Source organism: Diaphorina citri, unplaced genomic scaffold (assembly GCF_000475195.1).
Source record: "Diaphorina citri unplaced genomic scaffold, Diaci psyllid genome assembly version 1.1 scaffold544, whole genome shotgun sequence".
Lineage (NCBI taxonomy): Eukaryota > Metazoa > Arthropoda > Insecta > Hemiptera > Psyllidae > Diaphorina > Diaphorina citri.
In genome coordinates this window covers 47,279-111,738 of record NW_007377978.1, presented here as the reverse complement: position 1 = coordinate 111,738, position 64,460 = coordinate 47,279, and the positions used below count along the sequence as shown (strand labels likewise).

The following is a 64,460-nucleotide window of genomic DNA, read 5'->3' as shown; positions in this document are numbered from 1 at the left end:
TTCCAACCTAGTCTTCCAATTTAATCTTCCAACCTAGTCTTCCAATTTAATCTTCCAACCTAGTCTTCCAATTTAGTCATAATTATTAATTATTTTTTATTTATTTTTATTTTTTTAAGTATTTTAGTAATTTAAGATTAAAATAAAAATACTTATTATTTTGTAACTAGAGTGTATTAATAAATAAAAGTCCTTTGGACATTATTTAGAAAAAATAAATAAATATTTTTTTGTCAACATAATTCTATGTTTGTAACTCTCGAATGGTTTGTCCGATTTTGATGAAATTTGGCAAACCATGTTCGGCATTCGGCACACACATGAACTTTTCTCATTGGATTTTAGGCCCAATTTGACCTTGGGTTATGAGTTCTACAGGTTACTGAACCGCTAGTTAGCTTGGAGGGTATGTTAATCTTTGGTAATGAAAATCTGCGGGTTTGCGGTTTAGGTAGGTAATTACTAATTAGGTATACCTGTTGGGGTGAAGATCAATGGCATCTTTCATGTTCATTTTGATGTTGAAAATTACATTCACTAGATAGTCAGTAGTGTACACATGTAAATATATAATATTAAAAAAGTTAGAACTTTCAAGGGTGTACACAACACAAATATATAACTATACATATGCATATAACATATCTACATACGCATATACTCTTTTTTTCATAGAGGGAACTGTAATCATCGAAGACTCGGAAATTTCGGTATAACTTTGAGCGTAAGCTCTACATATCAACAGTGTATAGGGATATAATTAGTAAGTTGTAAGTTACTTGTAAGTGAAGTAAATAAAGTAACCATCCTTAGATTCCTTAAGCTGTGTCCACACATAGTCGACTCGTCGCGTCTCGAACTTTGACCATGTTTCGTCTCGTCTAGCGTGCATCACTAATCATTTACCACCTACACATGTGTCTAATTATATCAAAATTCAACTTTACAACATATAAATCACCGACATAATTAGTTTTACACACTCCAGGTTGTTAAAGTACTCATCACAGATGATTTAATTGCTAATAGCTAGGTCTAACTAATCGGCAATAAACATTTTTATTGAAGAATAAAGTCTGGTTTTATTGCCTCATCCATCAAGTACTTTAAACTGCTCGTTGATGGATATGTAAATAATACAATACATGTAGATGTTTATTTTAATAAGTACAACAGGTGTTCACTATTCACAGATTCACACACTACAAATGTTGGTCTTTACTACTTGGCGTAAATTACCGCTAGGTCTAACTAATCGGCAATAAACATTTTTATTGAAGAATAAAGTCTGGTTTTATTGCCTCATCCATCAAGTACTTTAAACTGCTTGTTGATGGATATGTAAATAATACAATACATGTAGATCTTTATTTTAATAAGTACAACAGGTGTTCACTATTCACAGATTCACACACTACAAATGTTGGTCTTCACTACTTGCGTAAATTAGTCATTTTATTGCGAGGTTCATATCCGACTTGCGTAAAAGTTCAAAAGGGTCATCGGAAATTCCTTCAATGGGAAATTGGGAATGTCCACCATAAAGATTTTGTCCGCCCGGGGGCAATTAGGGCCATGGAAGAACATTTAGAGTTCTTGTTACGGCCTTCCAAGAACTATGTCTATAATTCATTTATTTTATTAATATTTATTAGAGTGATGTCTATAATTTAGACTTTTAGAAAATACACTCCCCATCAATTTACTGAAGCTATAATACAGTGACTTCAAATCCCTTGAGAATAAGTGGGGTGAGATGAATTTTGTCTTTCTTTAAAGCTGTGTCCACACATAGTCGACGGCCGTCGATTAACTATTATAGGTGAAGATGGCGTCGACTATTTATTGTAATACAGTGACTTCAAATCCCTTGAGAATAAGTGGGGTGAGATGAATTTTGTCTTTCTTTAAAGCTGTGTCCACACATAGCCGACGGCCGTCGATTGACTAGGTGAAGAGCTGAATCTATGGTTGTCAAGGCAGTGTACGGTTTCAGTCTACATTGATCGATGGCGTCGACTATGTGTGGACACAGCCTAACTCACAAACTCCGAGGAAATCCGGTTTGTGGACGTCAAATTCAACACTATTCCGGTTGGTCTGACTCATTTAGGGAGTACCCCAATCTGAACTGGTTTTGTAGTTTCCAATAATTATGCAACTTTCCGTGCCAACTAAGTCCTAGGCGAGGCTAACTCGATACAAACAAGAAACACGAAATAATAGAAACACTTGAGTGCAAAAAATAGGAACACTTAAAAAATAGGAACACTTAGTAATCCATTTTCAGTCTTTGGGTTTTAATTTTTTTGATTTTCAGTCCTTTACTTCGACGGCCTTTTTTGAAAATTTCAAACACGTTTCTGCCGGTCTAGTTTGCTTGGTTGGTAGCGTCTGGCCTTGTAAGCGCTAGGCCGCGGGTTTGATTCCCGTCCGAGGCGGATTTTATCCTGAACGGATAATGTTCGTTCTTGGGACGGCTGGCTTTCTCCTATCCTGTCTTCCTTTTCTCTTCGATTTCGGGACGATAAGACCTTGATAGTTACATTTCTCTTTATCAAACCTCTTTAAAAAAAAAAGTGAATGCAAACCGGATAAGATTATTGCTTTTCAGAGTTTGAACATCATCGTGATATCAATACCGGATGATCTGATTGCTAGAACTCAAAAACTTATTGCTAAGACTTTACAAGAGTGTACGTGAAAATGTTGCCTAATGTCATACTTATACTTATGGTTTGTACTTATAATTATATTTATGTCCAGTGGATATTGCAACTTGGGAGGCTACGCTGTTATGCCAGCATTTTATTAATCTCTAGTAGCGCGGTCAAACTTTCTGGCGGGGCGGAGCGCTGCCGCGCTCCTTAATTCCAATATGTTGTTGGTGTTGTTGTTTATCTAGTAGGTGTCATTCTCTATCCACCCTAGTTAGCTTGGAGGGTTGCACGCTTGCCTTATAAACGCTAGGTCTCGGTTTCTATTCCCGCCGCGGCGAACTTTATCCTTTAACAGTCAAGGTTTGCTCTCGAAGCGACTGGTTTTCTCCTATCATACCCAGGTGAGAATTGATAATTAATTGCATATTAGCTGAAATATCTATATTCTGATAATCACCTATGAATACATATGTATTGATAATTTGTATGCTATTTCGAATACAGACGCGGTCGTCCATCAATATTCACACCACTTCGAGAATTCACAGCAACTTAAGTACATAATTATACATATGTCAGGGTTGGCCCCTAACCTTAACTTCGAGAGCCGCAATCCCATAAATCCGATTCGAGCCACGCCGCAGGCAATTTTTTTTGAAAATTTTGGTCTGCAATCTTAATAATTATACATATGTCAGGGTTGGCCCCTAACCTTAACTTCGAGAGCCGCAATCCCATAAATCCGATTCGAGCCACGCCGCAGGCAAATTTTTTTTGAAAATTTTGGTCTGCAATCATCAGAATTCAGTCTCATGGAAATTCTGATCCTCTGAGAAATTTTTCAACAATATTATGAACGATGATTAGAAATCCGCGCAAGATCGTCTCGTGAGCCGTATGCGGCTCGCGAACCACGTTATGGCCACCCCTGTATGTACTTATTAACATAAACAACATATTTGAGCGGACTTCACATTTATCACATTCTCTGATAACATATATTATGATAGCGGTATCGTGTGATTAATGTTAGACATAGGGTGTGTTTATGTCCGGTTTTGATTATGCTATCTAGGATATCTGCATAATATAAGACTTTTATCAACATAATAACTGATCGTGTTGTTTAATGTGTAGGCAATTTACACTGTAGTGTGATGGACAGTTGGAAAAGCAGAATTTTGAATTTGGACGAATCATATCGAAATATGGAATTGTAAATACTTTTCCATACTTTGGTGATTTAGGGCACCGTTCGTAAAGTTCGTCTCGGGCGGAATCGAACTTGCGATCTAGAGCAGTAGCGCACAAGGCAGGAGCGCTACCCTCCAAATTCCAGCTTAACTCCATACACAACAAGCTGGGCCCATCCCTCCGAGAATTTTTTAGCCCGTATAGTTTATTCGATCGTGATTAGAGAAAATTAGTTCTCCCTTTATTCCCAATATAATGTTTAAGTCACCCATCCATTTATTGGCCTTCCTCGGGGCAGCTCAACATAGGTAACGCTAAAACCGGTCTTAAATTATTATTACTATTGTAATAATAAAGGAAGGACGGACTAAAAAGCCCACTCTGAGGATTAGGTGTAAGGGCAACTACCCCGAAAGATGGGTTAAGCTTATACAAATCTAATACCCTCCGAGCTAACTAAACCAAAATATCCCAGCATTGTGTTCATTCGTTGATAGATGTTCACCATGTTTGATATCATATGTTACATATGTATTTCATATATCAATTAAGTATTAATTATCCATATCTTATAAGATTGTCAAGTCAGTATTATTGTCATCATCACCTATCAATATGGTGAGCATTGTTTTAAACTTGTGACGATACAAGCTAGATATAGCTTCCGGGTATATTGAACAAGATAATGGTACAATGGCTGACGTGAATATTGTGATCATAATTGAAATAGAGAAATAGACTCTAAAGTAGGCGAGAGCTAAATGATATAAATATACTTACAGCTTCTACCAAATACAAAGGATTATATTTAATTAATTAATTTATGTCAGAGATCCACCTAAGATACTGCCCAATAGCGGTAAACTTATCAATTGTCTGCAGTTACTGCAGTAGTTTTAGTAATGGTGATGAAAACGGCTACTTTCTCTGTGGCGTATAATATCTCTAGTAGCGCGGTCAAATTTTCTTGATTTGGCAAAGGCGGAGCGCTACCGCCTCTTTAATGAACTCTTGAGTGGAAGGTAACCACTATGCGAAGTTAACGTCGCCCGACGGAAGCGTTCTCTACCACCTGACCCTTAGAGCTTAGAGCTCTCTATTATTAATTTGTGGTCAAAGTTTCAAATAAATGAGGATACAATTCAATGCTTCCTTACAGGGTTGAATGGTAAAGAATTAGAGATTTCCGTTTGCTCTAGGCCGTCTAGGTAATAATTTCCCCCTTTATTTGCAAATCACAACTACTTGTGGCCGGGCCCACAAAGATTACCTATAAAGTTATCAACCAATAAGTCTACCTATAAAGTTATCAACCAATAAGTCAACCAATCAGATTATGAACTTATAAAGTTAAACTTCAACCTAGTTTAAACTCAGATGGTGGCTCCGGCCATGAAGAGTCAAATAAATATAATTACATATTATGACTTATGAGCTTATGACACATAGAGATCAATGCATTTGTTGAGTTCAATGCATCTGTTGAGTGATTTTGATCCGATTGCGTAAACTTGGAGGGCTAGTGATACGCATCCTATCGCAGCCTATAATAATACGGATCCAATGAAATCGCAGCCTAATCCTCCGCAGGTTCCTACGGGGAACAATGAAACAGTAGGACTAGTGACTAGTGATGCAATAGTATTAACATCAATCTGGATTCTGGTGGCAACTAAAGCCTTATGTCACCTTTCGTCTGCCAGCGGCATTGGCAGTAGCAGTTGTGAATGCACCTGTCAAGGTGTGTCCACACATATTGGACCAGCCGTCGATCGACCATTGATTGATGTCGATCCACATCGATTCACAATAAATTCACATCGGCCATCGATCGACAGCCGTCGATCTGATATGCAATCTTTACTGATAGATCACTGAAGTTGTGCGTGCTTTCGATGGGTGATCTTTCGGACAATCGCTTTGCTGGATTTAAATGTTTGAACCTTTGTTTTTATTTATGTTCAAAGCAAAATTTCTCATAATATATGCACACAATCTTCGGAGGACAACCAGCACGTTCCTCTTTAACCTTTCTCTCAACTCACAAGACTCAAGACACATCTTTCACTATGAATGGTAACCCTGACACAGTGACTGCGGAGTCCGGGCAGGTTATGCAAGAACCACAACATTGCAGATGGCAAGGTTAAGACCAAGAATATGTGTATGTTTATCTGAGGAATCTGAGGATATACATATAATATGTATATTAGGTCTATAATATTTAGTATTATGTATGTAGGTATATTATGTTAGATATATGTATATTATTATGATTTATGTATATTAGAGTATAATGTGATGTATATCAAGCGTGCCGAGAGTCGTCAAGGATAATTTTTCCAGAATTGTTAATTAAGGAGCGCGGTAGCGCTCCGCCCCGCCAAGTCAAGAAAGTTTGATTTACTATACCTATGATATTATAAATAAATGGATTGAAGTAGGTATGTATTTATAAAGAAAAAAAAATGCAATACCTATAGTAATACTTAATGCTTTTCACTGTAATTGTAGTAAGTTTCAAGTTTATATTCCCCATATAATTAGCATGGTCTATTACTGAAATATAGCAACATATTAGTCAACATTGGCTCTGAAATAGACGGACAAGTGCTATTAAATCGGAAAGAGATGCAATGCTATCCAAGGCAGGTATTTAACTTGTAATTTTTATTGCCGCAATGCCATTATTACTTTGGTGATGACATGTCTCAGGCCGTTGTTAATTAAAACTATTAAAAGTTGAGACGCAACCCTCCAGTAGGTTTGGAAAGGACATTGATTTTGAAATTGATTGTCTTTTGTCCTGTTTGAATTTTAAATTTGTCTTTTGTTCTGCTTTGAAAGCGATTGTTCTTCGTCAGTTTGTTTTGAAATGAAGATTCGCATAAGCTTAACCCATTCCTTGGGGACATTGATTCAACACCTAAAGCAGAAAACTCACTACGCTGACGTGACGTGGGACCACGTCAGCGTAACCTAATGTGTCGGGGATAAAATTCGCCACGGGTGGGAATGGAACCCGCGGCCTAGCGCTTACAAGGTAAACGCACTACCCTCCAATCTAACTACATAGGCTGGCTTTTCAAGCTTTCAACATTAGACTATGGACCTGGGAATAGATGGTAGAAAATTCAAAAAATTAAAATGCTTCCAGCAATTACATCACCACAAGTGATTACGTACCTTCTGCCTAATGGTCTTCTTTCTAGAACATATTGCACAATAAAATTGTACAAACAATAAGTATTTCCCAGAGGGCAATGAGTGAGGTGTCTATTAAATTAGATTATAAGCTGATAATTATCTGCCTTTTAGTATTTTGTACTATTATTAGGTACAGTCCACGTCAACTGGGAAGTCCGATGGAAGCGCATGGAGGGGAACCGCAACTTCTCATCATGTATGTCTGTCTGTTACGGCGCTGTTACTCTGATGGACCTTTTGTTGTCCTCTTTTCACAAAAAAACGGCTTGACCGATTTTGATTAAATTTTTTGTGGTTGTTGAGAAGAGCACTGAGGGTGACATAGGCTATTTAAATTTGTCATATTCCATCCCGATTCGAAATGGCAGCACCTCAAAGTTATGACTCTTATGCCACGCTGATCCCGTACAAAGGACGGGTCAACCACTAGTTTTTAGTATTCTGCGGAGTCGCTCAAACTTTGCAGAGAGGTTCTTGGGCATCGAGAAATGTACGGTTCGACCTCTATTTTGGGGAAAGTTTTTTTTTAAGAAGCTCAAGATTTCACGTTTCTCAGGACTTGAATTTTCTGTCGAGGTCGCCGAGGTGGATCAAACACGGCAGAGGGAAATTCGGTATCCTACGGGCCTAAAGAGGCCCAAAAATCTATTACTACTTCCTGAAATATTCAAAACTCCATAACTCAATTATAAGGTAATGCTATAAATTATGATCGTATCAGGTAGGCATCTTTTTCAAGGAAATTTCAATGAGCACCTCAATTTTTCCACATTATAAAGTGGTAGGTACCCGAATTATGATATGATTCGTCCAAATTCAAAATTCTGCTTTTCCATTGGTTATTACACTTGTAAGATACTTTTCCATACTTTGGTGATTTAGGGCACAGGTATGGTTCGTTACTGGCTTTCTCCCATGTCCTTCTTCCTTTTTCGACTTCGGGAAGATAACACCTCTCTTGTTAGTATCAAAGTATCAAAGTATCAAAGTTTATTTATTTCATGTTTCAACACATTGGGTTGTTAACATACATCAATAGGTATATACAGTTATCACATGCTTACTTGTTAATCAACGAGCTATTTTTTGACGAGTGCGCACCCAAAGGTCATCGGACTTCCCAGTTGAAGTGGACTATACCTACCTATCTATTTATTTATTTTTTCTTCTCAATTTACATAAATCTCATCCGTAAATGACTTTTACATAATCAGGACTTTGTTTACTTACCAAGTTATGTTTAAGCTCTTGTAGAGAAAGTCTTGAAGGTTCTTCTTCCAACCAGGTGGGATGGTAGGAACCGTTCTGGCTTCAATCCAGAATTTCTTCGTCAGAATCAAATGGTGGGTATTTAAATGTAGTTGTCTCTTGTAGATGAATAATTTTATGAACTAAGGTTACATTTTTATTATTTTATTGTCAAATTTCATGATGGTAGGCCATCCAGTTACCAGTAAACTTTCTATATTTTAGTTATTATTCTGTTGAGTATTAATGTCTTTTAATTACAAAATAGAATGTAAAAATTATATGTATTTGTATACTAAAGAATCATTGAATAATGAAAGAATCATAAAAATAACGTATAAAAAATTTGATCAGATTGTAGAAGCAATAATAATTATCTCAAGATATGAAGACAGCAAAAAGTAAAAACTGTAAAAAGCAAAAGCCTTTTAAACCAAGTCCTATGGGATGAAAATTATCAAGAAATAAAATAAAGGAAACGAGATTTTCGCGAGCAAAAGAAGAATTCGACGAAAACTGTATCAAAAATCAAACATTTACCTAGTTGTGGACAGGTTGATTAGGGAAGAAAGATAAAAATGACACAAAAGAAGAAGAAAATTAAAAGAAAACAAATAAAAAATACCCAATTATGGTGAAAAAGAAAATAGAAAAATATCACTCAAAAGAAAAATTGAAAGAAAATAAATACTATTAGTAATAGAAAAAGTAAAAATATCAAAGTTTGTAGTGATGAAACTTTTTCAAACACACTATACGCTACGGGTGCAACACGATTGAAGTATTTGAAAACTCTACAGGTAAAAGATGGACTTGAGTTTGAAGGAAAACTGTTACCACTCCAAGCTCGACCCGATATATGAAATTTTCGCCTCACATGAGAATAAATTATTCCTCGAAGACTGTCTTATCACCAGACACATACGATGGTAATGATAGCCAAGGTTATCGTGGATAAGAATCGGTAATTGAAGGTACCTAATATATTATTTGGATTTTTTAAAACTACGAGTATTAAAGTTGAACAATCATTTATATTAAACAGAAACGAGGGGTTGGATGGTGGATTTTTGAAAACTATTTCGTGTATTAAAGGTGAACAATCATTTATATTAAACAAAACCTATGGGTTGGATGGAAGGAAATGCCTTATGCATTAATCCCGCCCCCACTGACGCAGTATACCCATGAAAAAAGATCATAGGTGCCTCTAAATTTATAAAATTAATTCATAAAATTTCAGGCCCCCACTGACGCAGTATACCCATGAAAAAAGATCATAGGTGCCTCTAAATTTATAAAATTAATTCATAAAATTTCAGGCTCGTCACCTTTATGGCGCGACCAGGCAGCTCGGCAGCGCTGCCGGGTCGCGCTGCCCGGCAGCTAGGATCGGAACGCCACCTTTAGGGTTAAAAATAACTTGAATGAATAAACTGAATTGTCCAAGGTCAGGTTAGTTATTACGAAATACTCGTGGTTCTCTGAGTTCACAATTTGGGGGGGAAAAAAACACACAGAACTATGATTGTGTAGATAGTTTATCTTATAAATAAATTAATTCCATTTGGAGGTCACCGAAAAAAACTCAATAAAATTCAATAGAATGAAAATTAATATCCAACACGTCAGAAGTTCCAGCATCTTTCGTATTATCTACTTGAAATTTGGTCACGGGTTCGATTTCCGCCCGGGACAGATAAGGTTTGTTCTCGGAACAGGTGGCTTCCTCCTATCCTGTCTTCTTTTACTTTCGGGGCGATAAGACCTTACCAGTTGCAGTTCCCTCTATCAAACCTCTTAAAAAGGTCTTATAGTGCATTGCCCGGTGTAAGTATTTAGTATAAGTGGTGCCTAGTCACAGCCAAGAGCCAAGTAATAATAAAGTGCATACGCCAGAAAATTAACCATTACATAAAGGCTGGTACACACGCAATGATTTTTCTCACGATAAACGTAATAAAGTGCATACGCCAGAAAATTAACCATTACATAAAGGCTGGTACACACGCAATGATTTTTCTCACGATAAACGATACACAGGAATACACAGGATACAGAAAAGTTACACATAATATTACAGGCATTACAGCTGTTTACACTGCACGAAACGATTTTTTCCTTGATGCGTATGGAAATGAATTATGGTGGTTTTCACCAACTTTCTTTCCAGCCTCAAACAGCCCGTTAGCTTAACAGCCCTCTTAAGCCAATACAAATTAAATGGACCTTAACAAGAGTTTTAAGGACTGAATAAATATTGGTGAAATCCAACATTAGAGAAAAAATCGGAAAAATTGTAAATTCGGACGAAGAAAAATTCGTTCTCGTTCAGTGTGAACGGGCTATAACGGTCACGTCGGCACGTCCACAGGAAAATTTCACGATACAACACATCTAGTCGCACAACCGATTCTTGAAAAGCCGCGTACACACAGTATCTCTCTCTCCCACCTTAGTCTTGCGAAAGCTCGTTGCGTGTGCACGCGATATTTGCGTAAATTTCACTCGTTTGGGTCTGAAATTCGAGCCAATATCGAGTAGGCAAGGTAATACACACCAACGATCCACCGAAAGACTAAATTGGAAGACGATATGACTAATTTTTAAGACATGTCCTTGTATGCAATATGCAACAATTTAGTCGAATTTCGCGTTATTTTCATAGTATAACTTCTCGCTATTTCTTATTTTCAAAAAATGTTATATCTTTTTCTACGTTTTCATTGAAAAATGAAAATTAAAAAGGTTCTCTATTTTTATTTATGTATTAAGATGATCTGCAATGAAGAGCGTTAACTATTGAGCTTTTCAAAAAACTTGGCCCAAAATAGCAGTCGAACCGTACATTTCTCGAGCTTTGGCCCAAGGAAACTTTTGATCCAAATTTCATAAAGAACCTCTCTGTAAAGTTTGAGCGACTTAACCCAAAAATTCGAGTCCTGAGAAATTTGAACTTTTTCGAGCTTTTATAACCGGATAAGTAAAGTATTGTTATTTATTATGTACCTATATTAACTGGCTTTCGGATGTAATAAATCACTGATTTCAAAAGGTAATTTTGCGATAAATTAGTTTTTGGCATTAATTTTTATTATGGGTATAGTTGGATAATTATCAACCTGTGGGGTACGTACCTCAGGGAACCTTGATTTTTTCGATGGAAATCTGGATATTCGATATGAAAAACACTTTTTCATGCACTTGAATAGATTTATAGCTATTAGTTTTTTAATGTTTTTCATGCACATGTACAACATATTCATAAAATAAGGGCCACCCTACATAATTCGTACGTACTTGGTGTGCATATTTTGCATAAGTTGCACTTAGGCATCATCAGAGGCGATTTCAATATCTGAGGCAGAGGAAATTGGCTCATTAGTGCTTGAGCCCCGTTGGTTCTTTTGAGTTCTTAAGTTCACTGAACGAATAATATTAGGTCTATTAGTATTACAGTTATCTGAACTACTAAAAATATCTGAACTTTCAGCCTTATTACTTACTTTATGATGCTCGAGTAATTGAATTAAAGGTTAGGAGAAGAAGATGAAGGAAGAGAAGAAGATGATGGTGAATAGGTGAAGAAGTAGAAGGAGAAGGAGAAGAAGAAGAAGGAGGAGGAGGAAGAAAATGAGAAGAAGAAGAAAACGACGAAGGAGGAGGAGGAGAAGAAGAAGAGGAAGGAGAAAGAGAAGACGAAGAAGAAAGAGAAGAAGAGGAAGGAAGAAGAAAGATCTGAACTTTCCAGCCTTACTACTTTAAGCAAACGTGTTCATGATGCTCGAGTAATTACAGTCTAAAAGGGAAAATGTGAAGAAAGTTACAAAGTGACGTTAAAAGTTAAACCTTTTGAAAAATCATTCCCTAATTAATATGCCTTACGTACAGAATTCCTGGGAACACAATACAGTCATTATTCGATGACATTTTTAAAGATCAAATAAAAAGAAACCCATAGAAATACATGTTTGAAAATTTCTAACGTACAAAAAATGTTCCCTCCAGGAGAATCGAACTCGCGACCTCCGGATTTATAAAAGTGATTGCACGTCAGACCATGTCTGCCATATAATCACCCGTTGTTTACTACTGATAGTCAGTGGCAAAATAGAAGTATTTAAAGTAACGAACTGGAATCAGTTTCTTGTACTCGTTGAATGTAAACATTGGACCAGTGCCTAGTTGTCTTTGAAAGTAATGTGCCAGCCTTGGAAGCGCCAGGTCGTGGGTTCGATTCCCGCCCGGGCCAAACTTTATCTCAAATGTTGAAGGTTCGTTCTCAGGACGGCTGGCTTTCTCCTATAAAGTTAGTCAGGACGTTCGTGATTATATTTTTATTAAATCGAGATGTGAGTTCCAAAGATATTCCTACAAGGTTACCATTGCGTAAGAAGTCGTGAGGTCTTTTCGGCACTCTCTTTAGGACATCCAGTTTACCATATGGAGAATAGTTATACAGGGTGAAAGTAAACTTTAGATAGTGACTCGCCAATCGAGCATTTCTCAATCACTTTTTGCATCGTTGCGTTGTTGTCAGTTTACCATGGAGAATAGTTATACAGGGTGAAAGTAAACTTTAGATAGTGACTCGCCAATCGAGCATTTCTCAATCACTTTTTGCACCGTTGCGTTGTTGTTTTGATTGTTTGTATGATTTTATTTGAGATCTCTGTGTGTATGAGTCAAATCTTGTATCTTGTAAACAACATTGAATCATTTTTACTGGGCTCATTGGTTTGAAATTTGGTACACTAAGGGTGGAGCGAAGAGATCGAGCACGTAGCGTAGAGGGAAAGGGTGAGAGAGGGAAGAGACAAGTTCCAACTAAATTGAGCTGAGGGCAAAAAATCCAACATTTGAGCCACTTTTACTCGGCTCATTGATTTGAAACTTGGTAGACCGATTTATCTTTGATGACAATAGAGGATCACATTTCTTGTATGCCTTGGATGACAATGGGGTATTCCATCACAATTTTGATCTTTTTGGAATGCAAGCCTGTATTTTGAAGTTTATGCAAGGAGTTCTCGCATTCTGATTGGTTCTTTCATTTTGGGTCGATGACTCCTTGCTGCCATATTCATCTGGATGAATCATAGACATATGTATTATGTATAGCCCTAGTGACTGGTAGGTACCAGTAAACAAAGAAATTATTGAAAAAAACCCAAGTGTGATGCAAAACATGCATAACTACATACTTTGGTATATAAAAATCATAAATAGGAAGGTTCTTTATGATAGTTTTCCTATAGGTATTAAATAATAATGGGTTATTGAATTCTTGAATTTTATAAGTAAAGTAGTTGTAACACTTCAAATTTGAGCGACTCTGTGCCAAATTTGAGCGACTTTGGCTGAAATCTAAAGGGCTGAGCATTGCGAACTCTTTTTGAGCTCTTACAAAGGTTTAGCGTTAAATAGCGGCCGAACCCTTAGTAGCTATAGCTTATTACCCTGTGTTTTTCGAGAAATTATAAGAGACAAATGAAGAAAAATGCAGTTTGCCAGGTTTGGGGAGACGCCATCTTGGATTTCCAATAGTTTAGTAGAAAAGCTGCCACGCCCCTTGGTGACGGTTGAACCAAATTCCCGTATTTTCCTTTAAAAGAGGCCAAATCATCTCGGATTCTGAAAGAAAAAATTCGGGTTGATTGGTCAACCTGGATTCCAAGACCGCCTGCAGATCGGCATGTGCATGAGCTTATACTTTATAATTTCTAGCTTCCCCTTCGAAAATTTCACCACACATCACTGTAAAGTATATTAATTTTCAAGATCCTCAAGATATGTGGTTGATATGTGGACGAAATATCTATCTCTATCATCAAATTTCGACCAGATGATCATGACCCAAAAATTCTGCGCCATCTATGTACCTAACATCGCTGGTGCGTTACTCACTAGATATATCATCATCGTCATAATCATCATCATCTTGCTATTATTAATTAAAATTTGGCGGTTAAAAGTTGGAGAAAAAAATTCAAGGTGTCCGACCATTAATAACGTAATAAATAAATAAATATCTTGGTGTTCCGAAATCATTTCGGGGTCGCAATTTCCATGATGAAGTCCATCTACAGCGTCTATGTATGCATTGTATACTCTTCCTTTCGCTATCGCTAGTCATTGAATGACCAGGGCCGTATTTCGAATCCCAGGACCAATCCTCGCTGAAATTCTGGATACGGGCCTGTAGAATTACCAAGGGTCGCACTTGGTTTTTCAAGTAAATCCAGTTGTCTTGAGACTTTGGACTGATACCTAGGACTTTGGACATAATCTTCCCCCCTTCAAAATCCCAAAAGGGTCGATAAAACTTCAGCTCTGCCGAGCCTTGAACTCGGGATCTCCAGTGTGCAAGCCTAAGTGTGATAGTTTTCCAATTTTAAGTGCTGGAAAATCATAGAAATGTCCCCAATCTTTTTCACGTTATGGGTGTGTTATTTTATTTATGTCTCAGTACCAGTGAGCACATTTCTACAAGGAACCTATTTTTCTCGTTACTTTAGGGCCCCGGGACCAGGGTAATCTTCAAGATCCAAAGGTAAACTCCCTATATTCTTACTCGGCCTGTGAGGTTGCTGTCTATTTACGTTGTTTTTCTCATAATATATTATCATGTTGGTACGTTATGTTGTTAATATTATTCAATAACAATTATGTTCGACAAGCATGTGTTACACGAGTATATTAGGTCCCCGGATGTACAAAGCTTCCAACATAACGATTATGTGTATTGACTACCATATTAGATAACAGAGATCAAGTACACTAAGATTTTCTTGATAGGCATTAGCCGCGGACCACTTGATAAAAGATGAACAATTGACAGAACCGGTCCAACTAGTATTTTAGAGGTTGCAAAGAGGGATTGGGGAAACACCCGATTTCCCTAAAATTGATGGTAAAAAAATTACATAATTGTGATGGATGGATCTCCGACCAAAACAACAACTTAACTGGTTAGAACAGCCTTTAAAGAAGGCCAATCAGTTGGTAAAAAGAACGCTGTAGGTATATCTGTAAGAAGTAATTAACGAACTCAAGTAATGCATGGAGGGGGGTCGATGGTCTCTAGTTCTCTAGCCAATATTACTTGGCCCGTTTCGAACCCCAGTCAACCATTATGAGGACCTGTGCTTTTCCTTTGAACCACGAGAAACTCTTTGTAACCTCCAGCTAGCCAAGCTGTATATATATCAAAACTTGTATTGTGACTTGTGCCCTGTGTCATATCGTCCATATCGATATCCATTCCTGCTGGGATGTCTACGGACCGGAATTTTTACTATTTACTATAATAAGAGATACTATTTTTGCTATAGTAAGATTAAATAAGAGATGACTAGTTTATTTATTAGATAATCTGGTTCGGGTTCCAATGTCAGGAGCATGTTATTGCGGCCTCAAACAAGTGTGCTAGGATTGCTAAGTGTCAAGGTGTTACCTAAAAGGGGTAAATCTGTGAAGTTGTATCAGGTTGAAGATCAATGGCTTTAGAATAGAATATGTCTCCGTGGCCGAGGTTTTTTTTTCGGCTCTGTGCTTGGAGTTCGGGGTGCACTCATCCTCGTGAGGACAATTTTATTGAGTAGCTGCTCTAATTAAGTAGCGACCAGTGGCGGCATTACCAGTGTAAAAAGATTAGTGAAATTTGGAAATTGATTGCAAAGGGGAGGCACTTGATAATGTTGTGATGTCCACAAAAGTTGTGAAAAAGCTCTACTTTACCACAAAGAATTTGGAATTTGAGATACTGGAACTTGGTCTGGTTACTGCCGAGCGTTCAGATGTCGAACCCATGTTCCAGGGAACACCTTAATTATCCCGATACCGAGAAAATCATTATCGTAAAATTGCCAAATTGGCTAGTACTACCATGCATTTCCATGTCTTTGTTTTTCCTAGTGTCTTCTAGAATCTAAAATTTCCACCTGCTTTTTGCCATTCAGACATTAGAAATCTATAATCTATCTGTAATTTCCACCAGTCATTGGTCATTTTCCAGAAGTATTAATTTTCGAGGGAGTGCCTCTTTTGTAATCTATGTATTTTAACCTTGTCCGAATTCGATAATAAATAAGCCAACCTCTAATTCCAATACATATAAACATAAGGAAATAGAAGTTAGAATACTATAAAATCTCTCTAAACAAATTGACGGGCTGGGCCCACGTATATTTATTACATTTTTTTTTTTTTTTTTTTTTTTTTTTTTTTTTTTTTTTTTTTTTTCAATTTTCCCTAAGCAATGATTTTTGGGAAATGGAAAACACAAAATACTTAGTTACCTGTACGAAGGGAAATCGATTTAACCATTTTCAAGAATTTGAATGATGATTTTGTATTTCTGAATGATGATCCTCTCTCACTGCCTCTTTTGGATCTTATTATTCTGCACAGATGGTATTCCGCTAAAAAGCCTCCAAGTGTAAAAAATATTGTAAGTATGTTCTATGTATTAGTTTATGAGTATGTCCTTATTCCTTGAGGCAATGTTCAGGTTTTAAACACTCAGGTTTAAAGACCATCATACGTTGAGGGTATTAGATTATGCCTTTTGGGCAATCCTCTTATTCCTCTAGCTGAACTGTAGGATGGCTGAAGACCGAAGACTTGGACTTTTACGTCACATATTGCACGTCGCACGTCAATTCTCAGAAATCTCCAAAGCGTTCTGAGAATTATCCATGGAGTTCTCAGAATTTCTATTGTTTTACCTTGGGAAGATATCGGATGCAAGTACGCAATGGATGTTCTGAGAGGGGGATGTCCACTTTGCCTCCTGACAGGGAGTTCCCAGGAGTTACAAGGTACATCTCCTCTACTAGAGGTACATCAGTAGATCCTCGATTAATTCAACTTCCACTATTTAAACTCAAATCAATCAAATCAAAATCAAATAAAGTTGTGAAAAAGCTTTGCTTTACCCCAAAGAATTTGAGATTTGATTATTTCAACTCCAAAATCTATTTTTTAGCTAGTCCTTCCTTTATTATTACAATAGTACAATAGTAATAATTAAGGAGCGCGGTAGCGCTCCGCCCCGCCAAGTCAAGAAAGGGCTATTGTATTCGCTTCGGTGTCTGTGTGTCTGTTCCCATAGAAGGACTTATTCAAACCTGGTTTTTCTTCTCTCTTTCAAAGGATGTTCTATCTTATCAGAGGAAAAGATCATAGAAAGTGATCATTTCAACCTCGATCATATTTCAACTACCCCTGGTCCCAATTAGTTGAAATAATCGAGAATTCACTGTACTACAGACTTCTCTATTGGTAATCGGAGATGTACATCAACCGCTCCCAAACTTTTCTCTACACGGTCCTTTTTTTTAACACTCCTTTACTTTACTGTATTTCATGTGATCTTTCTGGGGGTCTTGAAGTTCTTCACCGACTTCCTAGGGGGCCGCGGACCCCAGTTTCGGAATCACTGATGTACATCTTTACGTACGTATACGATTCTGTTACATAACATAATTGACATCCGATGTACGTCCAACCAAGGGGGATTTTTCCTCTTCGAATTTATCGATTCTTCTTCAGACGTGACAGTTTTACTTACAGGAAAAAAACTGGAAGTTCCAATCGAACAAAATTTATTGGATGCGTTGGTCTTCGAATAGGTACTACAGGATGAGCCATTATTTCTACATTGTTCCGAAATCAAGTTTTTAATCAACCTAAGGATTCTCATTATTAGTTATTAGCCATAATGACCTCGTATATTCACCTATCAATGAACAGCGGAAGACCCCTGTCTTGACGGACATACCAATTGCAATGTTGTATTAAAAATCAAAGTACTATAACTCGTATTCTCATACGAGTTATAGTACTTTGATTGCATAATTACTTAAATTCAAACGTGATAGGTACCTATATCAAGTTCAATTTCCCGCCCGGGGCGGATTTTATCCTGAACGAATAATGTTCGTTCTTGGAACGCCTGGCTTTCTCCTTTCCTGTCTTCCTTCTCTTCGGTCTCGGGACGACAAGACCTTAGCAGTTACAGTTCCCTCTATCAAACCTCTTGGGGGAAAAAACCTCGAGGAAAAACTTTGAAAACGTGTGATCGTTCGTACAAATTGTTTATCAAGTATCTATGTTGTATTGTAGTATGTATCAGTGTACCTATTGTACAAAAACATGTTTTCAAATTAATGTTCTATTTTTTATTCAGACGTTCTCTTTGCGTTGACGCACATTGAAAATTTTCCTTGTTCTGATGTTCTTCAATTAATGCATATGAATTAATTATTAATTTAAATATAATTTATAGAACAAAGTTCTAATTCTGCATTTTCATGCCCATCACAATCGCCATAATCCCTCTCTCTGTACCACCAACTTGACCAACTGCATCAGATAGATTGCTTTTTTTTTGATGTCCGGATACCAGGACATCCAGACCCTCTAAAACTCAACTTTTCCCTCGTCCCGTTTGGGCCCTGGAACCAGATGTATTGGACATTACCCAGGACAGGTAGATTGTTAATTGTTATTAGTATTGTTATTTCTTGCTCTGCAATTTCTTTACTAAATTTGCGGTCCTCTAGAGTTAATTATAAGCTACATGGGCCGAAATCTAAAGTCTTTGGAAATTTGAACTGTTCTTGAAACTATGTTTCTTGAAACTATGTTTGAATATGAATTAATTAATTATTAAAGTCAGCTCCCATGGCGCAGTGGTCATAGCTCGCGCCTTGCACGCGGGAGTCTCGGGTTCGATTGCCGGGCGGGGACAAAAATTTTAATTATTCAAATTGTCAATTTTCGTGACTGGGTGTGTGGGGCCAACTCAGCCTCGTGAGGAAAATGAGTTGCTAATGGTGAATGGTCTAAATGTGCCATTAGCGAAAACAGTGCTAGCATTGCAGGTAAAATTAGTATGGGATAAATAAACAGTTAAGTTTGGAAAATCCTGTGGTGCTGCTATGGGCACTAAAGTTGTGACAGGCTCAAATGAGCTTAACACAAAGAAACATTACATACATTACATTTAATTAATTATTAATTTAAATATAAGTTATAGAACCGTTTGAAACTAAGTTAACTAAGGCCTTGAACAGCGGCCAAACCGTCAATTTCTTGAAACCGGTCCCAAGGACGCTTTTGATCTACTCTTAATTAATCAATTATCTCTGGAAAGTTTCAGCGAGCTGAAGCTAAAAGGATCGGAATCCGCGCCCTCCTGTTTATCAGGCGAGCGCCTTGACTACTGCGCCGCTGAATGTCTTGCTGTAAAGCTGTGTCCACACATAGTTGACGACCGTCGATCGATGAATCGATGGTTAATCGACGAGGTGAATCTACGTTGTCGAGGCAGTGTACGGTTTCAGTCGACATCAATTGACGGCGTCGACTATGTGTGGACACACCTTCAGATGAGTACGTATATTTCGAAGACTAGAGGACAGTCTGGTTGTAATCGGATCAATCATCAGTTTCATCCTCACTAATCACTATTATGTACTATTATCATCATCACTTTTATGTTATATTATCATGACTTTTATGTATTATCATCGACACTTTTATGTGGGATTAATTGATTATCAAAACCATGCATTGGTATCATCACTGACATTAGTCAATGATATAAAGTTAGTCAGGACGTTCGTGATTATATTTTTATTAAATCGAGATGTGAGTTCCAAAGATATTCCTACAAGGTCACCATTGCGTAAGAAGTCGTGAGGTCTTTTCGGCACTCTCTTCAGTACGTACATATATTTCGAAGACTAGAGGACAGTCTGGTTGTAATCGGATCAATCATCAGTTTCATCCTCACTAATCACTATTATGTACTATTATCATCATCACTTTTATGTTATATTATCATGACTTTTATGTATTATCATCGACACTTTTATGTGGGATTAATTGATTATCAAAACCATGCATTGGTATCATCACTGACATTAGTCAATGATATAAAGTTAGTCAGGACGTTCGTGATTATATTTTTATTAAATCGAGATGTGAGTTCCAAAGATATTCCTACAAGGTTACCATTGCGTAATGCGTAAGAAGTCGTGAGGTCTTTTCGGCACTCTCTTCAGGACATCCAGTTTACCATGGAGAATAGTTATACAGGGTGAAAGTAAACTTTAGATAGTGACTCGCCAATCGAGCATTTCTCAATCACTTTTTGCACCGTTGCGTTGTTGTTTTGATTGTTTGTATGATTTTATTTGAGATCTCTGTGTGTATGAGTCAAATCTTGTATCTTGTAAACAACATTGAATCATTTTTACTGGGCTCATTGGTTTGAAATTTGGTACACTAAGGGTGGAGCGAAGAGATCGAGCACGTAGCGTAGAGGGAAAGGGTGAGAGAGGGAAGAGACAAGTTCCAACTAAATTGAGCTGAGGGCAAAAAATCCAACATTTGAGCCACTTTTACTCGGCTCATTGATTTGAAACTTGGTAGACCGATTTATCTTTGATGACAATAGAGGATCACATTTCTTGTATGCCTTGGATGACAATGGGGTATTCCATCACAATTTTGATCTTTTTGGAATGCAAGCCTGTATTTTGAAGTTTTTACTTGGTTTTTTGTTCGATTTTGATGAAATTTGGCAAGCATGTTCAACTGTTCAACATTTAAAGCACATTTTGGCTAAGTGGAACTTGGCGTGCTATAAGCAGTATCCTCACTATGTCGGTTATCATCAAACCATAGTGTGGGCCCTACTTATACCGAATTGGGCCCCCATTTGGATCTTTTTTAAAGTGACTTGGTACAGTTCCCGAAACCAATCGTATTATCCTCAATCTTCATCTACGAGTATCATGGGTTGTTTTATCCTGATCTTCGATGGGTTATACCTTGATTTTTTCCACGTTTTTGTCTTGTCGCCTGATTGCTTCTCACATGTTGGTTCTCGAGGCTGAAGTAAGGAAAAAGGAGATAGTTATTTTTACTATTATTTTTCCTGTCCGGATAATAGTAACCGGATAGGTAGCACTATACCTACGCAATGCTGCGGATATGTACTAGTTTCTGGGTACCCACCTACTACATAGAATAATATTTATAATACCTCAAGTTTTTTTAAATGTGCGTTTTTCTTAGAAATAATTAAAAGCTTAAAGCTTCAGAATCTCCAGACAGGTTTGATAATGAATAAATAATCGATAAAGTGTGATAATTGATTGATCTGAATCAGATTAACTTAGTACCTTTAATTTGATATAAGTCGACCAGGTTTGGATAAGTCCTTCTATGGGGACAGACCGACAGACAGACGACACCGAAGCGAATACAATAGTCCGTCCCTTATACCTTTTTTTTATTACTATCGTAATAATAAAGGAAGGACGGGCTAAAAAGTCGCGCGACTACGCTTTGGATGTGCGACGGGCCTAAAGAGTTTTGGATCATTCTCATAGGTTTAGATTTCAAGGAGGCGTCGCGTCGCGCGACTACGCTTCCAATGAGCGACCTATGAGTCAAATCTTGTATCTTGTAAACAACATTGAATCATTTTTACTGGGCTCATTGATTTGAAATTTGGTACACTAAGGGTGGAGCAGAGAGATCGAGCACGTAGCGTAGAGGGAAAGGGTGAGAGAGGGAAGAGACAAGTTCCGACTAAATTGAGCTGAGGGCAAAAAACCCAACATTTGAGCCACTTTTACTGGGCTCATTGATTTGAAACTTGGTAGACTGATTTATCTTGGATGACAATAGAGGATCACATTTCTTGTCCGTGGCACAAGCTCCGGCTCCCCATCCGTGGCACAAGCTCCGGCTTTTACGGATGGGTATACCATTTGTTAACAATTTATTTGATGAGAGAGTTGTTCTGAAAAACCAATAAATGGAAACTTATAAAATAAAAAATTGTATGCCTTGGATGACAATGGGTATTCCATCACAATTTTGATCTTTTTGGAATGCAAGCCTGTATTTTAGTATTTTGAAGTTTTTACTTGGTTTTTTGTTCGATTTTGATGAAATTTGGCAAGCATGTTCAACTGTTTAACATTTAAAGCACATTTTGGCTAAGTGGAACTTGGCGTGCTATAAGCAGTATCCTCATCACTATGTCGGTTATCAAACCATAGTGTGGGCCCTACTTATACCGAATCGGGCCCCCATCTGGACCTTTTTTAAGTGAGTTGGTACAGTTCCCTAAATCTAATCTTCTCGATGGTTAACACCTTGATTTTTTCACGTTTTTGTCTTGTCGCCTGATTGCTTCTCACATGTTGGTTCTTGAGGCTAAAGTAAGGAAAAAGGAGATAATTGTTATTACTATTATTTTTCCTGTCCGTATAATAGTAACCGGATAGGTATACCACTATAACTATACCCACGCAATGCTGCGGATATGTACTAGTTTCTGGGTACCTACCTACTACATAGAATAATATTTATAATATTTCAAGTCTTTTCAATGTGCGTTTTTCTTAGAAATAATTAAAAGCTTAAAGCTTCAGCATCTTCAGACAGGTTTGATATAATGAATAAATAATCGATAAAGTGTGATAATTGATTGATCTGAATCAGATTAACTTAGTACCAAGTACTTGAGCTGAATCAAGTTAACTTAGTACCAAGTCCCAATCACTTAAGCTAATCAGACTAACTTGAGCAACTCGGTACTTGGTACTCTAACAGGTGCACTCGGTACTCGGTACTTAGGTGTAGAGGCAAACAGCTTGAGAGGATGGTTTAAGCTTCTACGAAGTCAAATTAACTTATAGTGTGTCCAGATCAATGTGGCAGCAAAAAAATAGGCATTGTTGCCAAACATGTCACATGTGCAATGGTAGAGAATCTTTAAAAGGGGAAGGTATATTGCACAGTGCTTCCTCCGACAGTGAAACAAAGTCAGGTAGGGCGATATCCAGCTTACCTGTTCTGGAATCCAACCTCTGAACTTAGAGCTACCTCTGCATTTTAAAAGCGAGAGTTTATCAAAAATAGACCTCAATTGCAACACTGTAAGGATATTTCCTGCAATCTGATTGGTTCCTTCATTTTGGGTTGATGACTCATTGCTGTCACATTGATCTGGATGAACTATAGTGCCAAGTACCAACTATCAAAGTTACGTTAAGTTTCCATTTACTAGGATTTCAAGTAACGGTAGTCCTTAATCAGAAAGAGGGCTAGGTCCTACCAGTAGACCCCCCGAAGATCATTCAAAGGGTTGATTTAGTTCCTAGGGAGGAACTAATCAGATTTTTTTTTTTTTTTTTTTTTTTTTTTTTTTTTAAGGTTTTTTTTTTTTTTTTTTAAAAATTTTTTTTTTTTTTTTTTTTTTTTTACGTACTGAACAGATTTTTACGTATTCTGAATCGACAATGGCGTGGCCGCGTCAAACTAGACTTGTCTCACATTATTAGCAGCGTAAACGGGCGACTTTTAGTAGTTTGAAACTTTGAAAATAATAGAGCTATCATTTTGGTAGGTTTGGTTTTGCAGGCAACTACGCGGTACAAAAAGTCGCGCGACTACGGGCCTAAAGAGGTCTGGATCAGTGGATCATTCTCATAGGTTTGGACGACAAGTGGGAACGAGCCTTTAGTCGCACGATCACGTGCTACTAAAACCTCGCGCTACTACACTACCAATGTGCGAGAGGCCTCACTTAGTTCGGTCAATCACCCGTTATCAATTACCTACCAGTTATCCAGTCTGAAATTCTTAGAGTCTTCTGAAGGATAACTACATCTCACGCAGACACAGACTGTTCGCTTTATGGGTGATTTTGAAGGTGAATGAGAGCCGGTTCAACGGTCTACGCCACCTGATAACTACATCTCACGCAGACACAGACTATTCGCTTTATGGGTGATTTTGAAGGTGAATGGGAGCCGGTTCAACGGTCTACGCCACCTGATTGCATAAATCTAAACAAATTAAAGCAACCTATGAATAATTTTGCATGCTCGTATGCACGCACAATGTGTTATTCTGTATCACACTATTGCATAAATCTAAACAAATTAAAGCAACCTTACCATGAATAATTTTGCATGCTCGTATGCACGCACAATGTGTTATTCTGTATCACTCTGGGGGGAATTTTTTGCTCTGTACCAAATTATTTTGCTGTTCAATCTGTAATTCTGTACTACTCTGGGGGGAATTCTTTTGCTCTGTACCGAAACCATCCCGTCCTCCTCTCTTCCTATTTCGGGACGAATATGACCTCCGTTACAGGCATTGAAGTAAACAAATAAGTTCTGCACATCAATGGTTACAGTTGCCTCTATCAAACCTTTGTACACGTTTGAATGGCAGGCTTTCTCCATCTCCCATCCCGTCCTCTTTCTCCCTTCGCTTCGATTTCGGGACGAATAAGACCTCCGTTACAGGTACCACTTAGTTCGCCACTACTTGAGAGTACAATCCTTTGTGTATCTTTCTCCTTGGTCATGTTGTTTCTATGGCGAAGAGTGATTTAGGTACCACTTAGTTCGCCACTACTTGAGAGTGCAATTCTTTGTGTATTTCTCCTTGGTCCTGTTGTTTCTATGGCGAAGAGTGATTTAGGTACCACTTAGTTCGCCACTACTTGAGACTTGAGAGTGCAATTCTTTGTGTATCTTTCTCCTTGGTCCTGGATTTCGGGACGAATAAGACCTCCGTTACAGGTACCACTTAGTTCGCCACTACTTGAGAGTACAATCCTTTGTGTATCTTTCTCCTTGGTCATGTTGTTTCTATGGCGAAGAGTGATTTAGGTACCACTTAGTTCGCCACTACTTGAGACTTGAGAGTGCAATTCATCTTTCTCCTTGGTCATGTTGTTTCTATGGCGAAGAGTGATTTAGGTACCACTTAGTTCGCCACTACTTGAGAGTACAATCCTTTGTGTATCTTTCTCCTTGGTCATGTTGTTTCTATGGCGAAGAGTGATTTAGGTACCACTTAGTTCGCCACTACTTGAGAGTACAATCCTTTGTGTATCTTTCTCCTTGGTCATGTTGTTTCTATGGCGAAGAGTGATTTAGGTACCACTTAGTTCGCCACTACTTGAGAGTGCAATTCTTTGTGTATTTCTCCTTGGTCCTGTTGTTTCTATGGCGAAGAGTGATTTAGGTACCACTTAGTTCGCCACTACTTGAGAGTGGTGATAGAACGATGAATGCACAAATGAGGGCAAATGATGCCCTTGAACAGATGCTGACTAAAACTTTCCTAAACATCTAAAATTACCTTCTCCATATGGAAGCACTCAAGCACTACGGACGTGCAATATTTTTACGAATATTGTTGTTGTTAGTGTTTTAGCTGTTTCACAAATGGCTTTGATGTAAGATGAGTCTCATTTTTCAGACAAATGAAGAAGGAAACATAGAAGGCGCGAGTATAAATCAAACTGAACGGCTGGGGTCTAGGTAGGGTGCAATTAACCTCTCAGAATAGCTATAGGGTACAATGTAGGTATGCGTAAACTCTTCATCAGATTAAAGTACTTTAAAAAGATCTGAGCGGACGGCAGAACGACAAACGCCAGGCTAGGTTCCATTTAGATATTTGGTTTTGAGACGAATCGTGTTATGCGACGAATCGTCTTATGGAAAAGGTCACCTCAGGCAGTTTGAGACGGATCGTGGTACACCCAACTTTACACATTTCTTGACGAACCCCTGAGGTCAGTGTACCTACCCCAAATTAGATTAATCGCTGGAGGGTTACTGTACCTAGTAGCAATGTGAAATAGAAAATCGTCGAACTCACGTTCGTTCAAAATTAATGATTTGTTTTCTTTGGAGATTTCTTCTATGATGAATGGTCTTATGAACATCATTTATCATCAGATCACCACCTTTACATTTAACAAGCCAAACTGCCCACTGCCGGCCATAACTGTGTTGTCCATTGGCCATTAAAAGCACCTCATTATGTGTTAATAGCTTGTAATTAGCAGATAATCTTCTACAATGCCTATCACCTTGACTTGTATCCAGAACAATAGTGGAAGCTTACGTACGTAAACCCAGTTGTGATGACTGGGTCCTTACTGAATCCATTAAGCCATAAGGGCCAAACTTCTTTTCTTCGTTGGATCTTGCTGAGTTTTAACCGCTTCTAACTCCGGACCGGTAGTGAGTAAATATGTCAAATAATAATGAAAATAGTAGGAAATTTTGTTTTCTAACTAATAGACAAATCCCCGATGCACTCTGACGTGGAGCGACTGAGATATGAGCGAAAAAGCGAGAAGAGTTTGGTCCTGTTTGGTGTGACTTTAATGTAGGCCTCGGCTCTCATGGGTTAAGCCATTGTTTGGCAGTGAAAAAAACGGCTTAGGTAGGGAAATCCTTCACTGGTTCTTTCTAGTCATTCTTGTTTGTTTGCCTGCCCAGTCTCATGTCTCAGGGTTGAATGGTAGAGACTAGAGATTGCCCTAGGCCAGCGTGGAAAGATTGCAGTCTTGAAAAGTGTGCCGCGGTGGCAATAACTTTGAGAAGCATTGCCCTAGGCAATAGTTACGCCCCTTGGGATTTCTAGTATAGCGACTGAGATATGAGCGAAAAAGCGAGAAGAGTTTGGTCCTGTTTGGTGTGACTTTAATGTAGGCCTCGGCTCTCATGGGTTAAGCCATTGTTTGGCAGTGAAAAAAACGGCTTAGGTAGGGAAATCCTTCACTGGTTCTTTCTAGTCATTCTTGTTTGTTTGCCTGCCCAGTCTCATGTCTCAGGGTTGAATGGTAGAGACTAGAGATTGCCCTAGGCCAGCGTGGAAAGATTGCAGTCTTGAAAAGTGTGCCGCGGTGGCAATAACTTTGAGAAGCATTGCCCTAGGCCCCTAGGCAATAGTTACGCCCCTTGTGATTTCTATAGTACTGTTGATGTGCATTGAATTATAACCAATAATGTGCCTAAATAAATAGTCTCTTCGTAGGTCATGGCTAGCTGCGATAGCACGTTGAATTCTCCAGTTCCCAATGGATCACTGAAGCAACATTGGGCGTGGTTGGTATCTGGGGTGACCATCGGGACTATCGCGGGCTTGTCCCTGAAAGGAGGCTTAAAACTCCCCTCACTAACAATCTAGTTAGTTACACAGGTCATGGCTAGCTGCGATAGCACGTTGAATTCTCCAGTTCCCAATGGATCACTGAAGCAACATTGGGCGTGGTTGGTATCCGGGGTGACCATCGGGACTATCGCGGGCTTGTCCCCGAAAGGAGGCTTAAAACTCCCCTCACTAACAATCTAGTTAGTTACACAGTGAAGGTCATGGCTAGCTGCGATAGCACGTTGAATTCTCCAGTTCCCAATGGATCACTGAAGCAACATTGGGCGTGGTTGGTATCCGGGGTAACCATCGGGACAATCGCGGGCTTGTCCCTGAAAGGAGGCTTAAAACTCCCCTCACTAACAATCTAGTTAGTTACAAAAAGCTGTGTCCACATATAGTTGACGACCGTCGATCGATGAATCGATGGTTAATCGACGAGGTGAATCTACGTTGTCGAGGCAGTGTATGGTTTCAGTCGACATCAATTGACGGCGTCGACTATGTGTGGACACACCTTCAGATGAGTACGATTTTTTTCATTTTTTTTTTTTTTTTTTTTTTTTTTTTTTTTCAATTTTCCCTAAGCAATGATTTTTGGGAAATGGAAAACACAAAATACTTAGTTACCTGTACGAAGGGAAATCGATTTAACTATTTTCAAGAATTTGAATGATGATTTTGTATTTCTGAATGATGATCCTCTCTCACTGCCTCTTTTGGATCTTATTATTCTGCACAGATGGTATTCCGCTAAAAAGCCTCCAAGTGTAAAAAATATTGTAAGTATGTTCTATGTATTAGTTTATGAGTATGTCCTTATTCCTTGAGGCAATGTTCAGGTTTTAAACACTCAGGTTTAAAGACCATCATACGTTGAGGGTAGATTATGCCTTTTGGGCAATCCTCTTATTCCTCTAGCTGAACTGTAGGATGGCTGAAGACCTAAGACTTGGACTTTTACGTCACATATTGCACGTCGCACGTCAATTCTCAGAAATCTCCAAAGTCGTGAGTTGAGTTTTTGCGGCCCGCCAACTCTCTACCTTGGTCTCTTGCGGCCCTCGGGTGCCCTAAGGTTGGACAACCCTGCTCTAGCTGAACTGTAGGATGGCTGAAGACCTAAGACTTGGACTTTTACGTCACATATTGCACGTCGCACGGCAATTCTCAGAAATCTCCAAAGCGTTCTGAGAATTATCCATGGAGTTCTCAGAATTTCTATTGTTTTGCCTTGGGAAGATATCGGATGCAAGTACGCAATGGATGCTCTGAGAGGGGGATGTCCACTTTGCCTCCTGACAGGGAGTTCCCAGGAGTTGCAAGGTACAACATCTCCTCTACTAGAGGTACATCAGTAGAACTGAGAGGGGGATGTCCACTTTGCCTCCTGACAGGGAGTTCCCAGGAGTTACAAGGTACATCTCCTCTACTAGAGGTACATCAGTAGAATCTCGATTAATTCAACTTCCACTATTTCAACTCAAGTCAATCAAATCAAAATCAAATAAAGTTGTGAAAAAGCTTTGCTTTACCCCAAAGAATTTGAGATTTGATTATTTCAACTCCAAAATCTATTTTTTAGCTAGTCCTTCCTTTATTATTACAATAGTACAATAGTAATAATTAAGGAGCGCGGTAGCGCTCCGCCCCGCCAAGTCAAGAAAGGGCTATTGTATTCGCTTCGGTGTCTGTGTGTCTGTTCCCATAGAAGGACTTATTCAAACCTGGTTTTTCTTCTCTCTTTCAAAGGATGTTCTATCTTATCAGAGGAAAAGATCATAGAAAGTGATCATTTCAACCTCGATCATATTTCAACTACCCCTGGTCCCAATTAGTTGAAATAATCGAGAATTCACTGTACTACAGACTTCTCTATTGGTAATCGGAGATGTACATCAACCGCTCCCAAACTTTTCTCTACACGGTCCTTTTTTTTAACACTCCTTTACTTTACTGTATTTCATGTGATCTTTCTGGGGGTCTTGAAGTTCTTCACCGACTTCCTAGGGGGCCGCGGACCCCAGTTTCGGAATCACTGATGTACATCTTTACGTACGTATACGATTCTGTTACATAACATGCGCGGTAGCGCTCCGCCCCGCCAAGTCAAGAAAGGGCTATTGTATTCGCTTCGGTGTCTGTGTGTCTGTTCCCATAGAAGGACTTATCCAAACCTGGTTTTTCTTCTATCTTTCAAAGGATGTTCTATCTTATCAGAGAAAAGATCATGGAAAGTGATCATTTCAACCTCGATCATATTTCAACTACCCCCGGTCCCAATTAGTTGAAATAATCGAGAATTCACTGTACTACAGACTTCTCTATTGGTAATCGGTAATCGGAGATGTACATCAGCCGCTCCCAAACTTTTCTCTACACGGTCCTTTTTTTGAACGCTCCCTTACTGTATTTCATGTGATCTTTCCGGGGGTCTTGAAGTCCTTCACCGACTTCCTAGGGGGCCGCGGACCCCAGTTTCGGAATCACTTATGTACATCTTTACGTACGTATACGATTCTGTTACATAACAGAATTGACATCCGATGTACGTCCAACCAAGGGGGATTTTTCCTCTTCGAATTTATCGATTCTTCTTCAGACGTGACAGTTTTACTTGCAGGAAAAAAACTGGAAGTTCCAATCGAACAAAATTTATTGGATGCATTGGTCTTCGGATAGGTACTACAGGATGAGCCATTATTTCTACATTGTTCCGAAATCAAGTTTTAATCAACCGGATTCTCATTATTAGCCATAATTAAATTGCTCGTATATTCATTCACCTATCAATGAACAGCGGAAGACCCCTGTCTAGACGGACATACCAATTTGATTCTTCTTCAGACGTGACAGTTTTACTTGCAGGAAAAAAACTGGAAGTTCCAATCGAACAAAATTTATTGGATGCATTGGTCTTCGAATAGGTACTACAGGATGAGCCATTATTTCTACATTTTTCCGAAATCAAGTTTTTAATCAATCTAGGATTCTCATTATTAGCCATAATTAAATTGCTCGTATATTCACCAATTCACCTATCAATGAACAGCGGAAGACCCCTGTCTAGACGGACATACTAATTGCAATGTTGCATTAAAAATCAAAGTACTATAACTCGTATGAAAAATTGATAATTTACAAGCATTGTCTAATTGCATAATTACTTAAATTCAAACGTGATAGGTACCTATATCAAGTTTAATATATTCTGATTTTAATGTAACAATTCTGTTTGAGTAGTATGCTGTGTCATATGGCAACCCGAACTTTGTGCAGCTCATCAATAAATTGTTATTGATTGTTTCGCTCACAAAGAGGCATCGAAGGCAGGGGAAATTTTGCAAAACAAACTATGAAAAATTGATAATTTACAAGCATTGTCTAATTGCATAATTACTTAAATTCAAACGTGATAGGTACCTATATCAAGTTTAATTTATTCTGATTTTAATGTAACAATTCTGTTTGAGTAGTATGCTGTGTCATATGGCAACCCAAACGCTGGGCAGCTCATCAATAAATTGTTATTGATTGTTTCGCTCTCAAAGAGGCATCGAAGGCAGGGGAAATTTTGCAAAACAAACTCCATTGCATAAATCTAAACAAATTAAAGCAACCTTACCATGAATAATTTTGCATGCTCGTATGCACGCACAATGTGTTATTCTGTATCACACTGGGGGGGGAATTTTTTGCTCTGTACCAAATTATTTTGCTGTTCAATCTGTAATTCTGTACTACTCTGGGGGGAATTTTTTTGCTCTGTACCGAAACCATCCCGTCCTCCTCTCTTCCTATTTCGGGACGAATAAGACCTTGTTTGAAATTTGGTACACTAAGGGTGGAGCAGAGAGATCGAGCACGTAGCGTAGAGGGAAAGGGTGAGAGAGGGAAGAGACAAGTTCCAACTAGATTGAGCTGAGGGCAAAAAACCCAACATTTGAGCCACTTTTACTCGGCTCATTGATTTGAAACTTGGTAGACTGATTTATCTTGGATGACAATAGAGGATCACATTTCTTGTATGCCTTGGATGACAATGGGGTATTCCATCACAATTTTGATCTTTTTGGATTGCAAGCCTGTATTTTGAAGTTCTTACTTGGTTTTTTGTTCGATTTTGATGAAATTTGGCAAGCATGTTCAACTGTTCAACATTTAAAGCACATTTTGGCTAAGTGGAATTTGGCGTGCTAACAGTATCCTCACTATGTCGGTTATCATCAAACCGTAGTGTGGGCCCTACTTATACCGAATTGGACCCCCATTTGGACCTTTTTTAAGTGAGTTGGTACAGCTCCCGAAACCAATCGTATTATCCTCAATCCTCATCTACGAGTATCATGGGTTGTTTTATCCTGATCTTCGATGGTTAACACCTTGATTTTTTCACGTTTTTGTCTTGTCGCCTGATTGCTTCTCACATGTTGGTTCTTGAGGCTGAAGTAAGGAAAAAGGAGATAATTGTTATTACTATTATTTTTCCTGTCCGTATAATAGTAACCGGATAGGTAGCACTATACCTACGCAATGCTGCGGATATGTACTTATTGTTTCTGGGTACCTACCTACTACATAGAATAATATTTATAATATCTCGAGTTTTTTAAATGTGCGTTTTTCTTAGAAATAATTAAAAGCTTAAAGCTTCAGAATCTCCAGACAGGTTTGATAATGAATAAATAATCGAGATTGATCTGAATCAGATTAACTTAGTACCAAGTCCCAATCACTTAAGCTAATCACAGACTATCTTGGTACCAAGTACCAACTCGGTACCTACTTGGTACACTAACAGGTGCACTCGGTACTCGGTACTTAGGTGTAGTGGCAAACAGCTTGAGAGGATGGTTTAAGCTTCTACGAAGTCAAATTAACTTAGTGCCAAGTACCAACTATCAAAGTTACGTTAAGTTTCCATTGACTAGGAGTTCAAGTAACGGTTGTCCTTAATCAGAAAGAGGGCTAGGTCCTACCAGTAGACCTTGCTCGGCGTAACTTTTGGCTTTTTTGTTTTCTGGACTATTTGCTCCACTACTTTCGTGTTCCTGGTAAAAAGACCTTTAATTTGATATAAGTCGACCCCGGTACTTAGGTGTAGTGGCAAACAGCTTGAGAGGATGGTTTAAGCTTCTACGAAGTCAAATTAACTTAGTGCCAAGTACCAACTATCCAAGTTACGTTAAGTTTCCATTGACTAAGAGTTCAAGTAACGGTAGTCCTTAATCAGAAAGAGGGCTAGGTCCTACCAGTAGACCTTGCTCGGCGTAACTTTTGGCTTTTTTGTTTTCTGGACTATTTGCTCCACCACTTTCGTGTTCCTGGTAAAAAGACCTTTAATTTGATATAAGTCGACCAGGTTTGGATAAGTCCTTCTATGGGGACAGACCGACAGACAGATAGACGACACCGAAGCGAATACAATAGTCCGTCCCTTATACCTTTTTTTATTACTATCGTAATAATAAAGGAAGGACGGGCTAAAAAGTCGCGCGACTACGCTATGGATGTGCGACGGGCCTAAAGAGGTCTGGATCATTCCCATAGGTTTGGATTTCAAGGAGGCGTCGCGTCGCGCGACTACGCTTCCAATGAGCGACAAGCCTTTACACTGGAGGCGACATTCCCACTTGTGAGTTTCATCCGGTTTTTTTCCGATGTCCTGTAGACAATGTAATTTAAATGAGAGTGTTCTCACTACGGACGACACAATTTTTCCCCCCGAACGACAAGTGGGAACGAGCCTTTAGTCGCACGATCACGTGCTACTAAAACCTCGCGCTACTACACTACCAATGTGCGAGAGGCCTCACTTAGTTCGGTCAATCACCCGTTATCAATTACCTACCAGTTATCCAGTCTGAAATTCTTAGAGTCTGCTGAAGGATAACTACATCTCACGCAGACACAGACTATTCGCTTTATGGGTGATTTTGAAGGTGAATGGGAGCCGGTTCAACGGTCTACGCCACCTTAGCATGCTAAATTGAAGATTCCTTCAAAACCATTTCAATCGAAGTTCAACATGGTAACATGCTTCAAAGATTTTGCATTGGATTGATAAGAGGTGTATTTTTTCCCTTTGGGAAACTGCCCGCTGCTCCAAATCTCCTATGACTTTCCATTGGTCTGCTACAATGCTACAATATTTCTAATCCCTTTTTCTTCCTCCTCTGTTTTCTCTCTCCTTTTAATGTCAGCTTTTAAGCTGACAAAAACCGGTTGGGTGGAAGAGCTCACTATGTGAGAATCCTGCCATTAAAGCCTTAAAAAAAAAAAGAAAAAAAAAATTGCTACATATTGTCTTAAGCATGGTTCACTATCACTATCACTACAGCATGCTTTAAGTTGACTCGGTGTAATCGCGCCTTAAGACTCCCTTAAGTGCTGGCAGCTTACTTGCTGTTTTTGTTTGGTCATCAAGTCCAGGAAGTTGTTGTCTTAATGGTCTTAGGTCCTCACTGATGACTATTATTAGATTTGTTGCTGATTAACCACGGTCTATGGTCAATTTTTTGGTCAATATATCTATGTCAATACCTGTAATAGCTATGTATAGGTACCTACAGTATCTCCCCACATCTTCTTCTTTTACTTCGCCATTTCCCGTGTACAGACGGGGTCAGCGTTTTTCTCCAGCCTCTCAGTCAGCCCTGGGGTGATTGCTTTGGGCTGACATTTGGTTTTGGCTACTAGTTGACAGGCATAGCATGTGCATGCATGAGCGTGTGGGGCCTGTCCAAGACGTCTACTAGATCCGGAATTTCCTGATTTCCTCGTTCAACTAACTCTAGTAGGAGTAGGATTAGTAGGAAGATAGTAGATACCCACCTAGCATATTCGTAAATATGGGTAACCTTGGTGTTAGTGGATCTTGATGACTTGTAAGATAACCTTTTAGGGTTTGCACCACTTTATAATTTTAACGAATAAATCATTCAAGATTGATTAGTTTCAGGAGTTTAATCCTCGCCTTTTTCCGTGTTCAAACGGGGTCGGCGTTTTCCGCCGGCCTCTCAATCAGCCCCAGCTCTAGGACCTAGGGTGATATGGCGAAGAGTGATTTAGGTACCACTTAGTTCGCCACTACTTGAGACTTGAGAGTGCAATTCTTGTGTATCTTTCTCCTTGATCCTGTTCTATGGCGAAGAGTGATTTGAAGACGTGCATGTCTTAGTATGATGTGACTGGAGGTTGAATGAAAGAGCATAGAGGTTGAACTAGCAATAATGGCTCCGACGTGATTAGGATGCGAACAATGGGCGAAGAGGTCATTCTGGAATTGATGTAACAAGGTTAGAGTGAACTTTCATAGAAGAATAAACATTAGGTACCTACCTTAGGTGTTAATCTATGACTATGAATAGTTGAATACCCTCTAAAGAATTAAGTCTTCTTTGGAGGCCCTTACAACACCTTTGCCTGAAGAGAGATTAACTACTTCAAATTTATTCGCAGCTTGAGGTGATAGAACGATGAATGCACAAATGAGGGCAAATGATGCCCTTGAACAGATGCTGACTAAAACTTTCCTAAACATCTAAAATTACCTTCTCCATATGGAAGCACTCAAGCACTACGGACGTGCAATATTTTTACGAATATTGTTGTTGTTAGTGTTTTAGCTGTTTCACAAATGGCTTTGATGTAAGATGAGTCTCATTTTTCAGACAAATGAAGAAGGAAACATAGAAGGCGCGAGTATAAATCAAACTGAACGGCTGGGGTCTAGGTAGGGTGCAATTAACCTCTCAGAATAGCTATAGGGTACAATGTAGGTATGCGTAAACTCTTCATCAGATTAAAGTACTTTAAAAAGATCTGAGCGGACGGCAGAACGACAAACGCCAGGCTAGGTTCCATTTAGATATTTGGTTTTGAGACGAATCGTGTTATGCGACGAATCGTCTTATGGAAAAGGTCACCTCAGGCAGTTTGAGACGGATCGTGGTACACCCAACTTTACACATTTCTTGACGAACCCCTGAGGTCAGTGTACCTACCCCAAATTAGATTAATCGCTGGAGGGTTACTGTACCTAGTAGCAATGTGAAATAGAAAATCGTCGAACTCACGTTCGTTCAAAATTAATGATTTGTTTTCTTTGGAGATTTCTTCTATGATGAATGGTCTTATGAACATCATTTATCATCAGATCACCACCTTTACATTTAACAAGCCAAACTGCCCACTGCCGGCCATAACTGTGTTGTCCATTGGCCATTAAAAGCACCTCATTATGTGTTAATAGCTTGTAATTAGCAGATAATCTTCTACAATGCCTATCACCTTGACTTGTATCCAGAACAATAGTGGAAGCTTACGTACGTAAACCCAGTTGTGATGACTGGGTCCTTACTGAATCCATTAAGCCATAAGGGCCAAACTTCTTTTCTTCGTTGGATCTTGCTGAGTTTTAACCGTAGGCGCTACGCGCTACTCCAGGTATATCATTTTCATAGATTTGGTTTTGCAGGCGCTACGCGCTACTCTAGGTATATCATTTTCATAGGTCTGGTTTTGCAGGCACTACGCGCTACTCTAGGTATATCATTTTCATAGGTCTGGTTTTGCAGGCACTACGCGCTACTAAAAATCGCGCGTCTATGTGAGACAAGCCCAAGTATTGTAAATGTTACAACAGAACACCCAAATAAGCACCATTCAATAGGATAAGGAAAGTCGTGTGATGTTCACACCAGATTTTTTGACAGATTTTACGAGTGATTGTGCTCTTCTCACTCAACCTTTGCTATTTCTTTAGCAAGGGAAATTTCAGGCTGGTATCCTCCCTGTTTGAAGTCCCCCAGCCAGACTAAGCTGTCCTACTCCCTGTTTGAAGTTCCCCAGCCTGACCATGATTAGTTTCGGTAGTAATCTTTGTAAATGTTGACAAGGCTGACAGACCAATAAAGCACTCCTGCCGCAATGATGTAGCGCTCGTTTCGTAATCAGTAGGACCTGTGTTGAATCCCAGCCGAGTTATGGAATTTTATCTTCATTTATTTGAAAATTTGACCACATAATAATAGTTATTCTCTCGTTGGAAAAAAAAAGATTTTTTCTTCTTCTTAAATAGGTATTCTTTTATTTTTTAAAACACATCGACAATGGTAACAATAATTACAAAACACTATTCAATATTGACAATGGTAACAATATTAGGGCAGTAACATCTTAGAAGATAGTGAAGATACATACTCGACATACATAAATACTCGTATAACAATTGGGCCTTTGAAAGCATTAAATATGAGTTAGTAATTTGTATTGCACATCGACAATGGTAACAATAATTACAAAACACAATACAATATTGACAATGGTAACAATATTAGGGCAGTAACATCTTAGAAGATACATACTCAGACATAAATATAACAATTGGGCCTTTGAAAGCATTAAATATGAGTTAGTAATTTGTATTATATACGTAGGTAGACTTTTAGTAGAACAGGGGTTTCCAACTTCCATGTGTATGCGGGCCACATGCTACATTGGGAGGTACTTCGCGGGCCACTCACGAGCTCGTATGAACATAGGGGATCACCCTACGCGCTACTCTAGGTATATCATTTTCATAGATTTGGTTTTGCAGGCACTATAGTAGAACAGGGGTTTCCAACTTCCATGTGTATGCGGGCCACATGCTACATTGGGAGGTACTTCGCGGGCCACCCACGAGCTCGTATGAACATAGGGGATCACCCCCCCGCCCCCTCAAACTTATCAGAAATGCAGTCCGATCTAATTTTGAGCGCCGCAGGCGAAATTTTTTAAAAAGTATTTCAAAGTTCGAAGATTTTTGCCCAAGTAGTAGAAGATGATAGAGACCGTCCCCTCTGGGAGATGGGGCGCCAGATTTGGTCGTAGTTGTAGTCCGTTATGCCGAGCACTTTGCGCACTTGAAGTCCTGTGGGTAGGGAACGAAAAATAAATAAATAGTCTTCAGAAAATCGTCGAAACGGACCCCATTGTGGCAGCAGCATTCCTAGAGTTGGATAAGGAGGAGTGAAGTCGTCGACAACATTAGCAACAACAACAGAAAATCGTGAAAGTTTTATCATTTCGGAGAAAATCGTCAAAATGCAAGTTTATATTTTACGAACATTATCCCATCAGGATAAAATCCGCCCCGGGCGGGAATCGAACCCGCGGCCTAGCGCTTACAAGGCAGACGCACTACCAACTAAGCTAACTAGGCTGGCGAGAGAGAGAGAGAACTTCCGGTTTGGAAAAAAAACTACCAACGTTACGTGGTGTTCCCAAGCGGTCACCCATCCAAGTACTATCCACGCTCAACGTCGCTTAACTTCAGTGATCGGACGAGAACTGGTGTATTCAACGTGATATGAACGTTGGCGATCAAGTGGAGTTGCACACATTACATTTCATACCTGGGTAGGTACTTGGTACTTAGGTTCTTTCTTTTCACCTACATTAAATAGGTAATTAGGTACCTATGTACATAGCATCCGTGAATTCCATAGTAGATACTCGTAATATCTAACCTCACTACTTGTTTATCTTAATCACTTTGGTAATTCCACTGATAACAATACCACCTCTGTGTATTTTGTTCATTAAAAAATTTGGTACCTTCCTCTCTCGCCAACGTTCATATCACGTTGAATACACCAGTTCTCGTCCGATCACTGAAGTTAAGCAGCGTCGAGCGTGGATAGTACTTGGATGGGTGACCGCTTGGGAACACCACGTAACGTTGGCTCTTTTTTTTTTACTGGAAGTTTTGTCCCTCCAAAAAGTTGATATAAAATAATAATAAATAAATCTGGTGTGAACATCACACGACTTTCTATCACGTTTGCGGAATACGTAAGTAAAAGTAAGAGTTTACCTACTTATCCGGTCTCTAATGATAAGGCTTACTTACCCTGGTCGGAATTTATACTGGCCGGCGCCATATGGAACTGAATGTCCGGATAAAGGCCGGAGCTGTTGGCAAACTTGGTGTTGATGAAGGCCAGGCCTTCCACGCCACCCAGTGTTGTCATAGGTCCGTTCTGTCTGAACACGTACTCCGTGGTCACTTTGACCGGCTGGCAACAACGCACAAGAGAAACAAGGCGTTTTTTACTAAGCTGAATATTTCTAAATTATTAATTTTTATTCCATGAGGGTCAGACAGGTTTCAAATTTTGAACATCAAATAAATTAGAAATGAATAAATCTCAAAACCAAAGTGCCAAAACCAAAGAAAATAGGTACCCACTGCCAACCTAGTTAGTTGGTAGCGCGTCTACCTAAGTGCTAGGCCGCGGGTTCGGATTTTATCCAGAAGGGATAATGTTCTTTCTCGGAACGGCTGGCTTTCTCCTGTCCTATCTTCTTTCTCTTCGATTTCGGGACGATAAGACCTTAGCAGTTATAGTTAACTCGTGGCTCGCAGTGCAAACATTCTTATTTTCTTAAAAAATACACTAGGTATCTAGAGACTCACCTGCAGTCTATTCTGTACAATGGACACGGGCTTGTCGACTAGAAACGTGAGGCCGGCCATGCCCACGTGGTCCTGTAGGTTGTCTCCTACCCTGAGGTCGTGTATAACGGGGATGCCCATGTCCTGCAAGTGGTCCTTGGGCCCTATCCCGGAGATCATGAGGATTTGTGGCGATCCTATGGTACCCGCTGAGAGAATCACCTGGAGGGAAAATGCATAATAATGTTTATGAGCCAATCCTGCTTGATCAAATCCGCGCCCTTCTCCCCGATCATAATCGTCGGCGCGTTCGTATTCCCGCTCACAATGGTCGGCATAATACTCGCGTCTATCACCCGAAGATTGCCGATCCCGTGTACGCGGAGCCGAGGATCCACGACGGCTTCCGAGTCCGTCTCGGGTCCCATCTTGCACGTACCGACCGGATGGTAGATTGTCATGGAGAAGTGACGGATGGCGCATTCCCAATAGGCGTCCGTATTGAAGCGGTATTTAGCGCAGCCGGGAATGGGTCGCGTGTGCAGACGGGAGTTGAATTGACGGAACGGACGGGCGTTGTTGACCTGCAGAGAAAAGTAAAGTGTAAACCTTGGAGTGAAGGTAAGAGGTTTGATAGAGGGAACTGTCAAAGCTGTGTCCACACACAGTCGACCCTGTCGGTCGACGAGGTGAAGAGATGAATTTATGTTGTCGAGGCAGTGTACGGTTTCAGTCGACGGGGTCCACTATGTGTGGACACAGCTTAACAACAAAAGTCTTATCGTCCCAAAATCGAAGAGAGGAGGAAAATAAGATAGGAGAAACCCCAGCCGTTTCTAGAGCAAACCTTAGCTCTGTAGGATAAGTTCGAGTTCCTCTAGCACTGGGGTTGGGCACCTTTTCAGAGAAAGATCGACTTGAATTTTCAATACAGTCTAGCGATTGACTTTCCTAATGAGAGACTTGACTCTGAATTTGGTCCTTTTACCATATTCATTTTCATGTTCCCATATTACATCATCTAGCTTTACATTACATAATGTACATAATTCGTTGTATTCTTGTGTATGTATAGGGATATTTTTTATTTCTTGTCCATAGTTAATACTTTTACACCTTGGAGCTTACACTATTTCATCATTAGTGCTTTCTTCTATGGTGATCTATCTAATAAAACTTTATTATAATCGAATAAACGTGCAGGACTTTCTTTATGCCTTTATTTTTTACGGTTTGATCCATGTTTTTTATGTGTGTTTTTGAGAGTCGTGTCTTTTAGTTCTGTTTGACTCTTTTGCTTTTGTTGATACTTTCATCAAACGTACGAGATGATGTCACTGTTATCTAAATGTTTCACATATGAGTCTTTACACGGTCTCATTTTGTATTCCATTTTCGAGTCAGATAATCGTGATGATTGGATTTATTTTCAGTTCCGCAATTCCGTTTCAACTGTGCACTTGTTTAAGGTGTACGAGAGGATATTTCGTGATTGAATCTTGGTTCTTCATTGTTCAACGCGCGCAGTCCGGTTTGTTTTCTACTGACGCATGAATTAACGCTACGGTCAAGTTTATGATCATTTTCAGTTCCGCAATTCCGTTTCAACTGTGCACTTGTTTAAGGTGTACGAGAGGATATTTCGTGATTGAATCTTGGTTCTTCATTGATCAACGCGCGCAGTCCGGTTTGTTTTCTACTGACGCATGAATTAACGCTACGGTCAAGTTTATGATGTACACTTGTACAGTAGATTGGTGGCATGCTAAAGATAGTAGGTAGCTATGTTAACAATGACATAATTGAAAATGCAATTTATTATGCAACCAAAGATAAAGGTCAAAGTCACATAATATGATCTACAGTAGATTGGTGGCATGCTAAAGATAGTAGGTAGCTATGTTAACAATGACATAATTGAAAATGCAATTTATTATGCAACAACCAAAGATAAAGGTCAAAGTCACATATGTTACAAAATCATTATTGATTTGTCCAAGGTGATCTTTAAGTTGGCCTTACACTTCTGCACTAGTTCCAGATATTCGTATTTCATATTGACTGATCAGCTGGTTATTCGATATAATCGATATATGTCTGACAGAAAACAACCAAAGATAAAGGTCAAAGTCACATATGTTACAAAATCATTATTGATTTGTCCAAGGTGATCTTTAAGTTGGCCTTACACTTCGGCACTAGTTCCAGATATTCGTATTTCATATTGACTGATCAGCTGGTTATTCGATATAATCGATATATTATGTCTGACAGAACTTCATAAAGTTCGAGTTCCTCTAGCACTGGGGTTGGGCAACTTTTCAGAGAAAGATCGACTTGAATTTTCAATACAGTCTTGCGATTGACATTCCTAATGAGAGACTTGGCTCTGAATTTTTTCCATAAGTTTGGAGTAATCGGGTGTGTAAGATGGTATTGCCAGCTTCAAAAACTGCTGGGTGTGCTGGTCGCAATCGACTTGAAATCAATCCGCGATCAACACCGGTTGGGCAGCCCTGCTCAGCAGTACCTTTTATACTACTATGTACTGGACACAAGCTTTTGAAAGTTTAGCGTTACCGTGGATCTTTTATTCGCTGGTTTAATAGTTCTTGTTTGTCCTGGTATATAACATTTGTGCTTGGATCTCGATTTTTGTTCGATTTTGGTTTGTTGGATTGGAATGGCTGGAAACTTGGAAAGATAGTCCAGACAAGATATTGAAGCTGGTTGTCCCTAGTCTAGAGAGTCTACCACTTCCTTGGAACAATGCTAGTCAGGACCGACTTGAAATCAATCCGCGATCAACACCGGTTGGGCAGCCCTGCTCAGCAGTACCTTTTATACTACTATGTACTGGACACAAGCTTTGAAAGTTTAGCGTTACCGTGGATCTTTTATTCGCTGGTTTAATAGTTCTTGTTTGTCCTGGGCTCTTATGTCACGGATCTTTTCAATTAGAACGCAATAACCATCCAGTTTTGTTCATTTTATTACCGCCTTGGTGGTTGACCGGATCTAGATTTTATTTGGTGGCTCATTTTTGAATGATTTAATGGCACATCCAGTTTTGTTCATTTTATTACCGCCTTGGTGGTTGACCGGATCTAGATTTTATTTGGTGGCTCATTTTTGAATGATTTAATGGCTTTATTTAATGGATTTTTCTTAGTGAGCTCTTCCACCCAACTTTCACACAGACACATTTTCCCCATATGATGAAATTCGAGATAGAAGTGATTTGCCAAGTATACTTTCTATGTCATGATTTCAATACTTACCTCTAGTGAAAAAAGTTATCATCAATCTTCTTAATTTTTGAGGCAAAATGAGAGCCATTTTTCCTTGAATTGCATAAACTGCAAAATCACATATTTTCGTACTTCCCCGCAGATGACATACCACTAATTTCACAATACTTATACCGACATCGGCAATGAAAAGCATTATTTTGGGGGGGATGGGCCATTCTTGTTCGTTCTGTACTTGGGCGAATTACTTTGTATGATGAGATCAGATATTTTAGCAACATGACTGTGATTGGTGGCCGCTGAGAAAGCTTCTGACTTCAGTCTTCAGATCGTCTGTGAGACGAGAAGTCGGAAGCTTTTTCCGCCACACATCTTCTGACAGTCCGAGAGATCTAGGTCTGGACTAAGGTTTTCAAGGGGATTCTAATTCAAGGGTTTTTTGGTTGGATAATAAAATTGGTGGCCTTCCGTCGGAGTGTGTGGCTGAGTCTTCAGATCGTCTGTGAGACGAGAAGTCGGAAGCTTTTTCCGCCACACATCTTCCGACAGTCCGAGAGACCTAGGACTGTCGGAAAGTTTCACCTTGAGTAGCCGCTACAATGGTGAATGGATGTGTTCAAAGGTTTTTCCTTGCCTTCAGGCACACTCCATTTGCCAAGGGTCTAGGTTTACCTTGCCTCTAGGATCAATTTAATTTGAAGAAACCATTTACTGATGAAATTTTGTTATGAAACAATAGGTTGAAAAATAATCAAAGTAAGTTTTGTAGCGATCGCCACTGAGTTCAAACTTATCATACAAAGTACTCGAAAACACGACGTAGGTACTTACTATTGACATTATATAACAATTTTAATCTCATTTATATCTACCTAAGGTCTAAGGTAACCACATGCGATCGCCACTGAGTTCAAACTTATCATACAAAGTACTCGAAAACACGACGTAGGTACTTACTATTGACATTATATAACAATATGAAATTTTGTTATGAAACAATAGGTTGAAAAATAATCAAAGTAAGTTTTGTAGCGATCGCCACTGAGTTCAAACTTATCATACAAAAGTACTCGAAAACACGACGTACTTACTATTGACATTATATAACAATTTTAATCTTATTTATATCTACCTATAGTAACCACATTTTTTATGAAAAATAAAGTATCTTTGTACGAGTAGGTACTGGTACGAATTGCTTTATTTCAATTTCATTGGGTCTTGGTTCAGATTTGCTGCCAATTTTACGTCTACCGCGAACCAATCTGACCTTTTGTAACATTTTTTGAAGGAGTGATTACCTGTGGGAATGTTTTTTTTTTGCATTTGTTGTTGAGATTTATTTTCCCCATTAGGTCATTCTCCCACGTGCATCCCGATACTTTTCTAGTTTCTACAATGTTATTCCTGGACGAGTGGACGATCTCAGAATACACCTTGTTTATCCTGCTCGATTGAGACTATAACGTCCCTTTACCCCAGCAGTCTAAACAAGGTCTTTTTTTGCATTTGTTGTTGAGATTTATTTTCCCCATTAGGTCATTCTCCCACGTGCATCCCGATACTGTTCTAGTTTCTACAATGTTATTCCTGGACGAGTGGATGACCTCAGAATACACCTTGTTTATACTGCTCGATTGAGACTATAACGTCCCTTTACCCCAGCAGTCTAAACAAAGTCTCGTGTATTTTATGGGTTTAACAACATAATATATGAGATCCTCAGGCTAATTTCCGAATTCCTAGTGGTCTTGACCCGAATTCGTCTTTGAAATGTCAGTTTAATAAATAAATCTAAAATATATCTGACTTCTTGGACCATTCTTTATGAATGCTGAAGCGTTTACCCTTCCATGGAGTATAATTCTTCAATTTCAGTTAGTTGTAACTTCCAAGTTCCAATTCGGATTTGTACTTACATACATTATCCATCCATGTCCGTACAAAAATGGAATTTACTTACTTGCATTCCATGTTGATTCCAAATATCCAATTTGGTTTGATGGGTTTACATCCAAAGTTGTTATTAATTTGTTATTGCCTTCAATTAAATGGTTTTATCGCCAATGTACCTAATTAGATAGGTATTTACTTTAGTTGAGACTGGTATAGGTGTATCAGATCAATAAATTGAACAACACTTGTTGACAAAAAAATAAATTATTACAGGAACTTGGAGCAGGACTTAGGGGTGATTTTTAGAGGGAAGATTAAGTATCTAATTGTACCTAATTAGATAGGTATTTACTTTAGTTGAGACTGGTATAGGTGTATCAGATCAATAAATTGAACAACACTTGTTGACAAAAAATAAATTATTACAGGAACTTGGAGCAGGACTTAGGGGTGATTTTTAGAGGGAAGATTAAGTATCTAACCAAATACTTTTCTACGTTCTATCTAATTTGAAATCTAATTTTCCAAGAGCACTTTTTTTTTATTTTTTGGTCAAATGACATTCAATCTATTTCTCTTTTGGAATGGCCTATGGTCGGTCTGTTTCACAATCTTTTGAGTACTAGGTAAAAAAAAAGATGATGGGTTTACATCCAAAGTTGTTATTAATTTGTTATTGCCTTCAATTAAATGGTTTTATCGCCAATGTACCTAATTAGATAGGTATATACTTTAGTTGAGACTGGTATAGGTGTATCAGATGATCAGATCAATAAATTGAACAAAACTTGTTGACAAAAAATAAACTATTACAGGAACTTGGAGCAGGACTTAGGGGTGATTTTTAGAGGGAAAATTAAGTATCTAACCAAATGCTTTTCTACGTTCTATCTAATCTGAAATCTAATTTTCCAAGAGCACTTTTTTTTATTTTTTGGTCAAATGACATTCAATCTATTTCTCTTTTGGAATGGCCTATGGTCGGTCGGTTTCACAATCTTTTGAGTACTAGGTAAAAAAAGAAAAAAATCACCCCAAAATCTCCCAAGGAAAGGAAACAAATTAAAGAAAATGGTAGGTGGCAAGAATAGATAAAATTAATGCATTCAATTAAAGGATTGAAAATAATTTAAATTGGAAAATAAATTTAATAGATCAATGATGTTAACATTGTTAAAAATAATTTTGTTAGAAAAGGGCACAAAAAAAATCCACTGGGAAAACCGAAAATTCGAGTAGGTATTATTTTTCAATGTAAAAAAGGCTTAAAAATAGTTAGTAAAAAAAGCCAGTTTGCTCACAATTTCCCCACAAATTTTCTCACAAAAAATATGACTCGTTTCAATTCTCTAAAATCCATTTTTTTCTATCTTTCAAAGGATATCCCATCTTATCAGAGGAAAAGATCATAGAAAGTGATCATTTCAACTAGCCCCGGTCCCAATTAGTTGAAATAATCGAGGTTATACTGTACTTCCAAGACTACGAAGTACGAACAGCCACGAGGCCAACCACATTGCATTGAGTCAATAGTAACACAACTCAGTCAGTAGGTAAAGGCAATAAATTATCCTGTGTCTTAATTCTTACGTAATGTGTGTTATTGTTGTGGTTGTTCTGAGAGTGTTGGCTCGCTTGCTGAGGTTCAGAGAAGCATGTTATGAATCAGAACTTGTGTCTGGCCGGTTCTTTGGATCCTGAATTTTAACTAATTCAGTCGTTGACTTTTTTTCCCTTTTAGGTTTGATAGAACTAAGGAAACTGCTAAGGTCTTACAGTCTGACAGACTTAGGTCTCAAGCTTTACCCGTCACACACGTTTCGACTGTCTGTCACACGGTCTGAGCGTGAGTGACAGCATAACGAGGGAATACTCTGTCAGTACACTCCAAGCAGAGAACCCCCTATAACTTCAAGTACAAAGCCAGTTTGCTCACAATTTCCCCACAAATTTTCTCACAAAAAATATGACTCGTTTTAACAAAAAGCTCGCGAAGACGACTATAACGTACGAACTTACTTGACTCTAAACCGGAGATCGTACTACTATTGCCTATAGCACAGAGATAGTAAACACTGGTGAAGTAGATAGACTGTTACAGCACCACTTGCACTCATTCCTCGGCTTAAAGCACTTGCAGCATAATTCCTTCATAACACACATCAAGGTCTTCTTTCCCCCCCGGTGTCCAAAATAAAGGACAAGTGGATTATGGATTATGGTTTTCAAGTTGTTTCCTATGATTTTATTTGTCTCTTTCCTATAATTGAGAATGGTACGTTATCTATTAGTTGATCTGCGATTGATTGGGATTGGGGCATTAATGAACTGTGCCCCTGGAAATTCTGGAACTCAAATTGCTTACTATTATTTGAGATGCAACCTTTTATTTGGTTTGGCATTCTTTTTGCCTGCAAGTTTTCGCTGATATGTTGGATAATTTTGGTAAGTGGGTAGCTACTATTCGTTGTTGCTCCTAGAAAATAATTTTCATATCCTCATTTTCTTTTTCTTTTTATGTATCATTTTTGAGGTCGTTGCAACTAGCAACAAATTGTTGTGGTTGTTCTGAGAGTGTTGGCTCGCTTGCTGAGGTTCAGAGAAGCATGTTATGAGTCAGAACTTGTGTCTGGCCGGTTCTTTGGATCCTGAATTTTAACTGATTCAGTCATTAACTTTTTTTTCTTTTAGGTTTGATAAAACTAAGGTAACTGCTAAGGTCTTACCGTCTGACAGACTTAGGTCTCAAGCTTTACCCGTCACACACGTTTCGACTGTCTGTCACACGGTCTGAGCGTGAGTGACGGCATAACGAGGGAATGCTCTGTCAGTACACTCCAAGCAGAGAACCCCCTATAACTTCAAGTACATATTCCACTAATAATAAGAAAAACTAATCTCTTTTTGGAGCCCCCTACAACTGTAAGTAATTCCACTAATTCTCACTTTTCTCTTCTTGATTGCAGGTAAGATTGGAACACTCTGTTAAGCAGTCAACATGTGATTTTGTTGCTCAAGATGTTGAAATCAACAATCCCACCGAAGTCAATAGTACCACCAAAAAAACAAACAGGTAAATTAGGTCCAGCAATTGAACTGGAATTAGGTCCAGCTCCAGCACAAACTGATTTTGTTGCTCAAGATGTTGAAATCAACAATCCCACCGAAGTCAATAGTACCACCAAAAAAACAAACAGGTAAATTAGGTCCAGCTCCAGCACAAATGTTGTTGCTCCTAGAAAATAATTTTCATATCCTCATTTTCTTTTTCTTTTTATGTATCATTTTTGAGGTCGTTGCAACTAGCAACAATGACCCTTTTCCTTTGTGAAAAATAAACTGTTGTGGAAGTAAAGTGCTATTACCCTACATTCACTATCAACACATCCTCCAATGTTTCTAATACACCATCATGCTCTTCAACTATTGACTATTCATTAGATCGTTTAATTCTTCTCTAAAGTTTACCATATTCATTTTCATGTTCCCATATTACATCATCTAGCTTTACATTACATAATGTACATAATTCGTTGTATTCTTGTGTGTGTATAGGGATATTTTTTATTTCTTGTCCATAGACTTTTACACCTTGGGTTTTAAACTTAAAGTTTAAAGACGAGGTTACCATTATCACAAAGGATCACACATTATCAGTGGAATCAACGAAAGATGGGATTACTGTAACTCCGAACTCACATAAGACTGATCAGGAAATTGATAAAATCATAGCCTCGTGCCTCAACAAAGTTAATTCTTTGGTTAAACAATCCATTCTATTAATGAGATAGATTGCATGACAAGTTTCTACATTTCACCTAAACAATGGCAGATACTTTACAAAAACCACACGCACACCAATGCCTCTTCCCGCACAAACAATTGAACTGTTATTTTAAAGGATTTTAAACTTAAAGTTTAAAGACGAGGTTACCATTATCACAAAGGATCACACATTATTAGTGGAATCAACGAAAGATGGGATTACTGTTGTAACTCCGAACTCACATAAGACTGATCAGGAAATTGATAAAATCAAAGCCTCGTGCCTCAACAAAGTTAATTCTTTGGTTAAACAATCCTTTCTATTAATGAGATAGATTGCATGACAAGTTTCTACATTTCACCTAAACAATGGCACTTGGCAGATACTTTACAAAAACCACACGCACACCAATTTTTAAACTTAAAGTTTAAAGACGAGGTTACCATTATCACAAAGGATCACACATTATCAGTGGAATCAACGAAAGATGGGATTACTGTGATCAGGGAATTGATAAAATCAAAGCCTCGTGCCTCAACAAAGTTAATTCTTTGGTTAAACAATCCTTTCTATTAATGTGATCGATTGCATGACAAGTTTGTACATTTCACCTAAACAATGGCAGATACTTTACAAAAACCACACGCACACCACCTTGGATGACTATGTTTTGTAGCACAAGGAAGAGACAGTCTTTTAGGATGTACTTGTGGGCATTGTGAAGTGGATTTTCCCTCGCCTTCAGCAGTCCAGCAACATATCTGAGTTGTGATCCTATTCCCAAGGTTCCTAATGTGGATATTGGAACTCTTCAGACTACTTCAAAGGGGTTTGTACAAAACAATACTTCAAAGGATCATAATATGTACAAAGGTGTAAGAAGTGCTCTATTTAAGATTGTCAGCTTGGGTTTCAAGTTTTAAGATTACGGCTGTTTGGAATAGTCAAAAAATCTCATTACAGTGGTATGCCCACATGATAATGACATAATAGAAACATATTTAAAAGCTAATTTTAATTTCAAGTAATGTTTTATAAGTTGATGAATATTAAATACTGTGGATACTGTTGGTTCTGGTATTATGTCATGGACTAAAGACTTCCTTAGACCCCTATGTAAATAATCTACTAGTTGTCAGCTTAACAGGACCAAAAATCTTTATGCCAACAGTATAATAAAGGAATGTAGAAAAGAAATCGAGGAAATAATCGATAAGGCCGAAAAAATATGACTTTTATGGACACAAACATCATAATTCACATCCTTTGTCAGCTTAACAGGACCAAAAATCTTTATGCCAACAGTATAATAAAGGAATGTAGAAAAGAAATCGAGGAAATAATCGATAAGGCCAAAAAGAATCGATAAGGCCGAAAAAATATAACTTTTATTGACACAAACATCATAATTCACATCCCCAATGCCTCTCTATAAAACTATGTATAAACGAGGACATAATCTTGAGGTTTGAGGTTAATGTGGAGAAGTTTATGATCCGGGTTTCAAAGAGATGAAAACACGGGTAAACAAACCCTCCAGAGAAACTCTCCAAAAGTGAGATGATGTCTTTGAACTCTCAACTACCAAAACCAGCTAACCACGCCACTGCGCTATAGTGTGGTTTGTGGCGAGACGATGATCTCTTGAGGTTAGGTGTTATGTCTCTTTTGACTATCTTCAAATTTTCAAAATGATCAAGAACCAAGAACACTTCTTCTTTCGTGAATGTAAAGAATAGAATGTGGTTAAGTGAGGTTCGATTATTCATTGAAGTACTTGACGATTCATGCTTGAAATTCTTTGATAATAGAGGAAGAAGAAGAAGAAGAAGAAGAGAGAGAATGAGAGAAAGAAGGGTATTGATGAAATTGAGAAAATTTGGAATAGAATTACCAAACCTCGAAATTGAAGATTCAGTTCTTCAGAATTCTACTAAGTTGGGAGTTTATTGGGACAATCTCACCATAAGTCCAGAAGAAGAGAGAGAATGAGAGAAAGAAGGGTATTGATGAAATTGAGAAAATTTGGAATAGAATTACCAAACCTCGAAATTGAAGATTTAGTTCTTCAGAATTCTACTACGTTGGGAGTTTATTGGGACAATCTCACCATAAGTCTAATAGGTAATAGGGGAGAGTATAAGAAAGCCATGTTAGTGGCATTCTGGCGACTTGAGCATTTTAGTAAGCTAATATATCAACTAACTATTGAAAACAAACCGGTTGAAATTCTACCTGCCTAAAATGAGATACAAATATGTTGTATCAATCTACATCTATAACTACATAGTAGGTATGTATATTCGATCTAATTATTAATTTTTATTCCATGAGGGTCAGACAGGTTTCAAATTTTGAACATCAAATAAATTAGAAATGAATAAATCTCAAAACCAAAGAAAATAGGTACCCACTGCTAACCTAGTTGGTTGGTAGCGCGTCTACCTAAGTGCTAGGCCGCGGGTTTGGATTTTATCCAGAAGGGATAATGTTCGTTCTCGGAACGACTGGCTTTCTCCTGTCCTATCTTCCTTCTCTTCGATTTCGGGACGATAAGACATTAGCAGTTACAGTTAACTCGTGTTGCAAACGTTCTTATTTTCTTAAAAAATACACTAGGTATCTAGAGACTCACCTGCAGTCTATTCTGTACAATGGACACGGGCTTGTCGACTAGAAACGTGAGGCCGGCCATGCCCACGTGGTCCTGTAGGTTGTCCCCTACCCTGAGGTCGTGTATAACGGGAATGCCCATGTCCTGCAAGTGGTCCTTGGGCCCTATCCCGGAGATCATGAGGATTTGTGGCGATCCTATGGTTCCCGCGGAGAGAATCACCTGAAGGGAAAATGCATAATAATGTTTATTTTATTTTATTTTTTTTTTTTGATTTTTTTTTAAAAAGATGAGTGTTTCACCGCCGTTTTTATTTCGTAGCGATGAAAGAACTGCTACATTGGACGCTTGTGGTCTGTGTCGTAGCATGCCCATCCCGTAGTAGGTTATGTGGCCGCCAAATCCATTGGTTTGTCATGTTTTGCGGTTCATTAAAAGATGGCTGGTGGCATTTGGTTTGTTGCTTTCTGAATCGATTCTGTTGGCGGCCAATAACGAAATGTGCTCTGTCTCTGGATGTATCTAATATTCCTTAAAACAACTCCTTTTTCCCGATTTTAACCTTATTTGGGTACTGTTTCAAGTTATCTGATTGTTTTTGATATTTATGTACTTTGTCACGTAATACACTGTATTTATAAATATTTACAACATAACACACCTTATTTATAAATGAAAATTACAGGAATAGAGTCAAGCAAAACAGAACACTATGACTAGATTATAAATTGAACTTGGAATTTAAAAATTATTTAACTATAAAATGGTAACACTTAATGATAGGTTAGCAGGTAGGTTTTTGGTATCAAATATTCGAATCACGTTGACATTAAATTTTGATTAAATTTCTTGTGGTAATTAGTTTAAATGATTAAAGCTTAAAACAGAGATAACAAATCGGGTAACTTTTGAGGACTAGATTATAGAATTTTGTAAAGTGGTTTCGGAAAAAAAAAAAAAAAAAAAAAAAAAAAAACATGTTCCAACTGTTTTTATGGACATCTATTTTTTTATCAGGATTTTTTCACCAGTGTTTTTTAATAGTCAGGGCCTCAATCTGAATTTAAACCCGGTTTAAGTTACAAGGTCATTCGCCCCCGGTTTAAGATTAACTCGAGGATTTGGTTGATTTCAAACTTTGCAGCCAAGAGATTTAAAAAGTTGAAACTCTAATTGTGGTCTTGTAATTTTCCCTGGTAGTTGTCCAGTGCACTGTATGGCGATTTCAAAGTACCCTCGTATTCCCGCTTCCCGCTCGGGAATTACTTTATCCTAAAGAAATGACGTTCCTGCTCGGAACGGCTGGCTTTCTCCTATCTTGTCTTTCTTCGATTTCGGGACGATAAGACCTCAGCAGTTACAATTCCCTCTATCAAAGCCCCCTAATCTCCTGTACGCATACGTCATGGTGAGTTTCGTTCTGGCACCTTACTGAGATCTGTCACAAGGATTTTGTCTCTGATTACCCGTATTGTCCCGTAAATTCTATGTGGGAGTGGTGAACAGGGTCTGGCACCTTACTGAGATCTGTCACAAGGATTTTGTCTCTGATTACCCGTATTGTCCCGTAAATTCTATGTGGGAGTGGTGAACAGGGTCGCTCTCAGGTGGGCCTATCCGGTCCCATTTCCCCCGGCCCGGGCTCTTCAAGGGAGGGGGGTCCCGGAATCAGCAAAAAAAAATATTTTTATACCATTTGTTTATACCATTTGTATATTTTATACCATTTGTTGGTATCTTAAGGCTAAAGAAATTGACAAATCACAGGTACCATAAGCTTTGTGCAAAACCATACGATTACCTTATCTTCTCATTAGTGAAAATTTGTCACGAGGGGCCTACTGTTGGAGTTAGGACCAGGGCCGGATCAGGCTGTAAATGGAGAACGGCCCTAGTGGTGAACCATGTGGCTCGGTTAGGCTGTGAACCGCCCCTTGTGGTGAGCTCTTCAGGTATATCTGGGTTTATAATTTACCTTTTACCTACGGTAAATTTAAAAAATAAATAAAGTCATATATTCAAATCAAATCAAATCAAATCAAATATCTCCAGTCAAACTTGGACAGTTGAAGCCAGGCGGCCAGGGATGGCACATCGGTCACTTCGTTCTCATCAGGCCCGGCCTCCAGGAGGAGAATACTCCAGTGGGCCACCTCGGAGAGACGACTGGCCACTACAGCGCCCGCTGAGCCGCCCCCTGGAAATTACAGAAATCATCAAAATTTTGGTGGATTTCATCAATGACTTAATGAGAGATTTCACTAATGGAAGAATTTTTAATGATCCAAAAGGGACTAAAAATTGGTTTTTTGTGGTCCAAAAAAGAGGAGTTTTAACACTTTTAACTCCTGTTTGGATCATTAAAAACTCCTTTTTGGATCATTGAAAATTCTCCCTTTAGTAAAATCTCTGATCAAGTCATTGGTGAAACCCACCGATAGTGAATTGAGTTTTTATCGCTGAAGATGCCTTTGCTGGCGAAACTGGCTCATTATGCAGTAAATAACAAAATTATCTTTCGAGGAAAAGTGGAGAAGTACACAATTACACTCACAATACCTAAGCTCACTGGAAAATCTCCCCAATTTACCAATAACGAGTGGATTGGAACACATGCCTTCAGGCACACTCCATTTGTCAAAGGTTTTAGGATTTCCTTGCCCTCCATGATGATCGCCAACATTCGGATCGGATAGGCACTCAAAGAGGAAGAATTGAATGTGTAATACCAGCCACGTATGTGGCAGGAAAAGCTTCCGAATTCAGTCTTCAGACCGTCAAAGAGACCTAGGTTTTTTCCTTTCAGAAATGGAAACGATATTCCCTCCTCAAGATGAGGGATTTCCTACAATTTAGTATAGGCACTACCACGCCAAAAGAGGGGACATGAGCTTCAGAAGAGGGGAAGTTGTCTCAGTGATTGAAAAGTTATATTTAACTTTGTATTGTTCGTTCTCGGAATGGCTGGCTTTCTCCTATCCTGTCTTACTTCTCTTTCTCTCTTAGATTTCGGGACGATAAGACCTTAGCAGTTACAGTTCCCTCTATCAAACCAATGGCTGGCTTTCTCCTATCCTGTCTTACTTCTCTCTTAGATTTCGGGACGATAAGACCTTAGCAGTTACAGTTCCCTCTATCAAACTTCTTGAAAAAAAGAGTTGTATTTAACATTGCTTACCAGTGGGTTCAGTCTTATACTGCCAGTCAAACTTGGACAGTTGAAGCCAGGCGGCCAGGGATGGCACATCGGTCACTTCGTTCTCATCAGGCCCGGCCTCCAGGAGGAGAACACTCCAGTGGGCCACCTCGGAGAGACGACTGGCCACTACAGCGCCCGCTGAGCCGCCGCCTGGAAATTACAGAAATCATCAAATTATGGTGGATTTTTTTAGGGACTAAAAATTGGTTTTTAGTGGTCAAAAAAAGAGGAGTTTTAACACTTTTACCTCCTGTTTGGATCATTAAAAACTCCTTTTTGGATCATTGAAAATTCTCTTATTAGTGAAATCTCTGATCAAGTCATTGGTGAAACCCACTTACAGAAATCATCAAATTATGGTGGATTTTTTTAGGGACTAAAAATTGGTTTTTAGTGGTCAAAAAAAGAGGAGTTTTAACACTTTTAACTCCTGTTTGGATCATTAAAAACTCCTTTTTGGATCATTGAAAATTCTCCCATTAGTGAAATCTCTGATCAAGTCATTGGCTCATTGGTGAAACCCACCATTAGTGAATTGAGTTTTTATCGCTGAAGATGCCTTTGCTGGCGAAACTGGCTCTCTTCTTATTATGCAGTAAATAATAAAATTACCTTTCGAGGAAAAGTGGAAAAGTACACAATTACACTCACAATACCTAAGCTCACTGTAAAATCTCCCCAATTTACCAATAACGAGTGGATTGGAACATATGCCTTCAGGCACACTCCATTTATTTTGTCAAAGGTTTTAGGATTTCCTTGCCCTTGGGATCTATTTCGTCAGCCTCTCAATCAGCCTTAACTTGGGTGATTGCTTTGGGCTGACATTTGGTTTTGGCTACAAATTTTCGAGTGCCCTTACCATTAGTGAATTGAGTTTTTATCGCTGAAGATGCCTTTGCTGGCGAAACTGGCTCTCTTCTTATTATGCAGTAAATAATAAAATTATCTTTCGAGGAAAAGTGGAAAAGTACACAATTACACTCACAATACCTAAGCTCACTGGAAAATCTCCCCAATTTACCAATAACGAATGGATTGGAACATATGCCTTCAGGCACACTCCATTTGTCAAAGGTTTTAGGATTTCCTTGCCCTTGGGATCTATTTCGTCAGCCTCTCAATCAGCCCTAACTTGGGTGATTGCTTTGGGCTGACATTTGGTTTTGGCTACAAATTTTCGAGTGCCCTCCGCACTCAACCTTTGCTATTTTTTTAACAAGGGAAATTTAGGCTGGTCTACTCCCTGTTCAAAGTCCCCTAGCCAGACTAAGCTGGTCGACTCCCTGTTTAACGTCCTCCAGCCTGACAAACTCACACACAAATGGTTAGTTGGTTATCACAATAGTTCTTGTTTTTTGCAAGTCCCTTTTGATTTTCACAATTTCAAACGTTTCAGTTTCAATGTTCGTGATTTGCTTTAAATTTTCAAATGCTTCATTTAACTTCTTTCCATTTTCTCATCATTTCTGAATTTCCTTGGATATGTTTATTATATTGGTTGTTGTGGACGTTTTTGAGGATATCATCACACCATGTTGTCCCAATCTTGTGATCATTCTGGACAGCTCTTGGTTAGCTGTTTGTTCCTTTTCTTATTGAACGTGGCGGGAATAATCCTGGAACACAGAAAAATATGATTATTGATATTGATAATGATAAGCATTTTTATGTAATTTAGTTTTAAATACAACAAAGTTTTTTTACCATAAAATAAATCGCTAGGCACACAGCGATTTTATTGTTCGCTAATTTCATTTTACAGGATAGCAGCATTAGTTTAAGTGATTAAAGCTTAAAACAGAGATAACAAATCGGGTAACTTTTGAGGACTAGATTATAGAATTTTGTAAAGTGGTTTCGGAAATTTCTTTAGAAATTAAAACTTCTATGGTTAGTTGGTTATCACAATAGTTCTTGTTTTTTGCAAGTCCCTTTTGATTTTCACAATTTCAAACGTTTCAGTTTCAATGTTCGTTTAAGATTTGCTTTAAATGTTCAAATGCTTCATTTAACTTCTTTCCATTTTCTCATCGTTTCTGAATTTCCTTGGATATGTTTATTGCATCGGTTGTTGTGTTTTGAGGATATCATCACACCATATTGTCCCAACCTTGTGATCCTTCATTCTGGACAACTCTTGGTTAGCTGTTTGTTCCTTTTCTTATTGAACGTGGCGGGAATAATCCTGGAACACAGGAAAATATGATTGTTGATATTGATAATGATAACCATTTTTATGTAATTTAGTTTTAAATACAACGAAGTTTTTTTTTACCATAAAATAAATCGCCAGGCACACAGCGATTTTATTGTTCGCTAATTTCATTTTACAGGATAGCAGCAATTACCTTGTGATCCTTCATTCTGGACAACTCTTGGTTAGCTGTTTGTTCCTTTTCTTATTGAACGTGGCGGGAATAATCCTGGAACACAGAAAAATATGATTGTTGATATTGATAATGATAACTGATTGTTGATATTGATAATGATAACCATTTTTATGTAATTTAGTTTTAAATACAACGAAGTTTCTTTTTTTACCATAAAATAAATCGCCAGGCACACAGCGATTTTATTGTTCGCTAATGTCATTTTACAGGATAGCAGCAATTTTGTTTTATAGGATAGATGTAAGACTTTAAGTTTGGACTTTAAATACACCTCTAAGTTGCATAATATTGTACAAAGTGTTGTCATTCTTCTCGATCCCAGTATTCATAGTTCAAATATACCTGTCAGTTCCTATAACTACTCAGTACAGTCAGTAGGTTTTTAATGTCTGTATCTATTAATGCTAATGTGTTTGTATTTGGACCAAAGTTAGCACCAGGTAACACTGATACTTTGATTAGGATTAAAGCTATTGTACTCAAGGAGTTCCGTGTTTATTTAAAGTGGCGTTAGATAACTTCCACGACAGTAAGGCTTGTGCCCAGGATACTTTCAATATTTTATCAATCTTTGACTATGGAATACTATGGATTATGGTTTCATTTGAGCCTGTCCCAGCGATTTTGAACCGATAACGAGTGTAGCTCTAATTTAAATGCAAATGGATTTGGATAATGGGCAGTCGCTCCCAATTTTGGAGAGAGTCAAACGATCGTAAAATTATTACATTTCTTCAACAAAGTGGTTTCATGTGACTAGGACATTAATCTTCAAGTCACAGATAAACAGGTATTCATCATGATTTTTGAGAAAAAATACTGAGTTGACCAAAATTTGGAGATCGGCTCTAATTTGGGGCTAAAGCCTAATCAACTAAGCCTAGATTAAGGATGGGGTCTACCATTTCATGTTAAAATGGTCCAACAGACTCCCAGCATCCTCAGAAGTTAACAAACATTTGACAAGGGGGTAAGAATTTTGACTGCAAAAGCTACATACAACCTATATGTATAGATTGTTATTTTTTGGCAGATATTTTATTTGTTTTTACTACTTATACCACTTCGTTCACAAGCACAATAAACTTAAGAGCTGAATCCTTCTTGTCTAAAACTTCAGCAAAATAGATGTTTGTGTCTCAGAAACAGATGATGCTTACAAAAGGTTCCTCGTCTAGGAAACTAGTATAGGCCATGTCATTTGAAGTCTGAGAAACATGTCACGGAATACATTTATGTGAATTGTTCATGTGCAAGCCTGCAATGTTCAGGAAATTTTTATTGTCTGTCAGACGTCTGTTCAGGCATATTCACAGGGCCGCAATTTAACCGGGGCCCTGGACCAAATCCAAAAATATCCCTTTTCACGACAAATTTTCTCTCTTTTTACAAAGAATACTATAAACTTTAAACAGGGAAGTCACCACCCTGATATTTTCCTTGAGAAAGAGCAAAAGTTGAGTACGAATGGTATCCACTCGTAAATTTTTTGTGATCAAATCCATACGTCAGCCCAAGAGCAATCACCCTAGGGCTGTATGGGAGGCCAACGAAGAAGAAGAAGAAGAAGAAGAAGAAGACTGTTGGAAGTTTTTGCTAAACTAGATTCTCGTATTTCGTTTTTTATTTGAGGGGAAAAACTACTGGTTCAGGGCCGGGCCCTGGGGCAAATGGGACCTGGTGAACCCCCCTGGGGCCGGCCCGGTTCCCTTGCATACACACATTACACACCTGGTGAGTCAAACGATCGTAAAATTATTACATTTCTTCAACAAAGTGGTTTCATGTGACTAGGATATTAATCTTCAAGTCACAGATAAACAGCTATTTATCATGATTTTTGAGAAAAAATACTGAGTTGACCAAAATTTGGAGATCAGCCCTAATTTGGGGCTAAAGCCTAATCCACTAAGCCTAGATTAAGGATGGGGTCTACCATTTCATGTTAAAATGGTCCAACAGACTCCGAACATCCTCAGAAGTCAACAAACATTTGAGATTGTCGACAAAGGGATAAGAAAATTTTGACTGAAAAAGCTACATACAACCTACATGTACCTATTTGTACCTAGATTGTTCTTTTTCGGCAGATATTTTATTTGTTTTTTACTACTTCGTTCACAAGCACAATAAACTTAAGAGCTGAATCCTTCTTGTCTAAAACTTCAGCAAAATAGATGATGTTTGTGTCTCAGAAACAGATGATGCTTACAAAAGGTTCCTCGTCTAGGAAACTAGTATAGGCCATGTCATTTGAAGTCTGAGAAACATGTCACGGAATACATTTATGTGAATTGTTCATGTGTAAGTCTGCAATGTTCAGGAAATTTTTATTGTCTGTCAGACGTCTGTTCAGGCATATTCACAAGGCCGCAATTTAACCGGGGCCCTGGATCAAATCCAAAGATATCCCTTTTCACGACAAATTTTTCTCTCTTTTTACAAAGAATACTGAGCTTAAAATTTAAACAGGGAAGTCACCACCCTGAAATTTCCCTTGAGAAAGAGCAAAAGTTGAGTACGAATGGTATCCACTCGTAATTTTTTTGTGACCAAATCCATACGTCAGCCCAAGAGCAATCACCCTAGGGCTGTTTGGGAGGCCGACGAAGAAGAAGAAGACTGTTGGAATTGGAAGTTTTTGCTAAACTAGATTCTCGTATTTCGTATTTTGTTTGGGGGAAAAAAACTACTGGTTCCGGGCCGGGCCCTGGGGCAAATGGGACCTGGTGAACCCCCCTGGGGCCGGCCCGGTTCCCTTGCATACACATATTACACACCTGGTGTATAATTATCATTTATTGCTTTTACTATTTACTTAACGTTTATTTCACTATTGTGTTTGATTGTAATTATTAGTATGTTATTGTAGGTTTTTGTTATTTCACACCGTGCTGGTTTATCCTGGAGCGTTGAACTGTTTGGATGACTTTAGTATGTTATTGTAGGTTTTTGTTATTTCACACCGTGCTGGTTTATCCTGGAGCGTTGAACTGTTTGGATGACCATGTTTTGTAGCACAAGGAAGAGACATTTAGGATGTACTTGTGGGCATTCAATGTAAACATGAAGAGACAATGCTCGAAACTCAATGCATTTTATGTGCAAGTAAACTCAGAACCGCATTCATGCGTTACTGCATACCAATTTGGCTAGGTATAAGATTACCAAAACACTAGGAAACATCTTGAACTGAATTTAAAGACCAATCTATGAAAGATCGAGTTGAAAGATGAAAAGAGCTTCAAGGAAAGATGTACAGAAAAATATGACAGGTGTGGGAAAGATACATATCTACTTCATACGACTGATGCATAGCTACAATAGGTTTCTTACAAATTCTTCTTTTCTTACAAATTCTTCTAAAAGAATTCGTAAGAAATTCTCTCGGAACTTCTTAAAATTCTATGCAAAAAATTGCAAATTATTCTTCAAAACCGGGTCTTTTGGTTCTATATCTGCCTCATCTCGATGATCTAATACCGCTGCATTGCAAATGATTTATTATTCCACATCTTTGATTATGATTAAGATTGTAGTTCAGGATTGAAGGATGGTATTTATGATTCTTCTGCAAGATAACCAAGTTCTGCAGTACCAGCATCTGCAACTTTCATTTGAACGGTGCGCAGTTAAAATTAAATGACTAAATTTATAATTTCAATATTTAGCAATTATTGAACGGGCTCGCTTCCTGGTTTTGATTTTAATGTTTCGTAGATACTCCGCACTTGCTGTTGGATTGGAATGGAAACAGATGACTAAATTTATAATTTCAATATTTAGCAATTATTGAACGGGCTCGCTTCCTGGTTTTGATTTTAATGTTTCGTAGATACTCCGCATTTGCTGTTGGATTGGAATGGAAACAGTAATAATTCCTGTTTTTAGGACCAGCATGTGCAATGTGCATATAAACGACCATACTGTTCATCTCGAAAGTAAGACATGGGTAGTATGGAAAGGTAAGTGTTCGATATTGTTGAGAGTGGGAGGAAATGGATTTTATGGTCTCACTCACTTCCCTAGATAGGACCAGCATGTGCAATGTGCATATAAACGACCATACTGTTCATCTCGAAAGTAAGACATGGGTAGTATGGAAAGGTAAGTGTTCGGTATTGTTGAGAGTGGGAGGAAATGGATTATATGGTCTCCCTCACGTCCCTAGAGGGGGGGCTTCGTCTCTCTGTTATGGCTGGATTTCACGAGGCCAGTAGGGAGTAGCAGCATTACAGGCGAGGTTCTAATTATTGAACTAATTGCTGAGCAATCTAGATTGAGCTGTGCCTAGCTGACGGTGTGGTGGCATAATGATGGCTTTTAGCGAACTCATACATGGTGGCATAGCAATGTAACGCATACGAACCATTACAGGCCTTGTGTAAACATCACTTGTCAATAACATTCTAGTCCAGGGACTTGTAGCTGTAAAGAAGGGCATTTTGTTCAGCTGGACTGGAATGTTACTGGGCGTCCATACTGAGTGATATAGGGTTCCATAAGTTTTGGAAACTTTGGGTGGAATGCTATCCTAAAATGTCGAGCTTAGGTTCTAATTATTGAACTAATTGCTGAGCAATCTAGATTGAGCTGTGCCTAGCTGACGGTGTGGTGGCATAATGATGGCTTTTAGCTTTAGCGAACTCATACATGGTGGCATAGCAATGTAACGCATACGAACAGTGTATGCTAGAGTGGCATTCAAAGTGGCGTATCGTGAGATTTTCAAAAGGGGAAGCTAGGAATCCATGTACAGTATGCTGATTTTCCGGTGGTCTTAAGCTGTTTCCACACATAGTCGACCCCGTCGATCGACGTCGACTGAACTGTCCACACTGCCTCTACAACATAAAATTACCTCGTCGATCGACGGCGTAGACAATGTGTAGACACAGCTTTAGCATTCCGGATGGTAAGTTGGGAAGCTTTAAATCCATATACACTTAGCCGACCTGCTGGTGATCTTATAGAATCTGGGTTGAATAATCGCTTAGAATTTTCGCTAAGTGGGAAGGGTTGTAGGGACGTTGAGGAAAACCCGTAGAAATTAAGGTAAACTTCCCCCTATATCCATGGAGGAGTTGGAGGACACATGGACACACCACTGCACATTCAAAGGGATATGGTGGAATGATTTGTAATCATGTCCATATTGTCCATTTCTCATACGACTTTCATTCACATATGTACTCATATACTCACGGATAATGGTGTCCATTGTCCATTATAGTTGACAAAGTGTACCGACACTATACGCGAAGTCTTTTGCTCTTAAAAAGGTCATCTCCTTCGATTTCGATTCTTAATACTATTCACCGGTGAACCAGTTAAACCCGTAGAGATTAAGGTAAACTTCCCCCTATATCCATGGAGGAGTTGGAGGACACATGGACACACCACTGCATATTCAAAGGGATATGGTGGAATGATTTGTAATCATGTCCATGTTGTCCATTTCCCATACGACTTTCATACACATATATGTACTCATATACTCACGGATAATGGTGTCCATTGTCCATTATAGTTGACAAAGTGTACCGACACTATACGCGAAGTCTTTTGCTCTTAAAAAGGTCATCTCCTTCGATTTCGATTCTTAATACTATTCACCGGTGAACCAGTTACACACACAAACACAAAACCAGCTTAACTCCATACACAAAAGGCCCACTCCGAGGCTTAGGTGTAGGGGCAAACAGCCTACTACGAATCTAACCAAGTATACTCGAAATCGATCACTTTGGTCATCTGATCACTCGAAAACTCCATACACAAAAGGCCCACTCCGAGGCTTAGGTGTAGGGGCAAACAGCCTACTACGAATCTAACCAAGTATACTCGAAATCGATCTCTTTGGTCATCTGATCACTCAAACTTGATTGAGTTATCATGATTTAAAGAGACAGTCAGGCAGACACAAAAAATGCTAAATCATCACGCTAAACACAGCAAAGTATTCCTTACGCCTATGCAGAAATCATCTCTAGAGAATCTACACAATCATCGCCATTTACATCCTTATTGTTCTGGATTCTTAGACTTCTCAGACTTCTTAAAGAGACAGTCAGGCAGACACAAAAAATGCTAAATCATCACGCTAAACACAGCAAAGTATTCCTTACGCCTATGCAGAAATCATCTCAATAGAATCTTCACAATCATCGCCATGTACATACATCCTTATTGTTCTGGATTCTTAGACTTCTCAGACAGTTCTGGTTACAAGAAACCAGTCGGACAGCCTGATGAACTTGGACCATTTATTTTGTTTACAAAATGTTTACTATACCCTCCCATAGTAGGTACTACGTGATAGTATGATATTTACGAGTGTTCTTATACTAGTAAGGTAGTAAGGATTAGGTAACTGTCTTCAGGGCAGGTACCACTGTCCCACTGACCATAATGTAGCATTTGGCTGATGTTGCAATGCATTCCAATGCAGACATACACCGCAATATATCATCCTAAACACAAAAGCAGAACGCAAGCATCAACCGCAACTGATAATCACATTCTCGGACATCCTACATCCCGAAATCGTTCGGAAGAATCCTTTAAGTCAGGGAGATTGCAAAATCGGAATTTCGTCGAAGGTTGGCGATGAAATTAACTGGCGATAATTTTGTCGAAGAAGGTTAGCAATTTGATATTAACTGGCGATTTGCTATTACCATCTGCAATCCTACAATTCCATTAAAACGTCTTTTTTTATGCGTCCTCGCCAACTAATGAGCGATTACCGAGATAACTCAGCCGATTAGCTGGCGATTACACAATGCGAGTGACAATCGATCTAGTGATGAGAACTATCGGCCAGACTACCAGGTGATGAATCATTGCCCGATCCAGGCGCGGGATTAGAATTGGCAGTCCGAACAATTGAAGGTCGGGCTCCTAACACGCCGAGATTGTTGAGCATAGTTTTCGACTTTTCAAGCACACTCAGAGGTTACAAACACTTTAACATAAGCTTGTAGAGCTTTAGGCTGTGTGCACACATAATCGACCGTCGACTGAAAGTGTACACTGCCTTAACAACATATATGAGAACTATCGGCCAGACTACCAGGTGATGAATCATTGCCCGATCCAGGCGCGGGATTAGAATTGGCAGTCCGAACAATTGAAGGTTGGGCTCCTAACGCGTCGAGATTGTTGAGCATAGTTTTCAACTTTTCAAGCACACTCAGAGGTTACAAACACTTTAACATAAGGTTGGGCTCCTAACGCGTCGAGATTGTTGAGCATAGTTTTCAACTTTTCAAGCACACTCAGAGGTTACAAACACTTTAACATAATACATATTGTAGAGCTTTAGGCTATGTGCACACATAATCGACCGTCGACTGAAAGTGTACACTGCCTTAACAACATAGATTCACCTCGTCGATCGACGGCCTTTGACTTTTGACTATGTGTGGACTGGACAGATGGACACACCTTTAGAGCTTGGACTCCAGCCTAATTCTCAGTTACTGTAGTGTCGGTCAGTACATGGAGATGATCCTGCTCATACCAATACTAGCCAAGGATGCAACAGGTTGCTATCCCCAAATCAAATTCCAATCATGAGATTCTAGGACCAGCTACTCACTATCAGGTGCACCTGACAGGTACGGCTGAAAAGGTCCGCCTTTCCGGTCTAACTTAAAGGTACCTGATGAGCACACACTTTATCAAGGTGACCTGACGGGCGGACCTGATCAGGTGTATCTATCAGGTCTAAATGATAGGAGGAGGTTGCTATCCCCAAATCAAATTCCAATCATGAGATTCTAGGACCAGCTACTCACTATCAGGTGCACCTGACAGGTACGGCTGAAAAAGTCCGCCTGTCCGGTCTAACTTAAAGGTACCTGATGAGCACACACTTTATCAGGTAGACCTGACGGGCGGACCTGATCAGGTGTATCTATCAGGTCTAAATGATAGGAGTGGCTAGAACGATAATCCCGGGGTCGTATTCCCTAATCCGATCCTGCGTCTAGAAGGAAACAAATCCGATCTGTCATAGCTGACTGATCTTGAGGTTCTAATTATTGAACTAATTGCTGAGCAATCTAGATTGAGCTGTGCCTAGCTGACGGTGTGGTGGCATAATGATGGCTTTTAGCTTTAGCGAACTCATACATGGTGGCATAGCAATGTAACGCATACGAACAGTGGCGTATCGTGAGATTTTCAAAAGGGGAAGCTAGGAATCCATGTACAGTATGCTGATTTTCCGGTGGTCTTAAGCTGTTTCCACACATAGTCGACCCCGTCGATCGACGTCGACTGAACTGTCCACACTGCCTCTACAACATAAAATTACCTCGTCGATCGACGGCGTAGACAATGTGTGGACACAGCTTTAGCATTCCGGATGGTAAGTTGGGAAGCTTTAAATCCATATACACTTAGCCGACCTGCTGGTGATCTTATAGAATCTGGGTTGAATAATCGCTTAGAATTTTCGCTAAGTGGGAAGGGTTGTAGGGACGTTGAGGAAAACCCGTAGAAATTAAGGTAAACTTCCCCCTATATCCATGGAGGAGTTGGAGGACACATGGACACACCACTGCATATTCAAAGGGAT

General features: G+C 38.8%; 2 protein-coding genes and 2 non-coding genes across 4 annotated transcripts; 1 reads left to right on the top strand and 3 right to left on the bottom strand.

The window, feature by feature from the left end:
* Positions 1–37,102: 37,102 nt before the first annotated feature.
* LOC108252469 (oxygen-dependent choline dehydrogenase-like) lies at positions 37,103–38,971 on the bottom strand. The gene is made up of 3 exons (XM_017444362.2): positions 38,776–38,971; positions 38,209–38,374; positions 37,103–37,227 (listed from the first exon to the last, which is right to left on the bottom strand). Exons 1-3 carry the CDS (start codon positions 38,932–38,934, stop codon positions 37,103–37,105), a joined length of 450 nt encoding a protein of 149 aa, XP_017299851.1. The 5' UTR covers positions 38,935–38,971.
* Positions 37,559–37,677, bottom strand: LOC113467754. The gene has a single exon (XR_003391712.1). It is a non-coding gene; the product is annotated as a 5S ribosomal RNA (ribosomal RNA).
* Positions 37,925–38,043, top strand: LOC113467753. The gene has a single exon (XR_003391711.1). It is a non-coding gene; the product is annotated as a 5S ribosomal RNA (ribosomal RNA).
* A 1-nt stretch (position 38,972) lies between the features above and the next one.
* Positions 38,973–53,743, bottom strand: LOC103509934 (glucose dehydrogenase [FAD, quinone]-like). Its single transcript, XM_026824116.1, has 6 exons — positions 53,728–53,743; positions 53,460–53,630; positions 52,360–52,478; positions 50,303–50,503; positions 42,490–42,599; positions 38,973–39,363 (listed from the first exon to the last, which is right to left on the bottom strand). The coding sequence occupies exons 1-6, from the start codon at positions 53,741–53,743 to the stop codon at positions 38,973–38,975; spliced, it is 1,008 nt and encodes a 335-aa protein (XP_026679917.1).
* Positions 53,744–64,460: the final 10,717 nt, after the last annotated feature.

Coding starts and splice junctions, on each gene's coding strand:
- LOC108252469 (XM_017444362.2), bottom strand. CDS start 38,934: ATGATCTCCGGGATAGGGCCCAAGGACCACTTGCAGGACATGGGCATC. Junction 38,375..38,775: donor TTGTACAGAATAGACTGCAG/GTGAGTCTCTAG, acceptor CGTTGTTGCCAG/CCGGTCAAAGTGACCACGGA. Junction 37,228..38,208: donor CAGTATAAATTCCGACCAGG/GTAAGTAAGCCT, acceptor CCCTACCCACAG/GACTTCAAGTGCGCAAAGTG.
- LOC103509934 (XM_026824116.1), bottom strand. Junction 50,504..52,359: donor CCGATGTGCCATCCCTGGCC/GCCTGGCTTCAA, acceptor TTTTCCCTTCAG/GTGATTCTCTCCGCGGGAAC. Junction 42,600..50,302: donor TTGTACAGAATAGACTGCAG/GTGAGTCTCTAG, acceptor TCACCATTGTAG/CGGCTACTCAAGGTGAAACT.